The sequence below is a fragment of the Rhamphochromis sp. 'chilingali' genome, assembly GCF_963969265.1.
Source record: "Rhamphochromis sp. 'chilingali' genome assembly, chromosome: 12".
NCBI classification, from domain to species: domain Eukaryota; kingdom Metazoa; phylum Chordata; class Actinopteri; order Cichliformes; family Cichlidae; genus Rhamphochromis; species Rhamphochromis sp. 'chilingali'.
This window is the reverse complement of record NC_137939.1, coordinates 35,228,751-35,300,839: the sequence shown is the minus strand read 5'-3', so window position 1 is coordinate 35,300,839 and position 72,089 is coordinate 35,228,751. Positions and strand designations below refer to the sequence as shown.

General features: G+C 41.2%; 1 protein-coding gene across 2 annotated transcripts; it reads right to left on the bottom strand.

Moving 5' to 3' along the window:
• Nucleotides 1-22,631: 22,631 nt before the first annotated feature.
• LOC308407737 (microfibril-associated glycoprotein 4-like) lies at nucleotides 22,632-48,127 on the bottom strand. 2 transcript variants are annotated; one of them, XM_080899579.1, is made up of 8 exons: nucleotides 47,962-48,127; nucleotides 26,729-26,827; nucleotides 26,383-26,453; nucleotides 24,989-25,147; nucleotides 24,870-24,908; nucleotides 24,606-24,702; nucleotides 23,230-23,397; nucleotides 22,632-22,978 (listed from the first exon to the last, which is right to left on the bottom strand). In XM_080899579.1, the coding sequence occupies exons 3-8, from the start codon at nucleotides 26,410-26,412 to the stop codon at nucleotides 22,725-22,727; spliced, it is 747 nt and encodes a 248-aa protein (XP_080755705.1). In that variant the 5' UTR covers nucleotides 26,413-26,453; nucleotides 26,729-26,827; nucleotides 47,962-48,127; the 3' UTR covers nucleotides 22,632-22,724. The 2 variants fall into 2 exon arrangements, with proteins under 2 accessions (XP_080755705.1, XP_080755704.1); XM_080899578.1 differs by having other exon boundaries at nucleotides 26,743-26,827.
• Nucleotides 48,128-72,089: the final 23,962 nt, after the last annotated feature.

Here is a 72,089-nt window from a genome sequence, read left to right as displayed (position 1 = left end):
GCTTCCGTGGAAGGCTTCCACACTGTTCGGGCGGACAGGGACAGCATCGCTAGCGGTAAGCGGAAAGGAGGTGGGCTTGCTGTTTTAGTTAACAAGCGGTGGTGTAACCCTGCCAACATAACAATCAAAGAAAGGATTTGTTGCCCGGACACTGAACTGTGTGCTGTTGGACTCAGGCCGTATTATTTACCCAGGGAATTCTCTCACGTCATCTTGGTGGCTGTCTATGTTCCCCCCTCTGCTAACCCCACAGCTGCATGTGACACTATCCACTCTGCCATAGCTCGGTTACAGACTCAGCACCCAAGTGCCTTTATTGTGATCTCGAGTGACTTCAACCATGTATCACTGGACAATACACTAACAACATTCAGACAATATGTGGACTGTCCCACCAGGGGAGAGAAAATTTTAGACTTACTGTATGCTAACGTCAAGGATGCATACAGCTCCTCCACCCTCCCCCCACTTGGTAGGTCAGATCATAACCTGATTCACCTCACCCCCCACTATGTGCCAATTGTGAGGAGGGAACCTGTGACCACCAGGACTGTTAGGAGGTGGTCAGAGGAGGCAATAGCGGAACTACAAGGGCTGTTTTGAGGTGACCAACTGGGAAACACTCTGTGAGCCTCACGCCGAGGACATCAATCACCCAGCCTCGTTTCATCTTCAAAGTTCTCACTGATGGAAGGAGGTTTTGGCTCAAAATCTCACGATACATGGCCCCATTCATTCTGTCCTTAACACGGATCAGTCGTCCTGTCCCCTTGGCAGAAAAACAGCCCCATAGCATGATGTTTCCACCCCCATGCTTCACAGTAGGTATGGTGTTCTTGGGATGCAACTCAGTATTCTTCTTCCTCCAAACACGACGAGTTGAGTTTATACCAAAAAGTTCTACTTTGGTTTCATCTGACCACATGACATTCTCCCAATCCTCTGCTGTATCATCCATGTGCTCTCTGGCAAACTTCAGACGGGCCTGGACATGCACTGGCTTCAGCAGCGGAACACGTCTGGCACTGCGGGATTTGATTCCCTGCCGTTGTAGTGTGTTACTGATGGTGACCTTTGTTACTTTGGTCCCAGCTCTCTGCAGGTCATTCACCAGGTCCCCCCGTGTGGTTCTGGGATCTTTGCTCACCGTTCTCATGATCATTTTGACCCCACGGGATGAGATCTTGCGTGGAGCCCCAGATCGAGGGAGATTATCAGTGGTCTTGTATGTCTTCCATTTTCTGATGATTGCTCCCACAGTTGATTTTTTCACACCAAGCTGCTTGCCTATTGTAGATTCACTCTTCCCAGTCTGGTGCAGGTCTACAATACTTTTCCTGGTGTCCTTCGAAAGCTCTTTGGTCTTGGCCATGGCGGAGTTTGGAGTCTGACTGTTTGAGGCTGTGGACAGGTGTCTTTTATACAGATGATGAGTTCAAACAGGTGCCATTCATACAGGTAACGAGTGGGGGACAGAAAAGCTTCTTACAGAAGACGTTACAGGTCTGTGAGAGCCAGAGATTTTCCTTGTTTGAGGTGACCAAATACTTATTTTCCACCCTGATTTACGAATAAATTCTTTACAAATCCTACCATGTGGATTCATGGATTTTTTTTTCACATTCTGTCTCTCACAGTTGAAGTGTACCTCTGGTGCAAATTACTGACCTCTGTCATCATTTTAAGTGGGGGAACTTGCACAATCGGTGGCTGACTAAATACTTTTTTACCCCACTGTAGTTAGGGCTGGACCAGGTGACCCTGAATCCTCCCTTAGTTATGCTGCAATAGATGTAGGCTGCCGGGGGATTCCCATGATGCATTGAGTTTTTCCTTTCCAGTCACCTTTCTCACTCACTATGTATTAACAGGTTTCTTCCTGTTAAAAGGGAGTTTTTCCTTCCCACTGTTACCAAAGTGCTTGCTCATAGGGGGTCATATGATTGTTGGGTTTTTCTCTGTATCTATGAAGCGCCTTGAGGCGACTTTTGTTGTGATTTGGCGCTATATAAATAAAATTGAATTGAATTGAATTGTGAGATTCCTGACACCCCTCCCCCACCCATCACCCTCACTCAATACCAGGTTGAGATGCAAATGAGGAGACTTCACTCAGGCAAGTCTGCTGGATCAGACGGAGTGAGTCCCCTCGTCCTCAAGACCTGTTCCCCCCAGCTGTGTGGAGTCTTTCATAAACTGTTTATGCTGAGTCTGAGTCTGCAGAGGGTCCCGGTGATGTGGAAGACATCATGCCTCATCCCTGTACCAAAGATGCCACGTCCCAGTGGCCCCCAGGATTACAGGCCCGTGGCACTGACCTCCCACATCATGAAGTCCCTGGAAAGGCTCATCCTGGACCAGCTGCGACCCATAGTAAGACCACATCTGGATCCCCTCCAGTTCGCTTATCAGCCTCGTCTCGGAACTGAGGACGCCATCATCTACCTGCTCAATCGTGTCTACACCCATCTGGACCAGCCGGCGAGCACTGTGAGGGTCATGTTTTTTGACTTTTCCAGTGCTTTCAACACCATCAGGCCGACCCTCCTGGGTGATAAGTTAGCAGCGATGCAGGTGGATGCTTCTCTGGTGTCCTGGATTGTTGATTACCTGACAGGAAGACCACAATATGTACGTCTGACAAGGTGATCAGCAACACAGGGGCACCACAGGGGACTGTCCTCTCCCCCTTCCTCTTCACCCTCTACACCACAGACTTCAGCCACTGCACAGAGACCTCCATCTTCAGAAGTTTTCTGATGACTCTGCGGTGGTTGGATGCATCAGCAGGGATGATGAGACAGAGTACCGGGCTGTGGTCGACTCCTTTGTCACGTGGTGTGAGCAGAATCATCTGCAGCTCAACGTGGCAAAGACCAAGGAACTGATCGTGGACTTCAGGAAGACCAGGAAACACTTGACCCCTGTTTCAATCCAGGGGGTCAGTGTTGACATTGTGGAGGACTATAAATACCTTGGAGTTCACATTGACAATAAACTGGACTGGGCTAAAAACACCACAGCACTTTACAGGAAGGGCCAGAGTCGTCTCTATTTTTTGAGGCGACTGAGGTCCTTCAACATCTGCCAGAAAATGCTGAGGATTTTCTACGAGTCTGTTGTGGCCAGTGCGATCCTCTATGCTGTTGCATGCTGGGGGAGCAGGATGAGGGTCGCAGATGCCAACAGACTCAATAAACTAATCCGTAAGGCCAGTAATTATGTGGGGATGGAGCTGGACTCCCTCAAGGTGGTGTCGGAGAGGCAGATGTTGTCCAAGATAAAGACAATGTTGGATAACACCTCCCACCCACTCCATGACATGCTGGTCAGTCACAGGAGCACGTTCAGTGAGAGACTGAGATTACCGAAAAGCACCACTGAACGACACAGGAAATCTTTCCTGCCTGTGGCTCCCTGTACAACGCATCCACTTAACACACTGGTTACTGCTACAACTACACATGTTTCTTTTCCAGCTATTTATTTATGAGTGACTTATGTATGTATGTATATATATGTATATATTGTACTATTCTTAGTTAGCGTATTGTCTGTCTTGTCTTAATGTTGGTTTATAATGGAGCACTGTAACAAAAAATTATTTCCCCCAGGGATCAATAAAGTATTCTGATTCTGTTTCCCACCTGGAGACAGTGTTTACATTGCAGTCTGCGTTTGTTGGCTTTTTGGCAGCAGCTGTTACATTCACTATAGTACCCTCACTGACACACAGAACAAAACAAGGCCCACACAACACACTAACTACCAGTGTAGGGACTAACGCGTTATTAAGTAACGCGTTACAGTAACTACGTTATTATTGTGGTAACGAGCACTTGCCTAAGGGTTTGGGTTAGGTGGGAGCCGCAGTGAGGTTATGCTTGGGGGTTGTTTGGGATCACGAGAGTTTGTGACTTGGACTTTGATTCTAAATCTCTACTACTACTTACTACTTTGCAAAATACATACGCAAATAAATGTAAATAAAGTTTTGCAAGGCGGTATGCAGCCTGTATGACTCGCCATACTGAACGTTACAAAAGCACATTAGTAAGGTTTAACAGATTTTTCACACACACACACACACACACACACACACACACAGAAGCATGGGCCAGGACAAAGGCATGGGCACACGGGTGCGCACAGACACGCAAGCACGCTCACAGGCGCTCACGCAAACAGATGGCATTTTTGCCCATAAAAAAAGTAAAAAACAAATTTTTAGTTTAAAATGAGAAAAATGCTATTGATGATAAAAAATGTCTATTTTGCTAAATGTCCTTGGGCAAGAGTTGCTCTCTGATGCAACCATCGGTGTGTCAATGTTTGAATGTTGTTTTGGAAGCACTTAAAAGCATAGAAAAAAAGGATTGTGTAAATGTGGTATGTTGTATAAAGCGCTTTGAGTGCTGCCCGAGAGTAAGAATCAGCCCATTTACCATAAATTTAAACCAAACATCCCCAACTACTTGTTTCTCTTTAGGATCTTTTACTTTTAATGACAAACCTAGATGTTCAAACAGTCTTTATGCTTTGGGATGCATTTCATTTGTTATTTGAGGCATCAGCATGTTGAAGCAAGAAAGGGAACACACCCACACAAATAAAATACCAACCTATTGCTCCCACAGTTTTAGACCATCAGCATGCTACTTTGAAAAACCAGCAACATGTTCAAGCACGACAGGGCGGCATTTTTTTTTCAAGATGTGTGGCCTCAGGTCTTCAGCACTCTTGTGGAGCTGTGGAAGGCCATGTATCCGGGGTCTTTACCTGCCTCACTGGGGGCATTATAGCAGTCTATCACCCTCGTTTTCAAGAACATTCGCTGTCTTACACACACAGAAAACGCAGTGTTTGTTTGTGTATCTTTCTTTGTCTTTATCTTTCAGGTGCTGTGTATGGTTTGAGTGTATTTTGTTAAAGATGCAGCAGTTGGAGATGCAGCATGTCTCTCTGTTTCAGCCTCAACCCACCTCCTGCCTCTTTTCTCTCTTTCTGTCTCTTTTCTTTTCATATTCCACACAGATAATATTATGAAAACAAGATTAAAAGATGAGCCTACAAAGAGTGGATAGTGCCATAGTGCTCCTCTTGTGAAAGAAAATGTGTTTGCATGACAAAGCATTGAGTCTATGATTCGGTTTGTTAGAACAGTTTTTTAAAAAAAGGCCATGGAAGTGTAACATAGTTAAATAGAGTTCAAGTTAAAGCATTGGCACCACCTACTGTTGCAAAAGTCACCCTGCAATATTTACAAAGGGTAAGAAATTCTGGGTAATCCTCAGAGCAATGGGGGATTCCTGTAGAGGTAAGGAATGTGCAAATGTCGTGGACAAAACAATCATGTTACTGTAACAGTAATATAAGTTGATCCAGTTATTTTTGGTGTCCCAGCGCTCTGAGTATAGTTTTGTATTCAGTTCATGTTAGATTTGTGATTATAGTTCTTGTGTTATTCATATTTAGCTTTTAGTTGAGGTTAAGTTCATGTTTAAACTCACAAAGGAGCATTTCATTCCTCCTGTAATGAACCGCTGATCTGTACCATAAGTCATCCTTGCGGGGGTTGTCGGAACTGTATGCGCAGGCGCACTGGGGACGGATGTGCTCAGAGGCATGCCCCGTAACGTGTATGGAGCAGTCTGTCGCGGCAGGAATAAGTTGTACAAAGTCCATGTAAGTTACGATAATACTTTGATAAGTATGATAAGTGTGTTTCTAATGTAAGGTATGTTGCTGCGTTTGTATTGTGAGCTATCTGAAAACCTTTTCATTCTGTATTTACGTTACTAACATCCATGTGCTATTTTTTAGCTAGACATGTGTGTCATGCAAGCTAGCAGCACCCCATGAGAAACGGGCCGAAGTGTTTAAGTGTTTACCGGAGTTTTTGCACCCTTGGCAAGCGGACTGAGGTATGTGATGAGAGGTGATCTGTTGTTATATTTTATTTAACTGAACTGTGTAACCCCTTGATGCTGTTTGAAGTAACCCCTTTTGTTTTATTTAATCTGTGACTGTGTATCTCAAAATTACTTGTTTGAACTTGCCTGAATTAACTTAAGCTCATTGTTGTTATTGCTCATTGTTATAGTTCAAAAGGTACTGTACGGGTATCAATTTTTTCTTATTTTATAGTTTTCACGGTGCTCAGCGTCCAGAGAATGAGCCGTGTGTGGTGAGGAAATAAATGGCTGCACCCGTTAGAGACTCTTCTGTCGTTCTTGATGCCAAAGGCTGCTACAGTGAAAACTCATCGCTGCCTTGCAGCCATCTACACTCATCTTATTCTTTCGTCGAACTGTGAGTAAAGGAGTGTATCGCATCATCCAGAGACTTATTGCCACAGAAGCAAGTTATAGACAAAGTTGAATGTGGAAAGTAACTCTAGACTCAACGTAGTATGTTATCAGTTTCTTGTTAGAGGCAGTTCCTATGTCACACTGGAATTCAGCCTCAACTTATGATGTTAGTATCTCGAAAACAATGACGAAAACCTGGATACCGATAAATTTAATGTGAAAATACGTGTAACTCAGCGAACAGATTAATTTAGAATTTCCAATATGCACATTTGGTATTTATAATACAACAGGCTGTGCTTACCCTTTTATATTTGGACCGGTCCTCTGCTCGCCTCGCCTCACGCTCTCACCACAGGCCAAATCTGCCTTCCTCAGCACACCAAAGATCCGGGTCACAAGGCACCAAATTGTTAAATCCTCCCGATTCTTTCGATCTTTGGGCTAAAGGAAGGACGATACTCGGTGTATAAATGCTCAATCAACAATTCCTTTATTACACACAATTCAACACTTTTGAGCATAAACCATCCGGATGGGGAGACATGCATGCAGAGGGTCACAGCAAATCTCCAACTGGTGGAGGGTGACTCAAACTCTTATAGCCTCTAGTGGCCCCCACCTAGTCGTAAAAACCTAAACATTCACATTCTTTCTCTCTCTGCAGTATGTTCTGTTCTTTTCTAATCAGACAAATAAGGCCATGACTCTCCGAAAACACTATTTCTTATAACTCAGCAGTATAATGCATCATAGACAATATCATTCATTCGCAATAAATCAGAAGTCTACAGCAGATACAAATCAGATTACCAAATGTAATAGTTATCATCTTCTCCTAATTCAGGAGAATAATGCAAACTAAAACTACATAATAATTTCACAATCTTTAATTAGGGGTGTAACTAGAGATGGCACGATACCACTTTTTTATGTCCGATACCGATACCGATATCATAAATTTGGATATCTGCCGATACCGATATGAATCCGATATAGTGTTTTTTAATCAACAAAACTGTTTTTTAAAATATCTTGCTGCATTTTGCAAGTCTGCAAGTTCATACTCAAGTTTAAAACAACAACTACACTAAAGCTATTCTGTTATACCTGTATACAAAAAAAATATTTCATAGTTCAGCAATACTGATCAATCTAATAAACTTAGACCTACACCATCCTCCCTATTCTGGTATTTTAAAGAGTACTTAGCGTAAATATTAAGCAACCTAACTAATAGGGTTCCAACTCCCAGCAACAACAAAAATAAATAAATAAAAAATAGGGAACCACCCCTCACGCGCCACCTCATGATGCTTAATCGACGTAATCAACCTTAATTTGATGCAGTGTGAAAAAAAATGCACAGAAATCAATTATTTTTCCAAGAAATATTAAATAGATTCAACATCTTTCTTCAACAAAATTGCAGACTGCACAGATGGTACCTTCCCAAAGGAAAAAGTACTATAGCTTACTAGGGTATATATATTAGACTTAATAGTCACTATGTACAGTAATTGACTTCTATTCATTTTACATCAAATTAAAACTTTGGGTGTCAGATAATTATTTATTAAAAGCTCGACATTTTAAATGAGAATAAGAAAGAAAAGTATGTCTTTGTGCCCCCTTTTCCCTGTTCATGCCCTATCGGCCCCCCTGGCTAAACTTTGCTAGATCCGCCCCTGCACAGTTACCAGCCGTCAGCTACGTAGAAAAAGATCCTCGAGTAGAAAGTAATATTAAATAAATTCTAACAACAGCTTATCAAGCTTAAACGTGCTGCTGTTGTTCAGCCGCTGGTTTCCTCTTTCTGGTGCAAAGTGGGCCAAAAACAAACAAGAGACACGGACTCGCGACAGAAAAGCCGATCAGCTGATCATTAAGCAGTTTCACGATTGAAGTAGCAGCCGGAGAGCGAGAGGCAGTCGCTTGTTAAGCTTAACGTGGGAATGCTTTACAAACATTCAGAGATGGACTTACACACTTGCTTTACTTCTCTCGGGGATAACTTTGTCGGAGATGAAATGCCAGGTTGCTAGCGAAGCTCCACATGCTATCCAGACCACCGACAGGTCCCGCATGCCACAGCCGCTCTATCACGTGATGCATACTGCTCCGACTGCTAATGTTCTGAGGTGAGTTACGGCGTGTTGCAAGTTTTGCGAGGTGCTTTCGTGATATTTAATGGATCGGATTACATTTTTTATTCTTCTCCGATATCCGATCCAGTAATTTAGGTCAGTATCGGACCGATACCGATACGTAATATCGGATCGGTCCATCTCTAGGTGTAACATAGCATAAGATAATATAATAATCCCACAAACCCTTTCCACAATAAGGCACTTGCAAACAAACACATTTCTACTGCACCATTTGTCTTAGATTGGCCTCTTTTAAGGATCAATTGCCATTAAAACGTATTAAATCACTGTGATTAGGCAGGAGAAATAATGAAGAACGTGACTTCCTTTACTAGATTTTAGAACAAACATTTTTAACAAATCAAAGGGCACAGGAAACATTTTGAGAAACATTATGAGACAGGAAACATCTTGAATGAAATCAAAGGGATCATCTTCATCACTTCTGCAAATTCAGTCTTTTTCTTTTTAAACCACAGAACATCTGGTTGGTTTTATAATGAGCTAATGTATATTCAGATGCAACACTATGTACTATGGTGAGCTTATTGTAAAACATAAAACGTAACAAAGAGGAACATCAGATACCAACACGAACAGGAAGCAGCTGGTGTGTGGGTAAACTGGTGTCCATGGTGACAGTTACAAGGTAAACAAGCTGTTTGAAGTTAGTGCTGAAACTGAATGTGATTGGATAATGCTTGGTCAGAACAATGCATTGTTGTCAGACAACAGCCAATGGGCTGCAAGGTGGCTGTTAATGCAAATGGAACAGTTTAATTGTTTAAAACATCAAAAGCACCTCCAAATGACCTTCCATCTTTCTTAGAAAAAAAAGAAATTTGTTCTGCTGCTCATATAATTGTGACCTGTGTATTTGCTGTTACCAACACCAACCACTAATATTGCCTATATTATATGTAGCCTCACCGGATACAAGTACTGGAGTTCTTAATGTGCAGTCTTTTATTATCAGTGGAGACAGAAATGTCCCCATTTTGTCCAAAAACGTGTGTGTGTGTGTGTGTGTGTGTGTGTGTGTGTGTGTGTGTGTGTGTGTGTGGATATCTATCTATATCGCTATATATTTTAAAAAAAAATCAAATCAAATAATAAGAAAACTACAAAAACAAAACAAACAAATAAACCAAGTGAAAGCTAAAGTACTTCATTACTCTGGTACAGTTTTTGTATGCATGCTAAACCCAGTCAGTTTGTGTTCTGGTGCTTGGATTGGTGGGTTGACTGCTTGAGTTTTCCAAGCTCTCAGTGATGACTTCACGGCAGACACATACAGGTTCACATTATGTAGCAGTCCACTGCTGGATGTACAGTTTTAATTTCTCTAGACTTTCATATTTTATTCAAAAAACTGAGGTAGCAGACTTATTTCTTCCTGTGCAGTCATGAAAAAAAAGTCTAAAAAGCACAATTTTAACATTATTGCATATTAAATAACTTAGAGAAATAGGTAAGAGATGGATTGGAGATCTAGGTTCACCAATTCTATGTAATACTGTAATTTTCTGCTGCTCATTCCTGTGCAATATCCCATCTGCCCTCCCGTCATATTTCTTTTCAAGATTTTCTTATTTAATCACTAGTGTACATATATTTATATTTATAGATACATATATATATATATATATATTTAGTCATCTTTTCTCTTTTACCATGTCTCTCTAATATTTTGCTCCTTACTATTTTTCTATTTTCTTTATTATTTTATTTTATTATATTTTCTCCTACTGTATCATGCTGCTGAGTGACTGCTGCTCGTCAAACACATTTCATTGCAATGTTGACCCTGTGCTAACTTGCATATGACAAATAAAACTGAAAACTGAAAACTATGTGCCCCCCAAAAATCATGTAGCAGTCCAATTTTGCCATCTTTGCGTAAAATGACACCACATTAGCTATCAAAACAATGTCACGGGAACAATGTGCTATTATCAGAGCTTAAGGTGGACCAACAAAATATCAAATGGTATGACTTTTTTTTGCAGAAGAATTTATTTTGATGAATATTTTGTATTTACAGCACTCAGTTTGCATATTTATTAATGTGAAAGCTGAATTGTCAATAGGCAACAGACACAATAAAGCATAATAAAAAAAATTCTTTAGATTTATCATTACAAACAGCAACAACACAGAATGGACGCTTTACATAGTCTGACAAAGACTGTATAAAGAGAGACTGGGCCTCTGGTGCAGGAAGCTGCAAAGGAAAAGGAGGTCTGGGTGTCTCTGCTTAGACTGCTGCACCCAACACCTGAACCCAGGTAAGCTTCAGAAACTGGACTGCTGGATGGGCATGATTTCTTGTGGTCACTTGCATTGATTCTTTAGCTGCCTCTCTTAATCCTCTTTCAAGAGGTTTCATTAAATAATGGTTCGCTGTCTCTGATCTCTATCGGACAGAAAAAACATTTTTGTCAGAAAACAAATTGTGTCTATAAAGAACAAAGTTATTACAGTAAGAACTAGACTGAAAACTAAACTTGGGTCTTAACAGAATCAAATTAAACCGGACTTGAAAAATTAAAACAATTAAAATAAAGCACAATACACACACAACCCGAGGAATCGTTAGTGTTTACTGGGACAAAATTGTACTTATAGCCTGTTCTTACTTCTGGGCCCGATTCCAGGCAGTGTGTGCAACAAACAGAGTTCTGACTTTGTTCACTGAGGAATTGAACAGATGGTGATGTTTAATTGAAAAAAACAGCAATAGGAGATTAAAAGCTTTATTTAACAGGCACCGTGAGCAGATCTAAAATCTGATCTGGATGGGAAAAGACCAGAATGACCAGAATCAGAACTGCATCTGAGCCTGATTTAGTCTGAATTAATGATTGTTATTCATGTTCTTGCTATGCAATTGGCCTGTGAGTGACCATTTAGGTGATTTTCAGTGAAAGATATTGAGGTACAGCCCAAATTTTTAAAAACTGCAGCATTAAAATTGTTGTTTAAAATAATTTAAATGACTGAATGTCTTTCTGTGAACAAGTTCCTACTTGAAATGTTCAGGACACAGACAGTCTGCATTTAAAAATCCCCTTTAGACTACATCTAATCCCATTTTAGATTTTTAAAGTAATTTAGGGCTCGTTTTCACTCAGATATTCACATCGTCACAGATCCATCCAACACATGACTCATCAGTTTGTTATGTGTCTAAAGCTTCATACACAGAAGTTTAACCCATATATACTATTCAGGTTGAATTTGACCCATTTTGACATTTAACAGCAGCAAACACCCTAAATTTCATTTTTTTTAACTTGAAATTTGATTACTTGAAGTGACCCAAAATACATAAACAATAAATTATTTAAAACTTTTATACTTTTATTTGTTTTTCCAAATACTACATTTTTTTTTTACATTGAGGCTGTGCCAGTCAAATTTTACCTGTAGCTACTGAGATACTGAGTTTGGGTCAAATAAAGGAAAATACATTTTACTAATTTTACGGAATCATGAAACTGTGAAACTCTACATCCACAAAGTTCAAGGGGACAGGGAGCAGAAGGTGCCTTGACATGGACTGGAGATCTGAGACAGGCTGGCAGGGCGTCGCAGTAGTTAGCACTGTCACCTTACAGGAGCAAGATTCAAACGTGGCCTTTCTGTGTGGAGTTTGTCTGTTTGGACAACTCCAGAATACATCGGTTCTCTGACTTCTTTCCACAATACAAAAACACTATAAAGTGGTTAAATTGAACTCTAATTATTAAAAAGTGTAACGTTAAAATGAGTTCATCCTTCATTAATTCAAATAGGATGATAAATACGCTGGTTCACCACTTATTGCTTTTATTGAATAAACTATAAATTTCTAATAACAGATCAGTTTAAAGTTCATGTCTAAGCTGAATCACAGCTTTTGGCTCAGTTTAGAAATTTACTGTCTGTTGTGTCATTATGATAGTTTTGTAAATGTAAAACCAGCAAAAAATAAGCACTTAATATGCAACAGTTTTAGTGAAGACAGGTACAGCAGAGACCTCGGGGGGCAAATGTGCAGATCACCGTCTTCACATCACTGAAGAAACATAATGAAGTGTCTGGTTTTTTGAATTATCACAGTAAAAGGGAAGTTAAGTGATGTCAAGAAAGCTGTAAGGTGAAATGAGGATTGTGGGTGTATTTACCTCGTGACAGTGCTTGAAGTTCATACTTTTGTGCCTGCAAAATAATGTTATGAATGAATAAAAAAAATGTGCTCTTTCAGTGATTGAGTCTGACGCCCCTGACTGAGTCTGGCAGCTGTAACATCTGGTACGTAAATAACACATCACTTTACCTGCTGATGTGCTGCTGCTTGATGATGCTGCCCCCCTCTGCTGGAGCTCCCCTCACTGATCCAGTTGATCTGCTGGTTGGTTGCTTCTGGTTTTTGATGTTTTGCTTTACTGATCATTTGTTGAGCAACATTTAAACAGCCGTCCCAGTCTTTCCTTTTTATGTTGCTCGTGATTTCTTTAGTCAGAGTTTCATTTGCTTCTTTCCTCAAAAGCTCCTCCAGAACCTTTTTCTCTTCTTCCAAAATCAGTTTGTAGTAAAAAGTTTTCTTGTTGCACCAACTGTATTTTTCTTCAAACCATTTTCTCCACCCACTCCAAGTCATGAAGAAAGCAACAACAGTCATGCTGAGGAGCAGAGAGTAAGCAGCAAGCTGAAAAAGAAGCAACAAACATGCAAAACATAACAGCATTAATGTGTCTGTGTATTTATTATACTTTCATAAATTAAAAAAACAACAACAGTACAATAACATTACATATTCACTGAGTACATGTGCACATCCTCACCTTTGACTTCATTTGCAGCTCAGTTATTTGAGCTGTTTCATCAGCCGTGAGACCCTCAGGTTCGCAGAACAGCTTCCTCTTTTTTTCATCAGTGGTACAGCAACTATACCAGTCTGTGAAAAGCAACACAGCTACAATCCACAGCAGACTGATTAGAAACGCTCTGATAACACGCTTGAGTATAAGGCATAAAAACGTGGATGGATGCTCCGCTGTGCTCCGAAATGTCTGGTCTATCAGGAGCACCAGGAAAAATACTAAAAAAACAGGCACGACCACCATTTCATTGCAATCAAAAGTGTGGCCTGAGCAAGCGCACATCTTGGCCTGCAGATACATAAATGCGAAGAAAATCCCAAAGCCTGTGCCAGTGGTGCCGATTTTTCCACTACGAACATGTTGCAGGAGTTTTTTCCACATCTTGAGCAGTTTGGTGCCTGCTGAGGCTGCAGCTTCTGACCTGTAAAATTACAGACACGGAAAAAGAAATATTTCCTGCTTTTCACACCAAGTATCACAGTCTCTTTGAAATTCAGCTTAATATCTCAGTCCTATAGCAGCTGTGAAGTGAGCAAGTCCTCCAGTCAAAGTGAAGATGTGAGCTCTCTGCTCCCACCCTCACATAAGAACCACGAGTGCTGCTCCTACAGGTGGCAGGATGCAAACGCAACGTGACGTCATGAGAAGGAGTTTAAACAGCACTCTGTTCAAAACCGTTTCCAATGTGGTGTCAGCGAATTTCAAACTTTTCCCAAACACTTTATACTATGATGAGGTTGTGTGTCACGACAGGTTTTTTGATGAATGAGTTGGAATGATGAATTCTATCAGCACAACAAATACGGAGTATTAGGTACTGTTAGGTACTAACACTCATTTAAATACAGTAATTTGGGCTTAGATTCCGTTAGTTACTATAATCCAGGCTTTATAACATTTCTGTTTTTTTATCAGTTTATTTTTTCAACTGCATTATGACTAACAATGAAAAATCTCCACAGTTTGAAACGTAAAGTGTTACAGATACAAAGTGAATTTATGTTATTTATGTCATGAGATGTTAAAACGTGTGGTTAACACAATTTAGTCACCACAGCCTGTGGAGTCTACTGTAAAGAGATGGCAACTCAACCATTCAGTGTTGAAACAAAAAATGTCAAGCAAACATGAACAAGAGAGGTGAAGAAGAAAAAGAATGCAAGCAGGGTGGAGTGAGTGGAGATGACTGCCAGGGGTGATTTGTGGCAGAACAAGTGAAAGTTTACAAGATGGCAGTGAGACCAGCTGTGATGTATGGCTTGGAGATGGTGTTACCGAGAAAAAGGGGCAACCACAACAGCACAAGAAGACATATGTTTCCTGTATTTCATGCAAATTATCATATTTTCTGTTAGTAGTGTCCATGTTTTTTGTTACAGCAAATGTTTCTAGGTCTGGTGGACCTACTGTGGCTTTTGTTTTTAAATCAAAGAAGCCTAAAAATGCATGTAAAAATGTAGTAACTGAGAAAAAGATATTAGATTAGATTAGATTAGATTAAATTAGGTTAGATTAGATAGGACTTTATTAATCCCTCAGGTGGGTTTCTTTAGGAAATTCTGATCTTCGGTGTTTTGTGACCTTCTAAAATCATACTTCAGACTTTCGCTTGTGGTTTAATGTCCTTGAGACTTTGTCACTTCTGAAAAAAAGATATGAAAATGGAAGCACATGTTGTCCTAAAATCTATTCGTATATACGTTAGAGCACTGATGGTTACAGAGATACAACATGTGCAAAATGAATGTCAGATCTGCCAGTTTCATAGGCACTCACAAACTCTGACACAATCAGAGATGCAGGATTTTGTAACTGAGCACTGATGATAAGCTGGATGGTCTCTCTACTCTTTAGTTCAGAGCACATGGTATACATGCTTTTTAAAATGAAATTCACATTATAATTCATTCTTCCACAAAGTTTTCAACTTTGCATGAATTCACTTCCTGCCATTTTTTCTTTACTCTCATATCATTTTCGACTGCTTACTCTAATTACCAGTCCATTTCTTACCATGTTCACACCATCCATCCATCCATCCATCCATCCATCCATCCATCCATCTTCTTCAGCTTATCCGCGGCCGGGTTGCAGGGGCAGCAGCCTAAGCAGAGAAGCCCAGACCTCCCTCTCCTCAGCCACCTCCTCCAGCTTGTCCGGGGGAACACCAAGGCGTTCCCATGCCAGCCGAGAGATATAATCTCTCCAGCATGTCACCGGGCCTCCTCCCAGTGGGACATACCTGGAACACCTCACCCAGGAGGCACCCAGGAGACATCCTTGTCAGATGCCCAAACCATCTCAACTGACTCCTTTTGAGTCCAGGCACCCTTCAGGGTAAGCCCATTTCCACCGCTTGTATGCGCGATCTTGCTCTTTCGGTCACTACTCACAGCTCATAACCGCTCAGCTCTCTCTTCACCATGACGGACCGGTAAAGCGTCTGCATCACTGCAGTTGCAGCACCAATCCATCTGTCGATCTCCGGCTCCCTTCTCCCATCACTTGTGAACAAGACCCCAAGATACTTAAACATCTCCACTTGGGGCAGGAACTCGTCTCTGAGCCGGAAAAGGTTCTCAAGGTTCTCTTTCCGGCTGAGAATCATGGCCTCTGATTTGGAGGTGCTGATCCTCATTCACACTCAGCTGCGAGCTGGAAGGCATCACCCGATGATGCCCACAGAACCACATCATCTGCAAAAAGCAGAAATGAAATTCTCAGACCACCCAAGTGAAAGCCTTTAAACACTTGGCTGCACCTAGAAATTCTGTCCATAAAGATTATGAACAGCATCAGTGACAAAGGGCAGCCCTGGCGGAGCCCATCACGCACCGGGAATGAGTCCAAGTTATTGCCAGCTATGCGGACCAAGCTCTTGCAACTGTTGGCCTGTAGCAATTGGCCAAACACCCCACACTCCCACAGCACCTCCCACAATACACCCTGAGGGACACAGTCGACAAAACACAAAGACATGTGGACTGGTTGGACAAACTCCCATGCCCCTTCAAGTATCCTCGAGAGGATAAAGACCTGATCCAGTGTTCCACGACCAGGAGGAAAACCACATGTTCCTCCAGTCCAGGTTCGACTAATGGACGAACTTTCCCAGGGAGGCTGAGGAGTGTGATCCCCCTGTAGTTGGAACACACCCTGCGGTCCCCCTTCTTGAAAATGGGGACCACCACCCCGGTCTGCCAGTCCAGAGGTACTACCCCTGAGCTCCACGCAACATTGTAGATGCGTGTCAACCAGGACAGTCCTATAACATCCAGAGCCTTCAGGAACTCAGGACAGACCTCATCCAACCCAGGGGCTCTGCCACCAAGAAGTTGTTTAACTGCATCAGTGACCTCACCCCCAGAGACTGGTAGGTCATTTCCTTTGTCCCCAGACTCTGCTTCCTCAGTGGGATTTAGGCAGTCCTGGAAGTATTCCTTTCATGGAATACCTGCATGGCATCCGCAATCATGCCCCGCCTACTTAAATACTGTAGTGGGTCCTGCGTGTGGTTGTTGTGGTGGGTACGTTGAGCTGGCAGCGGGAGAGCTGCAGCTCTGTGTGTATTGTGGACAGCAACCGTCAACTATTAATAAAGAATGATTAAAATGCCACTGGGTCTGCCGTGGTTGTTTACACACAACTTTGTTTTTTAATTTTTTTTTTATTTATTTATTTTTGCTCTGACTTGTATTATGAGTATGAGTCTGTGGTCTGGGAGAGAGTCCTGTAACTCTGTCTGTAAAATACAGTAAATAATGACCAATGTTGGGCAATTAATTATATAGTTACTTCTTCAAAAAAGTTTTTTGCAGCTCTTTACCTAAAAATGCAGCCAAGGCACTTTTTAAATAAACATTTCAAACTATTTAAAGAACAATCAGCTGTTCTGCATCAAATCTGATGCCACACAAATTATTTGTGCCACTCCAAAAAACACAACTTCTGTCGACTATTAGATAAAGCAGAACTACAGCCGGATATCTGCAGGCCTGACAACAGGAGATGTATCACTCCTGTAACATTCAGCAGTCACCTCATTGTTCTGACACACACAACAAAACTATTGACTACACTACACACTAACTACACACTAACTACACACTAACTACACAAGATTTGCGCTAAATGTCGCAAATCTCTCACATCTCAAAACACCGCCGTCACTCCTAAAACTTAAACTTAAACTTAAACAACTAAATGCCATGTTGCCATATCATGTTTTGATTGGTCGACATGGTACATTTTTCGACGAATAGGAAAGGGCGGGGGATGTTTTGTTTTTGCTCACAGGCGGAGAGTTCTTTCGAGCGTTTTCCTTACAAAACGCCATTTTTACCGTTTCTTCCTGCAGTAAATATAAACAACGACAGTATTCAGGAAGAAAACCAAACATTGCAGATATTTTTATCATAACTCTGGTTTTACGTGGCCGATTAACACAAATTAAAAACTGGTATAAAGTCCACACTTTTTCCGTCAATTGTTCCGTCTGTCCTGCTCACATCTCCAATGGTTGTACATGTTGTCATTAACGTGGCTTCACTCCACATCAGCCGCTTTACTAGCTAAAACACTGGTGTCGGCACATAAGGACGCTGTCATAGCCTGTCAACGACGTTGATTAGCTGGGTATATATGAATGTGAATCGCATTATTGGCTGGACTATGGGATAAGGTGGCATTGTTCTGATCCCATACGGGAGCAGCCAGTCACTGACTGACTAACACTGCAAAACAGAATTGTTAAAGTTTTAATCTTAATTTCAATTCTGGTTAGATTTTCTTTTTTTGTACGCAACACAGCGTGCAGCTTAGAGGGAACATTGCTCATAAGGGTCTTCTGAATCGCTCTTTGTCTGGTCCCTCACCCTGAACCAATTTGCCATGGGAGACACTACCAGGGGGCAGAAGCTCCCGGAAAACATAGCCCTGGGATCCCTCGGACTCGCAAAGCCCTCCACCACAATAAGGTAGCAATTTGCTGAGGAAGCTCTGGTGGAGGCCCGTAGCCGTCCATGTTCACACTGTTACTTTATCTAGTTTGGTGGTAACTGACTAACATCTGAGCTCATGCATAACCATTTCTATCTGCATTCCTGAGTGTTTGGGCTGTTAGACCGTTCTACTTCTGTTTTTCCACACCATCAAAATTCTGTTTTCAGAAAACTGGCCCAGTAACAGTCTTGCCTTACGTCTATGAGCCAATGCATTTTAAATCTCAGTGCTCTTTTGTCAATCTGCCTTTCAGACTGCGTTTCGTGTGCCTTCATCTCTGTCACTGCATATGTCTAGACCACTTCCTTTCTTCACTTTATTTAGTAGTTTCATTGTGTAGCTTCAGAGTGCAAACTGCAAATAATTTATTACTTAATACATCAAATAAAGTTCAGTTATGTTCAGGTCTTTCAGATGATTTTTATTGAGCTAGTATTCATATGACTTCTTAGCTTGACTGGAAAACCCTTAGCTGACTTATTAATTTAATAAACCAGCTGTCATGTGACAGCTTAACATGAATATCAGTAAATGGGTACGTTTTACGAACTTGCTTCATAGTGCAGGCCTGAGCTGGGCCTGGCTGAGGTCAAACGTGTCCTTAATAGTTATTAATAACTATTTAAGTTGCCACTCCTTTTGTCAAATGGTAATAGAAGCTGATTTTAAAAGCCAAGTGACATAACATAACTGTACTGTGAATAATGATATGCTACTCTGAAACTTTCACCACTTTTATTATGTAAAATCTACCAGGGGGAGGACCTCTACCTCCCACAGCCCGGATCATGTAGCACTGACTTTCACTACATAAATTATAGTAAACAGGTTTTAGTGACTGAACTTATTTCTAGCTAGATAATCAAAATTATTTTTTCAACAATAAAGTCAGAGAAAATATGTCATCAATAAAACAGTCTTTTCTGAAAATAAAACTTTTTCATTATAAAAAATACTTTTGTTGCTGGTTTGGTTAAATTTCATTTCAAGCGTTGGCACACAGTAGCTGGCTTAAAACAGATTTCACAGATACCATCTTGAGCCAACCACAACACACAGGAAGAGGGTTATGTTTCCTGTTTTTGTACCATGTGTGACACACACTATTAGCCCTTGTGTTGTGTTCATGGCTTTTGTTACTGAGGCATTGCATTTTTGGTTTTTAAACCAATCCAGCCATGAAAATATATGCAAAATTACACAAAAATAACTGATACAACTGATGCAGATGAACAGCCAATCACAAGAAGGATACCAAAGATTAAATCGGTGATTGTAGCCAGGTGCGGTGAATGCTTCCTGCTATTGTCCTGCACTGTGCTTAATTTCTTCTATGTTCTGTTTTTCTAGGGCTAATTTACACTTTTACCTGATGAGCTGCTGTGATGTATTTTATTGTGTTTTACTGGTGTATTTTCATTTAGTAATATGTAGGTGTCATAATTTTTATTATAGGCAGAAAATGAATATTTATGTGTTAGAGAATTTTGTTTGTTTTCAGACGCAGCACTGACTGCTGTTTATTCTAGGACTTTCATTTGCAGTACTGTTTGTTGAGCTATTTAAAATAATTGAGATTCACTTAGTAGCAGTTTTTCATTTCTTAGTTTTTAGTGCTGTGGTGGCTGCCTCTGGCTTAATCGGTAAACTGGGAGTTCACTCACTTTTTGCTGTAACATAATCTGTTTGTATGTTTCTTTAATTTTGTGTTTAGGGTTGTTTTTATAGTTTGATCACTAATACAACACGCCAGTGTCCCAGCAGTGGTTACCTGGCTCCCAGCAGCAGAACTACAGCTGTCTTCTTATCCTCCTTTCTTTGGTTAATAGCCAGCCAGTGGTACATAACACACGCTGACTGTTGTGGCCTCTTAAGTGAAGCCTTTGCAATATCATAGAGACAGTCAGTGCTTTCTGAACTTCTTAAATTGTAATGCTACTGAATTTTTAATAGAACTGTGAGTGCTCAAAACAGGGCACTTAAGGCCAGATACAGTTTGTATCACACAAAGCCCACGTCGGCCATTAAAAACTACTCTCAGGATTTAGTAAATACACACAGTTCAATTTTGCAACTTAAAGACTCGAACGCTTCTGTAGGTTTTTGATACGGGCGACACAGGCGGTTGCCAGGGGGGCATCGTGGTGGGAGGCGGCATCACGGTAAAAAAAAAGAAAGAAAGAAAATTGCTCGTACTCATGCTGCCCCGACGTCATGCCAGCGCATACTGGGAATGGCATAGGCACCGATCGGTTTTCTATCGCCCATTTGCTGGGAGTAAGGGCGCATACATTTTTCTTCCAATACCGGAAACTTTCTGAACACCACTTATTTTGCATGGCTTGATGCATGCATACCCCAGTTGTCTTAACTGGACTATAAATATAACTATATACACAATGAACAGTCATTTGTAAAAACACTTTTAAAATGTAAAATCTTTAAGAAGCCCCGGTGCCAGGAACAATCCCCTTTAAGAACACTTACAATAACAACTTCATCCCAAAAGCCCACAGGTTTTAACCACAGCTTCCCAGCATCAGTTCATGTATGCAACTACACCTTTCCAAATCCCAGGGATCCTTTTAATGCATCGTTCATAAGATTTTTAAATTGATCTTCATCTGCAACACCTCTTGGGAGATACAGGGATAAGCTACACGTTGATGCGTATGGGATGTGCCGCATCCCTGACTCCTGATCGTAAAAGTCTATGTTGCAGGACAGTGGGAACCCCAGTGGTGGAAGTAAGTCAGCCCCAGTTATAAAGACCAGCAGCTCTTCAAACGTGTGGTCCACCTCTTGCTCTGTTAAAATACATACAACTGTTAAATAAGGTGCAATGTGTAGATTTATAATCAATTTAAGTGAAATTAAAGCTAATTATAGCTTAATGGCAAGAACGCGAAAGTGGAAAGTGCTAAAAAAAAAAAGAATTATCCTTTTAAGTGAATCTAAATATTTCCCTTCTTCTGTCTAAAAAAAGCATCATCTCCTCTCTCTGTTTATACCAACTCTATTGTCTGACTGGCTTTTGGAGACTCAGATTTGAAGTTTGCCAAACAGAAAAATCGATATTGTTCACTGAATGTTTTCTAACAGTAAATATTTTTCAAACATTTGTTCCCAGTTTCTGTCTTTCCATGTGTTGTCCCTTAATCTGAACTGGAACCCAATGAAGCAGAGTGTAATGACCTCCTACGAGCCATCCTGTCACAGCGAGTGGAAGCTACAGTATCATATACTGGCTCATTGTGATTTACAATGTGAGCTATTCATGGTGGCCTAAAACAAACTGTGTGCATGCTCTTGTTGTTAAAGGGAATCACCCTGCGAAGCCACAAGTCAGCGTCACTAAACCTATATAACATATAACACATAAAAACATAAAATTACCACATTCTAATTGATAATTATGGAAGTGATTATGCTGTAATTGGTAAATGTATCTCATCACATTAGTACAGCAGTTAAATAATCTGTGTATACAGTATATCCATATATTCTTACAATGGCAGTCATACACACAGCAGCATTAATAACAGGAACTATTTCAATAATAGTGAATTCCACAATAATACAAATACTACTAATAATTATATTGTTAATCATTTATCTGTGAAATTGTACATTTATTGTTCTGGAATGTGTGCATTAGAGGAGCACTTAATTTTGCTTTATTTTGCTGGATTGTGTTTTTGTTCCTGTCTTTTGCATGTTTTTTCTATATGTGTTGCTGTGTGCATAAGCTGTTTGATGAAAGGCATCCTCAGTCTGAATATCTATATTTTCGTTTCTGAAGAAGGACGTTTGTGACTGAGACCAGTAGAGGGCAGCATTTCATGATCAGCCAGAGAATTCAGACAAAGATACAGAGACAAAGAGAGCACATCAGACAAAAACAAGTCTTTGCTTTGCTTCTTATTTATTGTCAGCATGTGAGCAGATAATGATTCACATGAGGTATTAGACCTCTGTCTACAGTTAAAGATGGTGGGCTTTATTTTCCTGATGCAGCTCAGGCAGTCTCAATGCAGCTGAACTCCTTCCTGGTGTTTCTACAACTAATAAAGTCCAACTTGAGTGAGATGGCCTCGACCAAAGCAGCCATATGTGTGTTGTTGTGTATGTGTAACCACAGGAGCTCTGCATTTCATTCATTACTGCTGTTTGATTTCACACACGTCTGTCATTGCAACATATTTATGGTGATGTATGAAAAACTGCTGCTGGTTTATTTTATTTGACTGCTTCGTTCAAAAACATGAGTCAGCTGTACTGCACTGGTGGATTTTCAGCTCAAAGAAAGGTTACATGATTAATGAGAGAAAAGAAAAGAAATTAATCATCAGAAAGCAGTTGCTAAAATTTTGCTGAATGTTTGTCCTGCAGATTTACTGCACGAGACGAAACTTCATGCTCATGGCCTTCATGGAGTAGCCCCAACCCTTCCATTGGTACCACTCCATTCCAGTTGCACCATAAGTGCTCATAGCTCCCCAGCGATAAATACCATTAGGGTTTACATGGTGACAGTTGTTGTACCAAAATGCCCCCAGGTATATTTGGGCACAGCTACCGGAAGACCCATCCTGATCTTTGTCAAAGGTGGAGAACTTCATTCCATTGTGGTAAGTCAGACCATCCCCTGCAGAAACACAACAAAAACAGAGAGTTTTTTAAATAAACTTGCTTCACACAGGCATCGTGTACAGCATGGCAAAACAAGGAACAACCGGAGGACTGGTGCTATTTATACACAGTCACAGGAAACAGATGAGACAAGAATATTTGAGAACAATGAGGGAATAAGTGAGGACTGGGACAAGAAGTAAAACTGACATGCATTAATCATTTGTCTTTTACATAGATTCTTTACCTCCATATCACCTCACTTACCTGCCCCTCCATTATTGAATCCAGCAATAGTCAGTTTGTATCCGTCACATTCAGCATCAACCTTGAATGAAGAGTAACGAGCAAACACTTCCTTTCCCAGAAAATCCCTCATGTCGACCCGCAGCTCAGATTTTTGCTGGGATGTCAGGGCACTGACGATGTCAAGACCTGAAAACACACAAACACACACTGATAATGAAGAAGTATAAAAGCTGACAGAGCTGGAAATCATTCAGTAAAATACCTAGTGATCTGCGATTATAGAGTTTGCTGGAACAAACTGCCTTTAAAGAAATTGTACAATACAGAGATTGGCTGGCAAAACCCCATCACCACCTCCTTGCGGTGCCAGCTGACAACCACGACCGTTGGGAAGTGGGCCAACGGCGAGGGTCGTTGATGTCAGGGGGAGCGACGCGCCGGTCAACGCATTCTTTGGTTGCACCGAATGCAATGCCAACCCAAAATTTAGACACGAATATTAGGACATCCCCCAGAGACGACCTGTGTCATCCTCGCCCAAATGACGTGAGAAGAGGACGAGGGCTAGCTGCCAGTGGACGAGGGAGGCCAAAGAAGGTAGTCCAATTACAACGCCTCAGTAGAGGCTCAGCTAGAGTCTCTCCGGTAGTTCCACAGCAGTACAAGAGCAGCATCTACTGGCATAATGAAATATAACCATGGTCTGGCAACACATAACAATGTCAAAATAAGTCACAATAATAAACAAAAAATAAGGGGGTAATTGGTTTTCTTACAAAAATAACCATGTAGCTTTTTCCAACCTGCTACACAGGCACTCCTTTTGGCTGCAGTGGTTATTATTATATTTACATGCTTCCAGCTCCCGTTTCTACTCGGTGACAACTCGTACTTTTCAACTCTCCTTTTTCTCTCGAGGCTACATTCTTTAGGGTTTTGCCTGTAACACTCTGCTTATATTGCCTTCATATTAAATTATTTTTTGAATAATAATTTTTGAAAATATTGCTTCATGTCATTATGCAGCAAGTAGGGGTGACATGGGCCGCGAGACTGAGACACAGGCATTAGAGCCTCTTAAAGCATGTTTTGTTTGGAAGCGTGGAATTAGCATGGAATTTCCAAAAATAGAGAGGGCATAGTCTCACATATGAAACAGGAAAAGACCTTGTGTAATCCATTTATTTCAACAAAGTAACTGTATTCTGAGTACCACCTTTTTAAACCGAAACTGTAACAGAATACACTTACTCATATTTAGTATTTTAAATATGTGACGGCGGTATATGTACTCCGTTACTTTACAACACTGTGAAGGACTGAAGGTTTGAACAGTTTGAGAATGGTCAGATTTTAATTTAAATGATTTTGTCATAGACAAAATAAAGTCTCACCAAGCCAGTAATCTCCATTGGGGTTTCCGAAGCCCATCTTGTAGTGATTCCAGGGTCTGTAGAAGTTCAAGGAGCCATCCACCCTCTTGTGGAACACCTGGAAGAGGGGACAGTGTGGCCAGTTAATAAACATGAAAAATGTCAGGAAGTGAAATTTTCAGACAGCAGAGCTATGATTTTATAATTTCCTCCAGAAGGAAGTGTTCATACTGAAAAGTTACTTGACTGGAACTTTAACTGAAAAAAAAGAGAAAGAAAACTCACTGTCCAGCCTCCTCCCTCTAAGTCCATGTCACAGTACACCTGCAAACAAACATGTGTCACCTTTTAGCTTCTTGTAGCCTCAAACATTAGCTTTGTCTCCTACAGAGGCTGGACTGTACCTCGACAGCAGACTTTTCTCCAAAAGGGTAGATAGTGTACACGCCGCTGGGTCGGCTGCTGTCTTGTTGGTGGATGTCGTTGCAGTCCAGTGGCTGAATGATCTCTTTGGAACTTGTCAGCAGAGGAGCCAGGTGGAGGATGGCAAACACTGACAGCAGCTGGAACAAAGAGGAAGTTGTTGGTTTGATTGAAGGTGTCAGGAGTTGTTGTGTGGATGTGGAAAAGAGGGGACCCAAACGCTGAACTCGTGGTGAGGATTAAGGGTGTTTATTGGAGGATGAATGGATGAACAGAACAGGGAAGAAAGCAGGCTAAATGACTGAACTGAATGACTGACTGATCTGAACTGAAAGGCAAACGCGGAATAGACAGCAGTGACAACATCAATGACGCGACAACCCATATGGAAAAGATATATATATATAAATCTTATAAAGTTTGTATCTGTCTTGTGTGAAACTTGTATGAAAAGCAAACAAGAGTGAAAACAGATATAAGATCCCTTGAAAAATTATATAATGAAACTTGTATGTTTTGGATACTTACTAAAACAATGTATGAAGGTAATGAGAAAGTGGCCACTTTCATGAGTAATCACATATAAGTTTTTACTATTTCTTTTCCATATGGGAATGAACTGGTGAAATTGAGGAACTTAAATACACAGGCTGAATGATGACAATTGGAAACAGGTGAGTACACGGCTGAACTAACTAATGATGCATGGAATGAACTAGAACATAATACACTGGTGGACAGGCTGGCACAGAAAACTGGAAGTGAAAACATGGATGTGGAAAATAAACCAAACATGACAAAACTGAAAACGCTGGGTCAACGACCCAGGAAACTTGACAGAAGGAAGCTTTGAATTTCAGAGGAAAGATCAGCAGGCTCTTCGCTTCTTAACAAGCTCAGCAGAACCTGTGTTTCCCTCAGTGTTGCTTCTCAGGCTGCACTTAGCACTGTGTATTCATTATCAATATGTATTCATCTGCAAGCAGTCCAAGCTGTTGTGCATCTGTAGGCAACTTTGGAACATCACAGCTCCTCCTGTTGATGCTATTTTTGAATAAATCCCAGATTGCCCCAAAGACGAGCTCTAAATCATCTCTTCTTATCATTATTGCATAGGAAGTAACCCAGACAGTAAAGGTGACCTGTTGTCAGGTAATTACAGCCATGTGAAATATGAAGCCTGAAACAGTGAAGCTGGTCCTCTGCAGGACACTGTGTCAGTGTCACATTTTGTTTCACAGAGCTTTTAATACAAACCTGAACTTCATCCACTAATTTACATGGCTCAAGTCTAAAAGTCTAAAGACCATCAGTCCCACACAGGACACAAACTCTATTCTCCTGAGGTGAAAGGAGTTTTATCTTGCTCACGTACCTGTCCAGCCCATTTCCACTTGACATACATTGTCAGATTTCTGCTGTATTTAATGATCTGCTGATGTGGATCTGAAAGAAATAGACTGAGTTAAAGCAGAACATGCAGAGAAATCAGTTACCTACCTACAGAATTAAAGACAAACAAATCATTCAACAAATCAGTTATTAACAAATCATTTTTTAAAGTGTGCAAGCCGTTGTCGGAATTATAGTGATTGCAGTTAGTGTTCTATTATTTACTGTGGAATAGTTTCAAATGTAATGCTATTTACCTTTAGGGAAAACAAAGAGGCTAGGCAAACATAGCAGAGCTTTTGCAACTCTGTGAGATGTCAGAAACTCACCTGTGTGAACTCACCTGTGAGTCTAACCGAATGCTCTTTGTTTCTTCAACTTCAGTGTGTCCGAGTGCCCCAGGTACACTGCTTATATCTGCAGGAGGGCTGAGATGTCACAGCAGGTGATTATTTACATTTCTCCTAAAAAAATGCATCAGCAGGGAGTGGCCAGCTTAAAAGAAATGTAGATATTGAGGTGTCATATTCTATTTACTGTTCCATACCATCATTCAATATGTTGATCTTTTGGTTCAACAGCTCCTATTCTTGCTGGTGTTATGCAAGTTACTTATTTCTTCAATGATGGAACAATACAGGTGTGTTTTAAATTGACCAATATTCTAGCACCAGGAAGAACCATCATCAGACTTTGTCATTTACAAAAAATATATAAAAAGACAAACAAAACAAAAGTGACCTGGTTATTAATAGAAGAAATTTTTGAAGAACAAAATCTCATAACGTTTAAAAAAAAATAAACTGTACGGAACTAAACAGAAGAAAGAAGAAGAGAAATAACAAGTTAACATAAACCAGTGGCACACTCCACTTAAATGTGGCGATCGTGGCTCAAGAGTTGTAATCGGAAGGTTGCCGGTTCGAGCCCCGGCTTGGACAGTCTCGGTCGTTGTGTCCTTGGGCAAAACATTTCACCCGTTGCCTACTGGTGGTGGTCAGAGGGCCCGGTGGCGCCAGTGTCCGGCAGCCTCGCCTCTGTCAGTGCGCCCCAGGGTGGCTGTGGCTACAATGTAGCTTACCATCACCAGTGTGTGAATGTGTGCGTGAATGGGTGGATGACTGGATATGTAAAGCGCTTTGGGGTCCTTAGGGACTAGAAAAGCGCTATATAAATACAGGCCATTTACTGACGATGTGTCCCAAACTGGTAAAGTGTCTGGGCTGCCTTTCCTCATAACAGCCATCCCTCAAGATTTTCTCCATTTAAAGCAATGCATTATCAGAGACTGTAACATCTAGTCCTTTTTACTGAATCAGAACTCTGGAGTGATCCAGTGACCGCTGCGAAAGGGCAGCTGACAATCAGGGAAAGACCAGATGACAGCCTGGAAAGACCGCTAACAGGAGGGAATAGACCCTAACGGGGCTGGTGGGGGTTAACACCTCATACCAGCAGGATGCAGCGCTTTTTAGCGTACCTGGGTACACCCAATATTACTACGGAAATCTCAAAGGAGAAGATACCCTTAGGGTCTGCTAGAGCAGGGGCGGAAGAAGACGTTTTCCAGACGGATTTAATAGCAACGAACCACGGAACGGTACCAACGACGAATAGATCAACCAGTATTGCTAATAATGGACCATCAATGACGGTAGGAAAGAAGCTGCAGAACTGCATTTGTGGCTGGTCAAAACTAACAACTGACATGGGCCTTAAAATCCACCAAGGCAGGAAGAAGTGCCTCAGCGAGCTGAGAAAGGGGCCTCGCATTGACACATACTTTTTAAGAAGTAAGTCAAATCAGTCGACTGAAATCCAGAGGCTGGAGAATCCCCACAGTCCTCAGGGCATCAACACCCCGTTCAAAGTTCATTGTTGTACAGACTCCCCATAGTCCTCCCCCAGATTGGAACTCAGTCAAATCCAGCCAGTAGCAGTTCCCAGTCTAGATTTTAGCCAGCCACACCCAATATTAGATCCAAACTCAGGGCCCAGCCATTTATTATCGGTCCCTAGCTTGGAGTTTAGCCACCAACAGCTAGCAACACACTTGTGTATATATGTAAGCAGCCACAAGCAACACTACGTTCCAGCCCAGAGCTCATCCAGAAACAGCCAACAGAAACTTCCAACACTGAGTCTAGCCAACCACTACCAGCAAGGGGAAAGAAGATGGAAGGTAGGAAAAGATCAGATTCTGTGGCCCAGATCCAGTGAGAAAAGAGAGTGGGAAACCATTAACTCAGAACTGGCTCTTATACTAGATCAACAAAAGGGTCCAGTTGAAAGGAAGCTGGAGAACCCGGGAACCATCATCTACAGCTATGGGGCCGAGCGATTTGGGGTAAAGAATAAGACTCAGAGACAGCAGAAAGGCCATTTAAACCAGTTAAAGTCCAGGAGACAGCGGGAAATTGATAGATTAGTGAAAGAGAGAAGACAACTGAGGAAACACTGGAGGAGGGCCTATGAGACAGAAAGGGAGAGACTCACTGCACTGTAGGAGGAAATAAAGCAACAACTTACTAAGCATCGAAGAGCAGAACACCTCAGGCGACAACATAAGAAGAAAGAACGTACGAGGACCCTCTTCTACAGTAACCCATAAAACTTTGTTAAGGGCCTTTTTGTTGAAGAGAAGAGCAGGTTCCTCAAAATGCCCATAAAAGACCTGGGAGATCATCTCAGGAAAACTTACTCTGATGATCAGAGGCATGAGCCAGTTACCATTCCGACTGATATGCCGCCTATCCAGGTACCTGAACACCACATGGACATAAGACCACCAACATGGAGTGAAGTAGAGAAGGTAGTGAGGCAGGCAAGTGTAGCATCAGCCCCAGGACCTAATGGCATCTCATATAGGCTCTATAAAAATACCCCACAAGTCCTCAAATACCTGTGGAAGCTGATGATGGTAGCCTGGCAGAAAGGAGTGATTCCAAAGGCTTGGCGAAGAGCAGGAGGTATTCTGATCCCTAAGGAGAAGAACTCCTCATCCATCAGCCAGATCAGCCTGCTGAACGTAGAGGGAAAGATCTTCTTCAGTGTCTTGGCCCAAAGGCTATCTACTTTCCTGCAAAGAAACAATTATATTGACACATCAGTGCAGAAGGCCAGCATCCGGGGCTTCTTGGGATGTCTGGAGCATGCCAGCGTCATCTGGCACCAGATTCAAACTGCCAAGAAAGAACGAAGAGACCTTCATGTGGTCTTTTTAGACCTTGCCAACGCCTTTGGGTCAGTGCCTCACGAGATCTTCTGGATGGCCTTCAACTATTTCAGCATACCAAACCACAAACCACACCTACTTTCGGGATTTACAGTTTTGTGTGACAGCTGAGAACACCACCACAGCCTGGCAGCACCTGGAAATTGGAGTTATTGGAGTTAATAGTTGGAGCTATGCCCACCAACTATTAATAGAATTGAATCATCTGTTTTTTACCTGTTGGAGTTCAGGGTCTGGTTGCTGGGCTATGATCAGCATTCACTCAGGTTTCACTATTGTTTATTGGCTAACTTAGCATTAGCATTCCGTCTGGCTAGCTTATTGTTAGCATGCTGTCTGAGCAGGTGCTTGCAGAAAGCCAAAGTTGTGTTAGACACATAATGCGGTTGTTTCTGTCCTGGATGCAGTTTCCATTTTACCATCATGCTGTACTCTTTTGTTCAGTAATATTGGTTGCAAATCCTTTACTGGCAATTACAGTCTAAAGTCTTGAACTCATGGACATCACCAGATGCTGGGTTTCCTCATTTACTGAAGGGCTTTCAGTGGCTATTTTTTGTGGGCCTTTCTGTCTGAAGTTTGGTCTTAAACAAGTGAAATAGATGCTCAATTGGGTTAAGATCAGACTTTAGATCAGACTTTAGATCTTAACCCATACAAATACAGGGAGTGCAGAATTATTAGGCAAATGAGTATTTTGTCCACATCATCCTCTTCATGCATGTTGTCTTACTCCAAGCTGTATAGGCTTGAAAGCCTACTACCAATTAAGCATATTAGGTGATGTGCATCTCTGTAATGAGAAGATAAGATAGAACTTTATTAATCCCTCGGGTGGGTTCCTCTGGGAAATTCGACTTCCAAAAAAAGCACAGCAACGACCGAAGTTACAGTTACAGAATTGTTATATATATATACATACACACACACACTACAGCTTAGTTGTTCCCCCCTCCTTTGTCCTCCTGTTTCCCCTCCCTCTCCCCTCCAGGGAGGAGTTAAACAGTCTGATGGCGTGTGGGACAAAGGAGTTTTTAAGTCTGTTAGTTCTTGTCTTGGGGAGAAGCAACCTGTCACTGAACAGACTCTTCTGGTTGTTTATGGCCGTGTGCAGAGGATGCCCAGCATTGTTCATAATGTCCAGCAGTTTCTTTAGTGTCCTTTTCTCTGCCACTGTCACCAGAGTGTCCAGCTTCATGCCGACCACAGAGCTAGCCTTCCTGATCAGTTTCTCCAGCCTGGATGAGTCCCTGGATGGTGTGGTCTAATGACATCAACACCCTATATCAGGTGTGCATAATTATTAGGCAACGTCCTTTCCTTTGGCAAAATGGGTCAAAAGAAGGACTTGACAGGCTCAGAAAAGTCAAAAATAGTGAGATATCTTGCAGAGGGATGCAGCAGTCTCAAAATTGCAAAGCTTCTGAAGCGTGATCATCGAACAATCAAGCGTTTCATTCAAAATAGTCAACAGGGTCGCAAGAAGCGTGTGGAAAAACCAAGGCGCAAAATAACTGCCCATGAACTGAGAAAAGTCAAGCGTGCAGCTGCCAAGATGCCACTTGCCACCAGTTTGGCCATATTTCAGAGCTGCAACATCACTGGAGTGCCCAAAAGCACAAGGTGTGCAATACTCAGAGACATGGCCAAGGTAAGAAAGGCTGAAAGACGACCACCACTGAACAAGACACACAAGCTGAAACGTCAAGACTGGGCCAAGAAATATCTCAAGACTGGTTTTTCTAAGGTTTTATGGACTGATGAAATGAGAGTGAGTCTTGATGGGCCAGATGGATGGGCCCGTGGCTGGATTGGTAAAGGGCAGAGAGCTCCAGTCCGACTCAGACGCCAGCAAGGTGGAGGTGGAGTACTGGTTTGGGCTGGTATCATCATAGATGAGCTTGTGGGGCCTTTTCGGGTTGAGGATGGAGTCAAGCTCAACTCCCAGTCCTACTGCCAGTTTCTGGAAGACACCTTCTTCAAGCAGTGGTACAGGAAGAAGTCTGCATCCTTCAAGAAAAACATGATGTTCATGCAGGACAATGCTCCATCACACGCGTCCAAGTACTCCACAGCGTGGCTGGCAAGAAAGGGTATAAAAGAAGGAAAACTAATGACATGGCCTCCTTGTTCACCTGATCTGAACCCCATTGAGAACCTGTGGTCCATCATCAAATGTGAGATTTACAAGGAGGGAAAACAGTACACCTCTCTGAACAGTGTCTGGGAGGCTGTGGTTGCTGCTGCATGCAATGTTGATGGTGAACAGATCAAAACACTGACAGAATCCATGGATGGCAGGCTTTTGAGTGTCCTTGCAAAGAAAGGTGGCTATATTGGTCGCTGATTTGTTTTTGTTTTGTTTTTGAATGTCAGAAATGTATATTTGTGAATGTGGAGATGTTATATTGGTTTCACTGGTAAAAATAAATAATTGAAATGGGTATATATTTGTTTTTTGTTAAGTTGCCTAATAATTATGCACAGTAATAGTCACCTGCACACACAGATATCCCCCTAAAATAGCTCAAACTAAAAACAAACTAAAAACTACTTCCAAAAACATTCAGCTTTGATATTAATGAGTTTTTTGGGTTCATTGAGAACATGGTTGTTGTTCAATAATAAAATTATTCCTCAAAAATACAACTTGCCTAATAATTCTGCACTCCCTGTAGTATCTAGTGTATCATATGGTACCCCAATTGGAAGGCTCTCATTTTCTACTTTCTGAAACCTTTTTAATTTACACCAACAATTTAGCTGTAACAGAATTGAGAAACTGACATTACCCATGTGTGACCATAGACTATAAATACTTGTGATACCTGCTGTTAAATCTCATCTGTGGTTGTACTTCAGAAGTCCTGTGGGTACCGTAAAGACTCATGTATGCACACAAACCTCAATTTTTTTGCTCTCTGATCCTCTTTCTCTTGGCTGTTTCCTTCAGGTTTCCACAGTGAATGATCCACCTCCATCTAACCCTATTCTCTACATCCTCTTAACTCACACCAACTAAATTCCTGTTTTTTATTTCACTTTTGCAAGTTTTTTTTAAAATCTTTTATCCTGGATGTCTTAAACAGTTTAGGAGTTGGCTATGATGGTGATGTCAATAGGAGTGCTCTGAAAAATCCTCTCGGTGGTGAGAGGTCTTAGGGGTTTTAACTTGACCCATTTATTTTTTTTATCTTATGAGCAACAAAGTTTGTTCATCACATTTTTAATTTACACTTGTTTGGCACATGCTTTAAACAATCTGAGGCTAACTAAAAACTAATAGCTAAATAAAAAGTTTTAGGTTAATTCACAATTGATAATCTGATTACACTCAATCTCACTCTATTAATTATTGAGATGATTAATCAATCATTTCAATAATTAAACTCACTATAAAATAGTTTGGGCCCTATATGTAGCCCAAACTTACTTAAATAATCAAATATTTTTGTATTTATACGAAAAATCAAAAATTAATTTTATTCATGTTTCTACACTTTAAGTCACTTATGTTTTTCATACACAACTTGTATTTTAAGTGCTGCTCAAATAAATACTCTGTATGATACACAGGTCAAGCATTTAACGACACAATAACTATAAATGCCAGCCTCTTTATACCTATATGTGGACTCGTCTTAATCCAAGTGGCCCAGATTAATTAATGTATAACATAAGGAATTACTGAAAAGAACACTCAGCAAAAAAAGCATGCCTTTACCTCATTAATCTGGAAAAGTTCAGGCCACCTAGCTTTAAACTCCCCAGCAGTTGGACTTCCCTGCACCACCTCTTGTGTACGGTAGGAAAATGTTCTTGACATCTTCTGTCTTACATCTGAGGCACCGTTTCTTCGTCTGACGTCGGTCAAAAGCTCAACCCTGATGTTTTCTAGACTGTCATCCGTTTCGCCAGCTGGGTGTAATGGACAAAAATTGACCTCAGCCTTTTTAGGCTTCTTAACATTTTTGGCTACGAGGCAATCATCACTGGATTTGTTTTTCAAAGCATTTATAGTCACTTCAGTACGGAGCCCCCCAGGGGACATGGGAGAAAAAAAAATTAGGGAGGAAAAAAAAAAATTAGGGAGGAAAAAAAAATTAGGGAGGAAAAAAAAAATTAAGACGGACTTTTGCGAGATCTCGCAAAAGTATTGCGAGATCTCGCAAAAGTTTTAGCCGCATTCTTCGGAGGCCGCCAGCTCGAAGCCGACCGGGAGGTCGAGGCACGATGTGCCGGGAAAGTGGTGTTCCTCTCGGCTGTAGTAGGTCTCGACTTCCCGTTAGCTTCGAGCTAGTGGGTGTCAGATCTCCAAAAACGTCGGAGCTCTTTTGCAAATATGTGATGTCTTGTAAACCGAGCAGGTATCTGACGTTTACACAACTACATTCACGCCTCAAAATATCTTAAAAGTGTATTTTGTGACCCAGAAAGAGTAATATTACAACTAAGTAGCTGCCGCCATTGTTGGAGTTTTGCGAGATCTCGCAATACTTTTGCGAGCGCTCGCAATACTTATTGCGAGATCTCGCAATACTTTTGCGAGCGCTCGCAATACTTTTGCGAGATATCGCAAAAGTCCGTCTTAATTTTTTTTTTTCCTCCCTAATTTTTTTTTCTCCCCTGTCCCCTGGGGGGCTCCGTACTTCAGGACAGCCAATGTTGTGCATCTTTGTCCTGTAATTAGCCATCTTATATTTCAGGCTAATCATCCAGCCATAGTAACCCGTGGCAGATGGCTCTCGCAGACAAGGAAATTTTTTGATCAGTGCCCCTGCAACTTCATCTATTTGGTAATTTTGAGGATAAGCAGTAAACTGAAAAATCGCCTCAGCAAGCTTCTCTAAGATGTCAGATTTAACACCTGAAGTAATCTTGAGCCGAGTTCCAGTTTCTCTGAAGGTCTCATTTCCACGCTGAAGTTGCACCTCTACATTGAATGAAAATCGAGGAATAGTAAACTCGCGAGGCCATGCACATGATCTCAGCTCACTGTCTGTCTGACTGTGGTAGAATTATGGTGCTGTCTGAGTTGGATGAAGACGATGAGAGACTGGAGTTTCTTTGAATACTTTGTGGACTTGCAGATGAGTCAAGACTGCATGTGGGATACTACTTTGACAAAGATGCACTTGTATCCAGATTTGCCATGTACACAAGTTTGATTGTACTTCTGCCTTGAATGTCTTGCATTGATGTTATGTTCATAAACTCATTGTTGAAGTCAGGATCCAAGAATTGAATACGAAAGTCTGTTTCAATTCCAAATGCTTGGCGAATTGTGCTCTGAAGATCAGTCAAAGTTCTTGGCATCCCTGATGGAACGTCAAGTCTCCTAAAATCATCATCTGCCACGAAGACTCTCAGCTTCAGCTACAATCATGCCGGGTCTGTAGTTTGTTCCATTCACAGAAGCATTCCTTGTGAGCTGAATATGGGTAATATCAGGGAATTTAATCTTCAAGTCTCGCTGTACATCATGATGCAGAATGTCATCAGAGACAGTAGAAACAGCTGAGACAGTTAGGCTCGGCCTTACAGTTGTGACAGACTCCAAGTGGTATGCCATCATGAACTGATGTTTCACTGCCAGTGACAGTAGCACATTTTTAAAGCACCGTGTGTGACAAACAACCTGTTTGAAAAAACTGTGCTTTGCCTCGAACCTCATGGTCCACATGCCAACAAGTGGCCCAAAGAATTTAATCATCTGTGGATAATGCTCCACAAAACGATGTTTTGGTAACAGCTTCAGTCCTGGAAACAGCTCTTTCAACCTACATCTGTGGTCAGAGACTCTAGACTCAAGGAAAGCAATTGATTGTTCTGTGTGTACTGGTGCAACAACTAGTTCAACAATGTCCTTTAGGTCCAAAATTACCTGCCAAGCTGTTTCATCTGGAGGTACCAAGTGTCCTACCAACAATGGAAGGAATTGTAAGAGACTCCAATTTTCATGAGCATTTCCTCCAATGCTTTTGTTCTGCATGAAAGGCCTGGGAATAGCATGAGGGCGATTACTCTTGTCTGCCCATTTGTAGGGAAATGTCAGAATGGACTCATTGAGGCTGTCAAGTGTAAAATATTTTTTCAAAATTAAGATATTCAGGCAGTATGCCAACTCAACTGGTAATATGCCCTCAAAAATGTCATGTGCAATATCTGGAGGATATCCACTGAAATGGGAGAGATGTGCGGAGAAAACACACCGTCTTTTAACACCGTGACATGGTTTTGCATTACTCTGTGCAGAACTTACATGCATTTCATGTGTCTCTTTGCTTCTCAGAGTAAACGCGCCTGAACTAGCCTCTGTTTCTTGAATATCAGATCTTTTGGCCTCACAAAATCTGCAAAAGTATTCACCTGAAAAACTCCAATAAATCCAGAAATACTGTGTGCTCCTAAATGATCTGCTATGACACACTGTATTGTGCCCCTGACAAATTCTCCAAGATGTGCAATAAAAATCCCTTGACTTTCCAAAGTAACAAGATCACTCAACAAGGGCTCTAGAATCTTTTCATATCCAAATGTCTTTACATCTTCAGACTTGCAGAGTAAAGCCAGATAAATGGAAATCAGTGATGAATGGCAAGCAGGTGGTAAATTGCTAAGAGTCCAATATATGGCACAGATTTTGTGCTTTTTACGGGAAGTGCCAAGTGGATTGCAAATCTCAAAATCGTCAATATACAAATTCAGTAACACTCGCAATTCACCTGCTGATAAAAAACTGTTTTCTTTGAAAAACAACCCCTCCCTAAAAGACCTGTAAATCACTTCTTCCCCACTTTCTTCTGTTAAGCGACTACCATCCAAAACCTTAGCAAGAAGGTGGCAATCACTGAAAAGCTGCTGTAAAACCTTTAAAACTGGAACATACTGAAATGTTCTTTTTTTTTTTTCATCCAAAACATACTCTACAGGCTCTACAACTTTAAAATTTTCCTTGTAGAAATTTTTGTGCTTAAAGGATGTTGCTAGGGGACAGCCTTTACCTACCGATTTATACACAGGATTAGATGTACACAGTGCAGATGCAAGTTCTTCAATGACTGACTGGTCTATTTGCAAGCTGTGACTGTTTAATGTGTCTTGGATAACTTTTGCTGCACTACACAAAGATGCTGTGCCCAACAAATACTGAAATTCCTCCAAAAGTTCATCAACTGCAGCACTTGGAACGTGAAAAATATTTTCTAGTTTTAATCATTTGGCAATTTGGATTTTCCAATTAACCTATCCCCACAAGCTGCATGTCTTTGGACGGTGGGAGAAAGCCGGAGTACCCGGAGTGAACCCACGTAAACAGGTAAACCTGTTTCTTCATTACCTGTTCAGCTCTGATGATTCAGTAAAAACTTCTCCTGGTTTCACCTTCATGTTTCTTTCTCACCACATATCCAAACCTACATCATGACCAGCAGCTATTACGGCTGTGGCTCCAGAAAACACAAGCTGATACTAGAAAGTAATATTAAAAAACAGCAACAGCTTATCAAGCTTAAACGTGCTGCTGTTGTTTATCTGCCGTTTTCCTCTTTCTAGCGCAAACTGGGCGATTAACAAACGAGAGACGGGACTCGCGACAGAAAAGCCGATCAGCTGCTAATTGATCAGTTTCATGATTGAAGTAGCAACAGGAGAGGGAGGGGGAGAATGAGGGAAGAAGTTTTAGCTGTTCAGCGTAAAGACGCCAAATAACTCCATCTTTGTGTCTTTTTTCATTCTAGCTGAAGTACGAAACAAATCGCTTCCTTTCCCCCTCAATACAAAACCCCAACAGCCAGTCCAGCTGTGGCTCCATACATCGGTTGTTAAGCTCAACATGGAAATACTATGGAAACATACAGAGATGAACTTACACACTTGCTTTACTTCTCTGTGTTAGTTTTCTCTGAGATTAAATGCAGCGGTTTGGAAGCACGTAGCGAGACTTCAAATGCCAAACCAGACCGCTGACAGGTCTTGCACTCAACAGCTCTATCAAGTGAAGCAACTTCTTTTCTGAGTTAATTTCAGTCCTGACAAACCTCACTCTCAGTGCCTTTTGATCTCACATTTTTGGCAACCACTGAATTATTCTCCTCCACAGTTTACAACCATTATTTGTTTCTGCACAAAAGACGTTGCGCAACGCCAATCCTACTTATTTATTTCCTGCTGCACCCCTGACTGTGCAGGTGCGTTCAGAAGCCCCCTCCCCCGCCCGACGATTCCTTAATGCTAATGTTGTGGCGGGAGGGACGATTTCTCAATTTAAAACTGCAGGCTGTCTGTACAGTGAACTTTACAGCTAACTACAACAGAGAAATTGCCTCGTTTCATAATTTGTTAGTACAAAGAGTGCCACCAGAACTAAGCTAAAAACATATGACATTTTAACGTAGCAGTTTTCATCAATACAATTACTCTTTTAATAGAGCAGTAGCTAATAGCGCACATAGCTAGCTTAAGTCAAATCACGACAAAGTTCAGAGGTGTACAACTACTTAGACTTCTTTCTCCATGTGTACACGTCTTAAAGAGTCAACATGCTTTGACTGAGGTAAAAAAAAATAAAACAAAAACGACCGTAAAAGGTTTACTTACCGAAGCTAGACCACCTTTATATGAAGTTGTGCGATTAACTTGAACCCGCTTGCAGCACACAAAAAGCGTCCGCTTTTTCAGTCCGCGCGCAAAATGGTGGCCTGTCCTAATGCATGTGCAAAATGGCCCAGCAGGATGCTATGAAAAACATACTTAAGTATTTTGAGCTGCATTTAATTAACTAAAATTAATTGGATTATAACGCAGGGAATGTATTCTGGAGTTACTCGAATTATATATGTAGACAGGACTCATTTGAATTAAAAAGATATACCAAAATAAAATATGCTATATCTAAAAGGAGCCAATATCACTTTTTTCAGTGTATCTTTTCCATATGGGTTTGTACTGAAGGACATATTTAATCCTCCAAGAATACTTGTGTCCCTGGAGCCCAATGTAATGCCATATTTTCAGGGCCAACTATAATATTTCACTTTTATCTGAATTTAGAACCAGGACATTCGAGGTCATCCAGGCCATTAATTGATTTAGATTGATGTGTGTCATCTGGTTTCATGAACAAATGTAACTGGATTGCAATGGAAATGGGTGCAGAAATTTCAGATAATATTACCTAAGGGAAGCACGTGTCGTGTAAAAACGCAACGTAGTTTTGTTTGAACAGGCGAAGATCCTGAAACTAAATATACAGTTAGAGTTAAATTAAACAAGTCTGTTTGAACAGCAGCAGAAACATGAGCTACTTGAGGTTTAGAAGTCAACAATAAGATGACACAATAATCAAACATTGGCAGCATCAATGTCAACAGTTTCAAGAATTCTCCACTGCTAGCTAATGTGACCAACATCCGTCTTTCCCAGAACACATGATTATTTGCTCTGTGAATTTCCTTCCAGGTGTCCTGAAGTAACTGTAGAACATAAACATAATGTAAACATAAATTGTTCTCAATTTGAAGAAGACACACCTGATCAGTGATTGAATCTTAAAAGATGACTAGAGGTATTTAAGTAATAGCACGGTAGTAACTGTAAAACGTTATTAATTATTTTCCAGAGAGAAGTGTCAGTGATAAGAGATCACATGGATAATGAGGTAGGGTACACAGGATGCACTTGTAGATAAAAAAAAAAATGTATCAAACATTTTTCTTTATATATTATGAGATGATGATGAGATAGCCTTTATTTGTCAGTTGCAGGTCTTTTGCCCACAACCGAGATGACAGACCTTGCCGACCGTACATACAATACACAAACATCACATTGGGGAGACAGGTCAGGCTAGGTAGCGAGGAAAAAAACATCGAAATGTGTAACACAAAAGGATAATACAGGAATGCACAGATATCAACACACCATAGCACAATAAACACAGACAAGCAACATGGGAAAGAGTTCCAGTGTCTACATTTGATCTGGGACCGCTGCAATCTTTCGACTGCGCCTCCAACTGACCCGATGTCCACATCAGAGGGGAGGTAAGCGTTGGAGGTGGCGTTAGATCCGGGGTAGGGAGGTTGATGCGTCGGTGAGTGCTTATCAGTATGTGTGTGCGTGTTCAGAGTTCAACTGAGACAGTGTGCTTCGTCCTGCCAGGCTAAGTAAACAGTCTTCCAGCCAACCCAGGTGGCCTTTCATGGAATGGGAAGGAACAGACTAAACACAGTCGTTATCAGGGTGTTTTGTTTGGCTCCAGCCTTGCGACCGCAGCTGGCGCCAAAAGGCTATCCGCATGAAGTGATGGTGCTTTTTACTTTAGTGCGAACAGCTCATATGAATTTCAAAGCAGTTCTACAGTCCAACACTGGTCTCTCAATCTCCCGTTGGAGAGCCGTGAGCTTCACCATACTCTCTGCTCCGCTCTGTGATGTTGTCATTCTTGTGCTCAAAGAGCCGATTCTGAGAACTCACGGCAGTGTGCCTCCCCGAGATGTCATCCAATTTGCGCTCAGAGATGTTATTCCAAGCGAGCCCTTCCGAGATGTATCCAGTCTGCAGTCAGAGATCTTATTCGAGTATTCACGGCAGCCATCAGCCTTTCCAAGATCTTATCCGTGCTGACTCAATGAGTCCATTTTGAGAAACTCACGCCTCTCCCATCGTTCCAATCCCAGCGGGCAGCCTTGTGGGGGTTTGAACAGCCGGTTCCGCTTCCTTAATTCTTCGATAAGTCAGGGCCAAGCCAGCTCCGATCAGCCAGAACCCTGTTATCATGGTTCTGAATAGGTAGATATCTTCAGCACTCAGGCTCACCCGAGCCCAAACTTCTCGTTAAGAAAAGGGGTGTCAATTGCATTTAGGGACCAGTTGATCAAATCCATAATTCCTCTTTTAGGTTTTAGAGAACAGACTGTTAGAGAGTGTTCCAGGGAAAAGTAATACAAAAAACACGAGACTAGACAAGGACATAAGAGGCTAAGCAGGGAAGCTAAGGGAGAGGAGGAGAGGAGAAAAGTGCGACCGCCTTCGTCAAGAGCAAGATCATGTAAACTTCTCTAAGCTGGTTGAAGTTTTGAGCCATGGGTGGACATGACTCAAAAAGGGGGGAGAAGATCATAAACAACTTGATCCAATTTCCTTTTAAAAATCTTTTTCTGCAGGGACAACAGGAAAGGAGAAGAGTTGTAAATGCAGATGTTTCACCAGTTGACTCTAACCCCCGCAGGATGCCTACAGTGAGAAGATTTGAGGGGTTGATGGGAGTCATAAAAAGGAGTGTTGACCGAGCTACAGCTTTGAAAATAGCTGAAAGCCACATGGACAAACAATAAAATCAACTGATGTGTTTGAATGCCTATGTCTGTATACAGTTGATATGATTTTCAGAATGTTGATTCTTCTTGTTTGACTGTTGACATTCATTTGTTTACTTGCAAGTTGCAGTTTACTGTGTATGAGATCAATGAGAAGCAGGTTAACTACTTACATGTATTAACTGTGAACTTTTGAAGCAATAGGAGGTGAATGACGTGAGGAGCAGTGTATGAATGAAATCTACACTGACACTGTCAAAAACAAGGGTGCATAGGTTGAAATTTAAGTATACAATGACAAAAAGGGGGGAATGTTAAGTCAAATTGTTGAATATGTCATTGTGTTTCTTAAATTTGTACAGTCTTAGTTCAAGCAGTAGGATCAAAGCCATTCCTTTGATCCTGACCACCTCTCCAGCCACTCTGTGCTGGGGGAGGTTTTATTGTAGACACATCCCTTGTGAAGATTCTGTTTGTTGTTTGGTAAACTTCCTGCCCTTTTATGGCTTCACCTGTGTTGTGCATGGTGAAACAATAATAAGTGTCATGGGAATAAATAGCTGCGAGGGAAACTACTCTTTGAAGGATTTGGGCTAGAGACAGGTGATGAGCATTAAGCTCCACCGCCTGGTTCTGACCAAAGCTCTCCCTCGTTAGCGAGTTAACCCTCTTGAGGCAGGCGTTGCTGATTTGCAACAGTTAAAAACTAACAACCTGATTACCCCACATACATATTTTATGAGGTTTTTTTAGTAGTTTTACCACTGCAGGACTTGGTTGTGCATTAGCAACAAAAAGTTTAATTTGAGCCTGAGAGGGTTAACCCTCTGGGGTCGCTGGACGCCGGCGTGTCAAAATCACATGACCAAAAGTGCGGACTTCAAACTATATACCAGTTTTTGAATTGTGTCGATGGGCCACGTAAAACCAGAGTTATGATAAAAAATACACACAATGTTTTTTTATGAACAAAACAGTGGTGTTTACAGCGGGAAGAACGGTAAAAACGGCATTTTCTACAGACAGTGCTAGCAAACACTCTCCGCTTGCGAGCGAAAAAAGAAAAAGAAAAAAAAACCCTTCCCTATTGGTGTTAGAGTTTATGTCAGAGATTTACAGTTAACAAACAGTCAGATGAATAATCAACACTGAGACACTTAAGATTGACAACGTGCGGCACGGGTGAAAAGCTCAGAGCAAATCACACCGAACTGCAGTATTCGTTTATTTTTATAGGTTACATCGTCAATATGCAAATATAATCACATTTCCTGTTACGCAGGTCCTGATGCTGTCTGTGTGCAAGCTGTGTGTGTGTGTGTCACAAAGTATGTGTGTTGCAAGTCAATTTCTAAGAATAATATAATGCAAGTCAGCTTCTGCGGATATGTATTTCTGTGCTGGGGCCCGTTCTTCGTACGTCGCTTACTACATCCAAGATCAAATGACACATCCAAGATCAAATCATCGCGCTAACCGTGAGCTCGCTAATCCGGTTCCCCGAACACACCTGCTGTTGACGATTAGTACAGCTGGACGCAGTAATGTGACATCACTGGGTGTCGTAAAAGGGGCCACGCATCGATAGTAGAAACATTGATCGGCAACCCTCTGATTGGTCGGCGAAAATGTCGACGGAGCGCGCTCGGCTCGGTATTTTTCGGCAGCAGAGCAAGAACTCTTGAGTGAGGGATTTCAGGAGTTTCAGAGTTTAATCAGAACGCAAGGGAACACTGCAAAGGCTGCAAAAGCAAGGAGCGAGGGCTGGCAGGAAGTTGCTGACAAATTAAACTCGTAAGTAATTTAATAATAACAATAATAATGGAGTGGATTGATATAGCGCTTTTCAAGGCACCCAAAGCGCTTTACAATGCCACTATTCAGTCACTCTCACATTCACACACTGGTGGAGGCAGCTACAGTTGTAGCCACAGCTGCCCTGGGGCAGACTGACAGAAGCGAGGCTGCCATATCGCGCCATCGGCCCCTCTGGCCAACACCAGTAGGCGGTAGGGTAGATTTATTATATTACACTATATTATCCAATATTATATTACATTATATTATAATATGTTATATTTTATCCTCTTTCACATTAGAGCCACGACAGGACCCACTAGAACATGGGAACAGGTAAAAGTGAAATATAAGAATATCCTACAGAATGGTAATATTTATCACTTATATTGCTTTTAGTCTCTTGGAAAGAGACCCTGGAATAATCTGTTTGTTTATAACAGCAACCAAGAAAAGGGCAGAGGAAAAAAAGACAGGTGGTGGTCCTGCACCCCCTCGTCAACAAGTTGGTTAAGTGAATAATACCCTCACGGGAAAATCGATATCTCTCAATGAGCACACTGTCGCGCTGAGCTAAAGGATCCTGTCTGTCCCGCAATATACGCTGAATTCTGAGAACTCTCCTTATCAATCTCGCACCTTCCGCAATGGGTGGCTCGCGTATACGGACAGGACATGGCTGCGACAGGCTTCCCAAATCCACCTTCGCTTTTATAGCCGTGGTCTCTCATCTTGATTACACGAAGTAATTTACAATTGCTACTCTGAAATATGAATTAAATCTGTAATAATCACATACATGTAATAGAATGTTAATAGTACATTTCCCTTTTTTAGGAAATGACCTGTGTGAAATCAATAAATGGATCAGGTGCTGCATTGTCTTTAGTTACATTGATGTTATTTATTTATGGTGAAACAGTGGTGGAATATCGCTGTTGCTTTCGTATGATGACGCGGACATACCTGCGTGGCCGCGATCTAATCCTGTTTACATAAAGTAAACCTGCTCCCGAGCAGGTTTACGCTTACGGCTCTGTTGCTATGACAGCAAGTCCCGGATGAGCTTCGGGGAACCGACTGATCCAGGATCACGCGAAATCGTCAACAATCTAATCCGGCTAACCTACTTAGCGAGGTACGAAGAACGGGCCCCTGGTCTCTTGCGGTAAATCCCAGTGTCACAGGGTCAGCTTCCTGTTTCTACAGAAAACTGTGTCTGGTGAAATATGTGTAACATAACTTTTGAAGCATAAGCAAATAAAACAATAAAAACTCCCTAACAGTTTACCATGTCAGCCAATCAAAAAAATGATATGGCAACATGTGACATTTGGTTGTTTAGGCAGAAGGGGAAGTTTTTAGGAGTGACACCCGCGACGGAAAGCAGGCGAGCGAAAGACAGAGAGAGAGAGCGAGTTTTCATATGTGAGACATTTCATGTGTTTGGAGGCTGTAGTTAGTGTGTTGTGTAGTTATTGTTTTGTCTTGTGTGTCAGTTATACTGCTGAATTTCATATTTGCTCTAAAAAAGCCGTCAAAGGCAGATTCCAGTGTAAACGCTGTTCCCACATGGAAAACTGGACTGATGCACCTCCTGCTGTTAGACCTGCAGGGTTTAGGCCTGTGCTGTTCTCCTCTGTCTTATACTGAACACAAACTACAGTTTTTGGACTTGCACAAATAATTTGTGTGCCTTCTTATTTGATGCAGCACAGCTGATTGTTCTGTAAATAGATTTAACTATGATAATAGCAGTAGGTACAAAATTTTTATTTTATTTATTTAACCAGGAATGTCCCGTTGAGATCAAAGACCTCTTTTTCAAGGGAGTCCTGGCCAAGAGGCAGCACATTTCAAGACAAATACATACGAACAAACAAAGTTAAAATTACACAAAACAATTACACATTATTGAGGCAGCCTGTAGGCCTTTGAGTTTAGTTTTAAAAACATTTAAAGACAACAATTCAGTTAGTTTCCAGTCTTTCTGTAACATGTTCCATGAAAAAGGCGCAGAGTGGACAAAGGCTTTCTTACCCAGCTCTGTGCGGACAAGGGGAACAGACAACAGCAGCTGATCATTTGAGCGCAAGGAGTAAGAACCACTATTTGTCCTTGTGACCAAAGTACAAATATAAGGAGGCAGCAATCCAAGCATAGCTTTGTAAATAAAAGTGTACCAATGCCCCTGTCTTCTAATGGCCAAAGAAGGCCATTTTACTCTTAAGTACAAATCACAGTGATGGGTCAGGTATTTACAATTGGTAATAAACCTCAAGGAAGCATGATACATCATGTCCAACATTAGAAGACATGAAGAAGAAGCGTTCATATACAGAATGTCACCATAATCTAACACAGATAAAAAGGTTGCAGTGACAAGACGTTTTTTTACTGCAAAAGAAAAGCACTGTTTATTACGGAAGAAAAAACGAAGTTTAAGTCTCAGTTTCTTTACTAGTCTCTCTATATGTGGTTTAAAGGTGAAGGAGTCATCAATCCAGACACCAAGGTATTTATATTCATGAACTATCTCTATGACATTTCCTTCAAGGGTGGACACCACTGGAATAGGCTCCGGGACCTTCTTTGACTTGGAAAACAACATTAGCTTAGTCTTGTCAGCATTGAGAACTAATTTTAGCTGAATAAGTGAATGCTGGAAAGCAACAAAGGCTTTCTGTAGGGTTTCAATGGCCTGAGCAAGAGATGATCCATAACAGTAAATAACAGTGTCGTCAGCATAAAAATGCAAATTTGTGTCTGAGACATTTTGACCCAAGTCATTGATATATAAAAGGAACAGAAGGGGACCCAAAACTGAGCCCTGTGGCACCCCCTTGTGGACAGCAACAAATTTAGAACAAAGACCTTCAAGTTTAATGCACTGGGTTCTATTTTTCAGATAATTTGAGAACCACGCTAATGCATGTTCTGACAATCCAAGGCTGAGCAGTCTGTTTTTTAGGACTGCATGATCAACAGTGTCAAAAGCTTTTGAGAGGTCAATAAAGAGTGACGCACAGTACAATTTCTTATCAAGTGCCACAATAATATCATTTATCACTTTCATAGTGGCAGTGTTAGTACTGTGTTTTTTCCTGAAGCCTGACTGAAATTTGGAGACAATATCATTAGAGTACAAAAACTCTTTCAACTGGTCACAAACTAGAGATTCCAGGATTTTGGATAAAACACACAAATTTGATATTGGCCTATAATTAGTCAACACCGATGGATCACCTCCTTTCAATAAAGGCAAAACGAAAGCTGATTTCCAAACCGCTGGAATTTCTTTGGTTTTAATTGAAAAATTAAATAGAATTGAGAGTGGTTCTGCAATAAAATCAGCTGCCAACTTCAAAAAATAAGGTTCCATCAAGTCTGGACCAGGAGGTTTTCTGTGATCCAAAGCCTTTAAAGCTTTATGCACTTCATAAACACTAAAAGGTACAAAGTTAAAACGGTCTCCAGAAAACATAGAGAGTTCTGGGCAAGTATTTGTTAAAAAAGTTTCTGCAGAAGCAAACAAGGAACCCACTGATAGAAAGTGTTCATTAAAACAATTCAAAATTTCAGTTTTATCATTAATTGAGACTGAATCTTTTACAACAGATTTAGGAAAGGTTTGAGTCATTTTATTGGCGGAAAAAGACTTGATTACTTTCCAAAATTTCTGTGGATCATTGAGGTTCTCAGTGGTGACAGACAAAAAGTATTCAGATTTGGCCTTTTTAATAAGAGAAGTACATTTATTTCTAAGCTGTTTGAAAACAGACCAATCAGTGGAAGTATCTGTTTGTCTCGCCTTGTCCCATGCTCTATTACGCTTGTGTATGCTATCTGCGAGTGTCTGCGAAAACCAAGGATTTTCTCGACCTTTAATTCTAACTTTCCGTAAGGGGGCATGTTTATTAACAATTCCCATAAAACTTTCCTTAAAATATGTCCAAGCTAGCTCTACATCTGGTAATAGTCCGATTTTTTCCCAATTAACTAATGACAAATCATGATGAAAAGCCTGTTCATTAAATTGTTTAAGATTCCTTTTGCACACTATGCGTGGCTTACATTTTGGAATTTTAGCATTTCTGCAAACAGCAACAACACAGTGATCACTTAGGTCATTACAGAAAACACCAAGTGAAGAGAATTTATGAGGTACATTTGTTAAAACCAAATCAATTAATGTAGACTTTTCAGGGCATTTAAGATTTGGCCTGGTAGGAAGATAGACTAGCTGGGTAAGATTAATTGAATCGCAGAATTCTTTAAATTCACCAGAAGTTGCATTTAGCCAGTCCGAGTTCAAGTCTCCAGCCATTAGTAGTTCGGTATAATTTAGTTTAGCCAAAAGGTGCTTTAATGAAGATAATGCCTCTTTTGAAGCAGATGGGGGCCTGTAACACCCAGCAATGGTTATCGAAAAAGTATTAGCAATATCTACATTCAAGGCCAAAAACTCCATTTGTTTGCATATCGATTGGGACAGAACAATCGAAGCATTAAATCTTGATTTGACATAAATAGCTACACCGCCTCCTTTTTTTGGCCTATCAGTGCGATATACATTGTACCCATATATGTTAATGTCTTCATTAGTAATAGATTTAGTTAACCAAGTTTCAGAAATTATAACAACATCTGCATCTGTAGATTTAACCCAAATTTTGACCATGTCCATCTTCGGTAGTAGGCTGCGCACATTAAGATGAATATATTTGACACCAGACATTATTTTAAAATCAGAAGGAGTCTGGGAATATTGCAGTTCAGGGCCAGGATTTGGTTGCACATTTCCTGACAAAAGTAGAAGCAAGACAATCAACAACCTCTGTTTCGCCTTTGATTTGGGTTCAATGCTTTGATATGTTGAACCCGAGCTGAAACCTCCATTAAATGGGCAAATGAAATAAGTATGCAAGGCCAGAATAGACTGAAGTTTAGGTAAGTCTCTGGGCAAAACATGCATGAAACTAATGTCATGATCCAACTGAGTTGATAACTGCTCTGATTTTTGCAACATTATAGAGCGTGTTCCTTTTTCAAAATTCTCTTGTAGATAAAAATCATTTTCAGAGGTTCCCCTGCTATGTGTCCATAAGCAATTGCTTATCCGAGGGTCCAAAAAGGCCAAGAGGCAAATTAGAATAGTAAATACTGCCATCATCCACAATTTTAGTACTTAACAGAAGTGAACAGTACAGACCTCTGGGTGAAGCAAACCAGTTAGCTCCAGGAAAATGGCACCGGACCAGACCTAAGCCAGTTAACTCCAAAAGGATAGCGCTGGGCCAGGCCTAAGCCGGTTTACTCCTGGAGGACAGTGCAGGGGCAGATCTTAGCCAATTTGCTCCTGTGGGAAGATGCTGGATCGGGCCTAAGCCAATTAGCTCCTGAAGGACGGTGCAGGGCCAGGCCTAAGCCAGTTAGCTCATGGGAGATGGTACAAGGCCGGACCTAGGCCAGTTAGCTCCACAAGGATGGCACAGGGCCAGGCCTAAGCCAGTTAGCTCATGGGAGATGGTACAAGGCTGGTCCTTAGCCTGTTAGCTCCACAAGGATGGCACAGGGCCAGGCCTAAGCCTAAGCCAATTGACTCCTGGAGGACGGTGCAGGGCCAGACCCTAGCCAGTTAGCTCCTGGAAGATGGGATAGAGCCGGGTCTAGGCCAAATAACTCCAGGAGGACGGTACAGGGCCAGGCTAGGCTTGTTAGCTCCAGGAAGATGCATCCATCAACTTCCAAAGCATCTACCAACCACACGTTTTTCCAAACAATCCATGCAATATTAACTGTCTGGTTAAAAAATACGTTAAAAAAATTAGTTAAGAAATACGTTAAGAGATAGATTAAAAAATCTTTTAAAAACAACTAATTAGACGGACACGTAACACGTAACAAACAAAGAGCATGCTGCCATCTTGGACAATCTATGTCTCTTTGTCTTCACTGCAGGCACTCTATAATGACAACCTGATGGAAGCAGTTGAAAATCATTAAAGAGACGATGATCTGAACACAACAAGACAGAGGTTGCCTTCCTCAGCACCTGCCTGTTATAAAAGTCCACAAGCTGGACCTGAGACCTCCCTGAAATCTGACCAGCCACTTTAACCAGGTTGCTAAGTCTGGTTTTATTATTCAAGAACATATTACTGTACCAAGCAATGATACAGAAAGTTAAAACAGATTCAATAAAAGTTTTATAAAAAAGAGTCATCATTTCAGATGAAACATTAAAACCTCTCAACCTCCTTAAAAAGTCTTTGTTGAACCTTTTTCACTGTAGCAGCAAGATGTGACTCAAAGGACAGAGTCTTATCAAGAACAACCCCCAAATATTTATAACTGTCTACCAGTTCAATGGCTGCACCATTTACCACTGTTAGTGCAGGATGGGGGGATGTCTTCCTGAAGTCAATAACCATGTCCTTGGTTTTCAAGGTGTTAATCATTAAGAAGGACCAGGGCTCTAGACTAACTTTTTGCCATGGGCGTACCGGCACAAAAGTTAGGCGCACACAAATTTTATAATAATTTATATAATATAATGTGTTTTTCTGGATACACTGTGCTTTTTCAGCATTCAAAGATTGATGACACCGTGTCAGAGCACTGGATATGAATTTCAGAAGGATCAGCCCATATGGAAAAGATATATATAAATCTTATAAAGTTTGTATCTGTCTTGTGTGAAACTTGTATGAAAAGCATATAAGTGTGAAAACAGATATAAGATCCCTTGAAAAATTATATAATGAAACTTGTATGTTTTGGATACTTACTAAAACAATGTATGAAAGTAATTCGAAAGTGGCCACTTTCATGAGTAAATCATGTAAGCCTTATATGATTTACTCATGAAAGTGGCCACTTTCATGAGTAATCACATATAAGTTTTTACTATTTCTTTTCCGTATGGGAGGCCTTAACAGAAAAGTTAGCAATAGTTCTTTTACTATTACAGCTACATCCACTTCTGTCCTGCCTAGGCTGCTCACTAGGGCTGGGTATCATCACTGATTTCTATAATCCATTCGATTCCGGTTTTCTTTTTTTTTTTTTTTCTTTTTTTCTTTTTTTTCCGCCTGTCCCATTTGGTTCTTTAGCCATCAGAATTGTTGTCTGAAGACCAAAAAGGATACCCAATGGATTTATTTTGCCAAATGGATCATCGTGGCATTGCCGTATTGGTCCATTTGGTCGATCTTTGTTTTTATTATTTATTATATTTTATTTTCAGATGTTACAGACGGGACAGACATGAGTGAGAGATAGGAAAGGGAGAAAGAAAGAGGAAGGAAAGGAAAAACAGAAGGGGAGAGGGACAGTGAGAAAGGGGGGGAGAAAAAAAATAAAAAAATCTCCTGGATCACCTGTTGAGAGAAGAATAGAAAACAAGCAAAAAAAACAAAAAAAACAAAAAAACAAAGCAACATACTAAACACAACACCATTGCATTAATCTAGCTAAGTGTAAACAGCAGTAAATACTAAATATTCAATGTTGTTGTGCAGCACGCAGGACAGATGTGCTTCGAAGTAGCAGCCAAGAAAGGTGTAATTTGGGTCTACGAGCAGTGAACACCCGTGTGCATACCTGTGTGGATCAGCGCGCTTGTATTCCAAAGGTTTCTCCATGTAACGATCTGCTAGGGAGTGTGGGGGGGCCACAGCCCCGTCCTCCAGGGTGTGAAGCAGGTGTGGAGGAGATCAAAACTCCAGACATCCAGAGGCCCCCAGAACACAAGAGACCATGGAAGACCAACAGAGGGGCAGCTGCGCCACTGTTCCAGTAAGAGCTGAGGAGAGTCCCAGATGAGGGTTCACTCAGCAGCCGCGGAGCAGAAGCCAGGGGGAGTTGCAGTGACGCGCCCGTGAGCTCCGCCGGCCGCCAGCTGTGCCTGAGTGACCGAGCCCCAGGCCGAGAGGCCGGGGGCACCCCACCCCCGAAGGGGCCCGAGCGAGCCCCAGGCTCCAGGCCCCGATAAGCGGCCGCCAAGGAGTGAGCCGGTGTGTACCTGGATGCCCACCCCCAGACACAAAGAACCACCAACGCACCGACACCTGAGGGAGTCCGCCACCGGCAGGGGAAGTGGTGGTGGGTGGAGATAGGCCTCCAAACCTTGGAGGGCCTGAGATGTCCCCAGAGAGGTGGCGTCTGATACCCAACCTGACATATAGACACAGACATACAGGCACACACAGACACAAACATCCATTCCCCCCCCTCATGCTCTCATATGCACTCACTCCACACTCAACCAACGTGGAGACAGACATAAAGAGACGCTGTACACACGATCACACTCCCCAAGCGTACTCTACAAACCGGGTCTAGGTACCCTTGCTCCTGGAGGGGGGAACTGCACCCAGACCCAGGTGATTCCGGTTTTCAAAGTCCCGATTCGATTCAACTTAGCATCAGACAGTCAGAAATATTATAATTCTGATCATTTATCAGTACTGACTTCATCAGAATTGTGAACATCACAGCAGATGCCTTTGTGTGAAAGTAACTGAGAATAAAACAGAAAAACATGAAGGAGATTTTCCTGGTCTGGCGTTTTATAGCAGATAACCTTAAAAATATTCTGCAATGTTCTGCATATAAAGTTTAAATTTCTTCAGTATTGAACAACAGAAAAAATAGGCTTTCTTGTCCGAGGTCATTTAAGTGAAAAAAAGAAAAGAAAAGAAAAAGACAGCAGCCACAGCGCTGTAAACAACGGTAGACTGGTGGGTAATAAGCGAATGAATAATACAGAAAACAGAGATTGGAGACGGGAAACTGTTCTTGAAGTACAGAGAGAGAGAGAGAACTAGCTGTGCATGAAGTGTGATTTTAATAGTCGTGGAAGCAAAACAGCAAAATTCATGACGACATTGATCAGATGTGAAGCGCAGTTTGCTGCTTCTTTTGCTGCTGGCTCGGTGAATTTTGGTTGGAGAGACAAAACCTGCAGCTCAGAATCAGCGCAAAAAGAGGTAAACACAGCGCGGACCGGACGCATCAGGATCGCTGAGCTCCGACAGCGTGTCCGTCTACGGGCCGTCGGGTGAGAAAGCCGAGAAAGACAAAGTTGATTCTGATGCGTCGGGTCTGTGTTTACGTCTTTGTGTGGAGTCCGTGTACCTGCTCTCATCTGCTGTTTGGTTGTTGTTGAAATGGTTTTGTGAGCTTTAATCTGAGAATCTGGCGTTTCTGGCCAAACACAGTTATATTTAAAAGTCGATTCAGGATTTAATGAATTGATATCGCTTTATTCAAGCTACTCACCTCCCACTTCCACCTGCACTTTCAACTGGACCACGGCCAATCAGAGAGGTCCCGCCCCTTACTATCTCTGATTGGTTTAGTCCACGATAGGGGCAAAATGTGTCTGTTGTTGACCACAGGGAAGGTTGCAGATTTTATTTTATTTTATTTTTTTGCTACCTGAACAGTTGGTCGCACAGGTGCAACCAAATATTTTTTTTTAGTCGCACCACTGAAAAATTTGGTCGCATTTGCGAGTTCAGCTGTTTGGAAAAACAGCCGTTCACTCTCACACACTGAGATCTGTCAGTTAAAAAGTCTAAAATCCAACCAACGAGATTAAAATCAACTGGTTAAGAAGTTTATCAACCAACAGATGTGGCTGGATAGTATTAAAAGCTGAAGAAAAATCAATAAATAAGAGCCGAGCATGAGCTTTGGCGCCATCAAGATGGCGATACAGGAAGTTCAACAGAGTGACCACTGCATCATCAACACCTCTACGAGGCCTGTATGCAAATTGTAGTGGATCCATAAGCTTCTCTACTTGCTGCAGGATCTCCTTCCTGACAAGTTTTTCAAAGGACTTCATCACTAAGGATGTTAGAGCGACAGGCCTAAAATCATTTAATGATGTAGGTTTTGTGGTCCTAGCAACTGGAGAAATAATTGATTTTTTTCATACCTCTGGAACCTTCTATTGCTGAAGTGATAAAAAAAAGATGTAATAAACAATACTGCATAATTGCTCAGCACATGTTCTAAGCACCTGGCCACATATATTATCAGACCTGGACTTTTATTAGTCTTACTCATTTTAAAAAGATTTTCCACCCTTCTTTCATTAAAGACTAAAGCTGGGGGGATACACGGGATTTCTCTATTAAGAAATCACGTGTATTCCTTAAATTATAATTGTCATTAAATCTCAAATAAAATCTATTCAGCTCATTGGCTAACTGAGAGTCTGAACTAAAACCAGGGAGACTTGTCTTATTACAGTCACTGTGACAGTGACCAGTCATGTGTTTCATGCCTGCCCAGGCAACCCTTAAGTTATTGCTACCCATCTCCGCCTCTACCTTATCCTTGTATTTTATTTTGGCTTTTTTAATTTCTGATCTAATCTCCTTCCTAAACTCTCTCACTTTCAAGATATTCCCTTTAATAAAAGCTTTTTTCCTTTCATGAATCAGCCTCATAAGAGCTTTGGAAGACCATGGTTTGTTATTAGGGAAAAATGCACAACCTTTGAGGGGATAATCATGTCTCTGCAAAAGGAGATATAGCTGCAGACAACGTCAGTGAGTTCATTAATATCTCTACATGATTCTAAACACCGACCAGTCTGTACAGTCAAAGCAGATCTGCAGGGATAAAGAGGCGTCGTCACTCCAAACCTTTATGTGGTGTCTCCCCACCTTCTCTCTTCTCAGCACAGTCTTGTAAACTGGCAGAAGATGCACCATGTTGTGATCCGAGGATTCGAGGGCGGGGCCAGCCACAGATGTATACGCACCTTTTATGGAACCGTAACATAGATCCAGAGTCTTATTGAAGCGTGTGGGACAGTTCACATACTGATAAAAACTGCTCAGTGTTTCCTTCAAGTCGTAGCGATTAAAGTCCCCAAGAACAGAAGATCCAGAAGAAACTCCCGTGAGTATGTAATTTTTTGTGAGTAGCTGTCACGGTCCGGGGCAGCGGCCGTGTGGAGAGCGGAAGGAGGACTCAAAACGCAGCACTTATTCAGGTGTGAGGGTGATTTATTGATAATATCCAATATAAAGTGGGGATGGTAAAACAGAACTAAGGATGAACTAATTGGGAGAAACTACACAAGGAAATAGCAAACCTGAGCATGAAGGGAGAACAGCAGGGAGAGCACGCAGGGGATTACACCAGGTATGAACACAGACGACGCGACGAGGAGCAGAGGAAATCACACACTATAAATACACAAAGAGACACTGGGAAATCACACACAGGTGGGGGAAACAGCTGGACCTGATTAACCTGACGAGACAGGGGAACACTAACACCAGGGACCAACAGAGGGAGCACAAACCCAGAACCCAGTGTCTAAAATCCCAAACACAAACCATCACAAAACAGCCATGAATAATAATGAAAGTAATAACAATAAAGAACATAAACATAAAGTCACTGAGTCATGGTCGCAGGACCATGACAGTACCCCCCCCTCAAGGGCTGGCCCCCGACAGCCACAGAAACACACCACCAGATCCGGGCGGGCGGCAGGGGGCCCAGGACGGAGGGACCGGGCCAAGACCAAAGACGGAGGCCCCAGAGTCCCAAACAAATGTTCACCAAAAAAAACTCACAGGGGAGCAGAGTCCAAAACACAGTTCAGGTGGCCGGCCAGGCGAAGAGGGTCCGGGGGCCGGCCGTGCGGAAGGCAACGGCGGCCGCTCAGGTGACGGCGCCCGGCCAGTAGCCTAGCCAGCGGTCCAGAAAACGGCCGTTTAGCTCCAGACCCAAACGAGGCTGGGCCAGGCGAGGCTGAGGGCACGGAAGCCGGGACCGCAGCAGGCGGAGATGATGATGCAGACACGGAGGCTGGACCAGACGATGATGCAGACACGGAGGTTGGACCAGACGAGGATGCAGACACGGAGGCTGGACCAGACGAGGATGCAGACACGGAGGCTGGACCAGACGAGGATGCAGACACGGAGGCTGGACCAGGCGAGGCTGATGAGGACGCTGAAGCTGAGGCTGGACCAGGCGAAGCTGATGAGGACGCTGAAGCGGAGGCTGGACCAGGCGCTGCGGGTGAAGATGAGGATGCTGTGGCCGAGGATGCGGGCACGAAGGCTGGACCAGACGAGGATGAAGCCGGACCAGGCAGGGACGAAGCCGGACCAGGACCGGGCGAGACTGAAGCTGGACCAGACGAGGATGCAGACACGAAGGCTGGACCACACGAGGCTGAAGCCGGACCGGGCGAGGATGAAGCTGTAGCTGAAGCTGGGCCGGGCGAAGCTGTAGCTGAAGCTGGGCCAGGTGAGGATGAAGCTGGACCAGAATCAGGCGAGGATGAAGCTGAGGATGAAGCCGGACCAGGCGTGGATGAAGCCGGGCCAGGCGTGGATGAAGCCGGACCAGGCGAGGCTGAAGCCGGACCAGGCGATGATGAAGCTGTAGCTGAAGCCGGGCCAGGCGCTGTAGCCGCCTCTCTATAGCGCGCTGGGACGTGCCACCCGGGCTTTCCAGCCACAGGTCGATCAGCTCCTGTGTGGCATCGATGAGCGTCTCCCGTAGCTCCCTGGACGGGTTAAGCGCTGCTGGGTCCATGTTGTGGTCGCGTCGTACTGTCACGGTCCGGGGCAGCGGCCGTGTGGAGAGCGGAAGGAGGACTCAAAACGCAGCACTTATTCAGGTGTGAGGGTGATTTATTGATAATATCCAATATAAAGTGGGGATGGTAAAACAGAACTAAGGATGAACTAACTGGGAGAAACTACACAAAGAAATAGCAAACCTGAGCATGAAGGGAGAACAGCAGGGAGAGCACGCAGGGGATTACACCAGGTATGAACACAGACGACGCGACGAGGAGCAGAGGAAATCACACACTATAAATACACAAAGAGACACTGGGAAATCACACACAGGTGGGGGAAACAGCTGGACCTGATTAACCTGACGAGACAGGGGAACACTAACACCAGGGACCAACAGAGGGAGCACAAACCCAGAACCCAGTGTCTAAAATCCCAAACACAAACCATCCCAAAACAGCCATGAATAATAATGAAAGTAATAACAATAAAGAACATAAACATAAAGTCACTGAGTCATGGTCGCAGGACCATGACAGTAGCAATGACTCCAAACAACTCTTAGGATTGCCAATAAAACCATGCGAAATAAAAAACCCATCTTCGTTAAAAGAAGTTCCACAAAGCACAAGCCGATGCTATAAAAATAAAAGAATGAAATAAAATAAGTTAAAACACTGACAATGACAGACAGAGACAACCTGCTTCCTCTTCCCTAAGAGTATGTATCATACATATACCAACAAGACAGTGTACATCACTGTCACAACTGCATTTGTTTCCGTTCAAAGGCTTTATGTCATTTACTATAATACCTGATGGGCTAGTCAAAATGCCCTGGCCGATTTTTTGTCCCAGTGCAGCCCTGCTAATGCAATCAAATGGCACATTGACTTCTGAGGAAATTTTAGATGGCACTCGTCATCAGAAAGGTCGCCGACTGTGTACAGAAACATCTGCGCCAAATACAGCATCATCAGAAAGAAGGAACATGAGAAGCTTGAGAAATACCAAGTGGTCAGAGAAGAGCTCGAGAAGATGTGGAGGGTGAAGGTAACAGTGGTCCCCGTGGTAATCGGAGCACTCGGTGCGTTAACTCCCAAGCTAGGTGAGTGGCTCCAGCAGATCCCAGGAACAGCATCGGAGATCTCTGTCCAGAAGAGCGCAGTCATAGGAACAACTAAGACAGCAGGACCCTCAAGCTCCCAGGCCTCTGGTAGAGGACCTGAGCTTGAAGGATAGGCCGCCAGCAGGGGTGAGCGGGAAATTTTTAATTTTGTATAAATTTTGTTTTGAAATTATGGTGCATAGTTCAGAATAAATGTTTTTTCAGAAAAACAGCCTCTTTTTAATAAATGTTTATTTCCAAGGAATTTCTAACCTTTACACCTTTCAGAATTTATTAGAAGATAACTTTTATGTAGTTAAAATAAGATACTCTGTGAGAGTATCGTATTTATCTATATAAACTCTTAACACATAGTTAATGTTAATAGGTGTTAAATTATCAACTCCAGACAGATTTGATATTTAACACCAAATCAGAGTTAATGTACCAACTCCACAAAAAGAGTTAAATTAACCACTGGTGTGGACCCACATGGACACTTTAATAGAGCTGAAATCAAATCTGACAGTGTTAATTTGGGCATGGATTTACTGTGTATATTAGTGCTCAATGATATACATGAAGGCAAAGGAGCGATGAATGGGAAAAAAGCCTGCATGGCCTTATATTGGCAGATGCCTATAATTAAGGTGAAGGTGTGTTCCCACTCAACCCAAGCATGAGCAAGCAAGTAGCCCATCTGGCTACATTTGTTCATTTGTTGGGGGGGGGGGGGGGGGGGGGGGGGGGGGGGGGGTGTGTGTGTGTGTGTAGGGGTTTGAGGGTTGTATTTGTAAATTTACATCAGCCTCAGTTCTAGAAAGTAAATTACCTGCATATTGAGCTTTTATCCTCAGGGAGGCGTTACAGACCAAAGAGTGCTGCAGGTCAGAGTGAATAGAAAAACAGCCTGACATGTGTTTAAAATAAAAGTAAAGGCTGTCATTTGGATTTTATTACTACATAAACACATAACTTAAAACATCATATATACAGCACACATTGAACAGTCTGATTTGGTGGTTTGAATTTATTTATTTATCTGCATATTCATTTTTAACCACTTTCTTCCTGTGGCAGTTGATAGCGTAGAGTAGCGGTCGCGAGACTTGAGGCTCGGGTGTGAAATTTATGGTTTTCAGAGATTTTATCGTGAAATTTTTGTCTTGGCTTAAAGGCCCTAAAGGAAAATATTGGCTGACATTAAACTGGTCCATGGTGCAAAAAAGGTTGGACACCGCTGGGGTTGAGTTCTAGATAAGGTATCAATATAGAATTATTTCAACTTGAAAACCAGAAATGGTCACATGTCAAAAGTTGGAAGGAGCAATGAACAAATAATTGTTTTTATTTTCATTAAGTTAATAATCCACATCTGTACGTATGACGAAGTTAAATGTCACAGACAGGAGAGGATCAAAACTATTAAATCAAGTTTTAAAAAGAGACTTTTTCATTTGATTACATTGTATATGATGGATTATGCAGAAAAAGTAGAATTGGGCTGAAAGAGCTATTGCTTTATTACCTATTCAGGTTGTGTATCATGTTTTTCTAAAAGTAACTAAGTAACTAACTAGTTTTGAAAATAAATAATCAGTAAAGTAACAGGATTACTTTACTTTTACTTTTGGAGAAGTAATCAGTAATTAGCCCATGTCTGTGTGGTAACAAATGGGTTTTTCAACAGCGACAATGCTACAGAACGCAATGCCTGGAGGACAAGGGACTTCTTCCAGGAGAATAACATCACTCTCTTGGACCATCCTGTATGTTCCCCTGATCTAAATCCACTTGAGAACCTTTGGGGATGGATGGTGAAGGACTTTTACAAAAATGGACGGCAGTTCCTGACAGTAGATGCTCTTTGTGTTGCGGTCTTCACCACTTGGAGAAATATTTCCACTCACCTAATAAAAACGCTTGCATTAAGTCATCAACAAAAACAGTGGAGCTACTCATCACTGAGTTCATGTTTGGAACTCTGAGTTCTGTTTTTGGGGGATTTTATGTGTTTTTATGGAGGTGTTGCCCTAAATTTTTGATCAGCTGTAAAACAGCCTGTTTCAGTTTATTATCATGCTAAAAAAATGTTTTGTCTCACTCCCATTTCTTCATGTTGCTTGTTGAAGGTCTGTTTCGAATGTTCTTAAGATCAAACCATACAAATTATGATTTTTTTTTGTGCCATTTTTCAACTGGTCTTAAACTTTTGATTGAGACTATATGTCTCTTTCTCTCTACTTAGTTAGGGCAGGCATAGCTCAGTAGGTAGAGTGGTCGCCCCGTGATCGGAAGGTCAGGGGTTCAAGTCCACTGAACGGCTACCCTGAGGTACCCCCGAGCAAGGTACCGTCCCTACACACTTCTCCCCAGGCGCCTGCTTAGTGGCTGCCCACTGTTTCACTGAGTGAATGAAATGCAGAGGAAAAACAAGTAATTCAATCAATAAAGTATGCATTCTTATTATTACTCTGGTACAGTTTTGTATGCATGCCCTGTCAGTTTATGTTCTGGTGCTTGGATTGGTGGGTTGACTGCTTGAGTTTTCCAAGCTCTCTGATTAGTTATTCATGGCAGACACATACAGGTTCACATTATGTAACAGCCACTGCAGGGTCCACAATTTCAATTTCTTTGCAATTTCACATTTGATTATAAAAACGGATGTAGCAGACTTTCTTCTTACTGTGCAGTAAGAAAAGAAAACAGCTAGAAAACACTAAATACTATTTTAACACTATCACATAAAAAACGGATAAGAGGTAAGAGTCTTCTGATTGGATTGGAGATCTAGGTTCAACAATGTTAGGTGCCCAAAAAATTAGCTAAGGTGAATACTTGAATATACAGAACCACATTATTTTATTTTTTATTCCTGATGTACAGTGATTAAGGAAGCTTGAAATCATTTTCATGTCTACGCCTGTTCCTCACTGAGAATCTTTAGGATGTGCTTGAGAACACTTCATGTAGTGGTCCAGTTTTCCCATCATCAGGATAAGATCTCTGTGAAAAATGACACAGCACAAGCTTCAATACAGTGTCACAGGGAAAATGTGCTGCTATTAAAGCATAAGGTAGTCCACAAAATATCACAGGGTATTTGTTTTGTTTTTTACAAAGCACTTTATTTTGATGAATGTTATTTACTCCATTACACTCCATTTGCAAGTGTATTAATGTAAAAGCTGATTAGTCAATAGGCTATATAAAAAAATAAAGCATAATACAAACTTATAAACATTTCTTTAGATTTATCATTCCAAACAGCAACAACACAGAATGGACACTTTACATAGTCTGACAAAAATTGCATAAAGAGAGACTGGATGTCGTGCAGACTTGTAAACGTCTCAGTGGGACTCCAGAGGAGCTGGGGGAGGTGCAGGAAGTTACAAAGGAAAATGAGGTCGGGCTGTCTCTGATCAGATTGCTGCACCCAACACCTGAACCGAGGTAAGCATCAGAAAGCAGACTGCTGGATGGGCATGATTTGTCAGTGGTCATTTGTATTGATTTTGTAGCTGCACCTCTTCATCTTCTTTCAGAAGTATTCATCAAATAATGGTTCGGTGTCTCTGATCTCTATCGGACAAAAAAACATTTTTGTCAGAAAACACAGAAGTGTCTCTGTAAAGAACAAAGTTATTTCAGTCACTCTAGACTGAAACCTGAACTCTTGTGTTAACTGAATGACATCAAACTAGACTTGAAAAATGAAAACAATTAAAATAAATAAATAAAAAACAAGTGTTAGCGTTTACTGAGACAAAGTTGTACTTATAGCTTGTTTTTACTTCTGTGCTCTATTCCAGGCACTGCGTGCAACAAAATCACAATTCTGTTTCAAATATTTTTATTGAGAGCAAGTATCATGATTGTAGTTTTTACAAATTGACATAACATAGCTTATGCTCCTTTTTTTTCTCTAAACTAATAAGGCAAATAATTAAACAACACCAACAACAACAAAAAAAAAAAAAAAAAAAAAAAAAAAAAAAAAAAAAAACCCGCAGTCACCCATAAGGGGTCCCAATACCCCGGCTGTCGGCAAAAGGGAAGAGAAACAAGTAAACAAAATTTTATATTTTCCCAAGGTATATAAGTAAAGGGTGCCAGATTAATTCAAAATCTTTTACATTGTCATTCATACTATATCTTATTTTTTCAAGGTGAAGAGTGTTTATAAGTTCAGTAAGCCACATTTTTAATACAGGAGTTTCATTGCCTTTCCAAAGCTGCAGGATCAATTTCTTTGCAATAATCAAAGCATATGCCATAAACCTTTTTTGAGAGTGTTGTAAATTTTGTGTTTCGTTGGAAATCCCAAAGATGATTACTGTCGGATTTGGTTCAATCTTACTTTTAAAAATATTAGACATATAAGTAAAAATATCATACCAAAAACCCTGAAGCCTTGGACATAGTGCAAAACAATGTAACAGATTTCCATAGTGTATCTTGCATTTTTCACAGAGGGGGGAACACTCTGGATACATTTTGTGAAGTTTTTCCCTTGAATAGTGTAGTCTGTGTATAATTTTGTACTGAATTAAACAGTGACGGGAATTAATAAAAGGCGTATTTATGTTGTGTAAGGCCTCCTGCCAGAAATCTTCTGATAGGAGAGTCCCAAAATCTTTTTCCCACTCCTCTTTGATTGAAGTAGTTGAAGGTATACTCATCTCCTGTATTGAATTATAAAATAATGAAATTCTCTGTTCAAACCCCCTTCCATCACTAAGACATCTGTCCAAAGGATCGGACGATATGTTTTCAAATTGTGGCAGGTATGTACGGATATAGTCTCTTAGTTGAAGATATCTAAAAAAATGACTGTGAGGCAATCCAAATCTATCTTTTAAATGTTGGAATGACATAAAAGTATCATTTAGGTATAAATCCTTTAATTTATAAATTCCCAATTCCTGCCATATATTGAAAGCTCCGTCTACACATGATGGAAGGAAAGAGGGGTTAGCTGTAATGGGTGTACACATTGATAGTTTTTTCAATTTGAAGTGCTTAATTATTTGTCTCCAAATTTGTACGGTATTATAAATCACTGGATTCGAATTGTAATATGAGTTTGTCAAAAGAATAGGAGAGAGTAGTATTCCACCAACACAGTAAGGAAGGCAATCCTCCCGCTCCATCTGTAAGCCGTTAGGGAGTATTGCTGTGTCATCCAATAGAAGGGAAATTATTCTTAAATTTGATGCCCAGTAGTAGTACATAAAGTTAGGTAGTGTAAGTCCACCAAGGGATCTATGTTTGCATAGGTGGTCTTTTTTTATTCTATGTGTTTTATAATTCCATATAAATGGCATAATGATGGCGTCCATCTTTTTAAAAAAAGATTTGGGCAAGAAAATTGGGATGTTTTGAACCAGATACAAATACTGCGGGAGAAATACCATTCTTATTGAATTCACTCTCCCTATTAAAGAAATAGGAAGTGTCCTCCAGTACTGAATGTTATTTTTAAGTTTCTCCAGTAAGGGAAGAAAATTCTCTTTCATTAGGGAGCTGTGTTTTTTTGGTATTGTAATGCCCAAGTAAGTGATTTTTTCATAGGTTATTTTAAATGGGAGAGATGTAAGCCATTGTTTATTCTCTAATTTAATGGGCAGTATTTCGCTTTTTCCCCAGTTAATCTTGTAGCCTGCGAAAGTACTGAATTTATCAATCACGGAGAGAATTGCTGGGAGGGATATTAATGGTTTTGTTATGTATAATAATATGTCGTCAGCATAGAGCGATATAGAATTAGAAGTGTATGTTGTATCATAACCGTGTATATCCATATGGGTTCGAATTGTCTGTGCTAAGGGTTCCAAAGCCAGGGCAAATAATAATGGACTAAGAGCGCATCCTTGTCTTGTACCTCTGCTGAGTTTAAACTGAGTTGATAATGTCTGATTTGTAAGAATTCTGGCTGTGGGATTATTATAAAGTAGTTTTATCCAAGAGATGAAATCTTGTCCCAGTTGAAATTTTTCTAGGACTGCAAAGAGGTAGGACCACTCCACATGATCGAATGCCTTTTCGGCATCCAAGCTAAGTATAAGTAGGTCCTGTTGTACCTTGGGGGAATAGATTATATTAAATAGACGTCGAAGATTATTAAAAGAACTCCTGTTTGGAATGAAACCTGTTTGGTCTGGATGCACCAATTTATCTATTACTGTATTAAGTCTACTCGCTAGTATTTTAGCCAGAATTTTTTGATCAGAATTTAATAGAGAAATAGGTCTATATGATCCCACTTCCTCCAGTGCTTTGCCTTTTTTTGGAAGTACTATAATAGTTGCTTCATTCAATGTTGGAGGTAGGGTGCTCATTTTGTATGCATGGTTATATAATTTAAATAGATATGGACTTAATTTGATCTTAAAGTATTTATAAAACTCATTCCCTAACCCATCAGGGCCTGGACTCTTGTTGTTTTTTAGTAATCCGATAGATTTTGTAATTTCTTCAATTGTGATCTTAGCGTTCAAAATATTGGCATTTGTCAAAATCACAGTTCTGACTCACTGTGAGGAATTGAACATGTGTCAGTGTGGATGGTGATAGTCTTTGAAAAACTAAACAAAATAGAAAGGATTAAAAGAGTCGTTTTACGGACACTGTGAGCAGATCCAAAATCTAATCTGGATAGGAAGAGCTGGGAAAAGACCAGAATCAGAATTGGATCTTGGTCTGAATTAATGACTCTTGTTCATATTCTTGCTGTGCAATTGGACTCTGATCCCTATGTGGTTTTCTGATCAGTTCTAAAGCCTCCAAGTGACCATTTTCAGCGAAAGATATATTGAGCGCCAAAGTTTCAAAAACTGACCCATTAAAAATTTTGTTTAACATAATTTAAATGATCGAATCGCATTCTGTGAACAAGTTCCTACTTGTAATGTTCAGACCACACGCAGTCTGGATTTTAAAATTCCCTTTAGACTACATTTAATCCCATTTTAGAATTTCAAAAGTAATTTAAGCCTCATTTTCACTCAGATATGTTACGTAGACATATACAGAAAAAGAATAGAAAAGCCCAGTATAGATATATAGGGTGGCTGTAGCTCAGGTGGCAGAGCAGGTCAGCCACTAATCAGAAGGTCGGTGGTTCGCTCCCAGGCTGCCTCCTGGCTGCATGCCAAATATCCTTGGGCAAGATACTAACCCCGTGTTTTCCTACTGGTGGTGATCAGAGGGCCCGGTGGCGCCAGTGTCCGGCAGCCTCGCCTCTGTCAGTGCGCCCCAGGGTGGCTGTGGCTAGCTTGCCATTGCCAATGGGTGAATGACTGAATGTAGTGTGAAGCGCTTTGGGGTCCTTAGGGACTAGAAAAGCACTATACAAATGCAGGCCATTTACCATATATATACACTAGGTTATTATTTGGTGGTTCTGCTCTGCAACTCCAAACACAAATAACTCCCATGTAACAATCTAACAATAACTAAATTAGAATCCAGTAATTAAAAGCCAACTGAGATCATTAAACAGGGATCAAAGGGGGGGTTGGCGAGGCAGACAAAGTATTTCCCACCACTGTTTACAAACTACTTTGCAATGAGCAAGTTTCCTGCACCAAGTATTAAATAATATCAGTAACAATTAAAAATAGTAGCTATGGTGATTTTTTTTTATGATACAGAAGTGAGGACATTGTTTAATGACTGTAATGGTTTTATAATAATTCCCAACTGTTCCAGAATGTTCTTTCCATTTAAACTTTTAATAAAACTATATTTTAATGAATATGGCTGTTACGTTGTCATTTCTCAAGAAAAAAACGTGTTTTAAAATCCCCTAAAATTCACTCTCACTGCTCTCTGAAAGATTAATTAAGACACTGTAGCCTGTTCAACAATCAAAAACACTATTGGCAGTGTTGGGGAGTAACGGAATACATGTACCGCCGTTACGTATTTAAAATACAAAATATGAGTAACTGTATTCCGTTACAGTTATCGTTTAAAAAGGTGGTATTTAGAATACAGTTACTTTGTTGAAATAAATGGATTACACTGCGGTACTTTCCTGTTTCATATTGTGGCGGGTCAGGACTGTTCGGGTTTTGTTTGACAGCTACGTTCTGTTGTTCCAGGCGGCAGTGTTGCGGTTGCCATGGTTACAGGGCGACGCTCTCTCTCTCTGCGACTGTGTGTTTCCTGGGTGAGAGAGCGCCTTTTCGTTGTTGTTGTTGTTGTGCTAAGCTAACAGGCAGAATGCTACAAGCATAGCTCTAAAGAATGTAGCCTCATGGGCAGTGTAGTCCGTGTTGCAGGGAGAATGGACTGCCATACACGTTATGGGTCTGTGAGCGAGGAGGGAGAAAAAGGGGAGTGGAAAGGTACGAGTTATCATCGAGCAGAAACGGGAGCTGGAAGCATGTAAATGTAATAATAACCACTTCAGCCAAAAAGAGAGCCTGACGAGCCCAGTTGTAAGTAAGCTATTAAGACTCGACTGTACACTGTGTTCGTGTTTTCCTCCGAAAACAATAAGTTCCGTTGGAGCAGTCTTTCAACGCCTCTCTCTGTCTGTCGCAAGAAAAGTTGACCCACACAACAAAGTAAAGCTATTTTTCGGCTACGAGCCGACAGGGACCCCGCCGTATTAGTCAGAGGTCCCTTTACTACAGTTCGGAGTCGCGGACCTTCAGTAATAGTAATAAATCACACAGCAATAGTACATTCACGTTGTTGTAAAAAGCATGGTAATATATTAAGTAATCCAAAGTAGTCAGAATACGTTACTGTCATTGAGTAACGTAACGGAATACGTTACAGAATACATTTTGGGGCGTGTATTCTGTATTCTGTAATGGAATACATTTTAAAAGTAACCTTCCCAACACTGACTATTGGTTAAATAATTCATTAATTCAACTGGGGCGATACATATGCTAGTTGCAGTGGCGGTCCTAGCCTGTTTGGCGCCCCGGGCGAACACTCCCTCTGGCCTGTATTGCCTGTATCTTTTGCTCGTTTCTCTTCGCTTCTTTTCTATTATTTCTAAACTGAGCACCTGATGGCTTTCAACTTTTCTTGTCCATCTTCCATTGGTTTTAATTTTGCCCTCCAGTATGAACACAAATCCACCAACTCGAGGAATGTGAAATAAATAAATAATTAGTTAAATGTGTCAATAATTACTTAATTAAATGTGTTAATTTTTTTTATTATTTCCCATTTTAATTAATTATTTCAAATTTTAATTAATTATTGCCACATTTAATTAATTATTTAATGGTGTATTTAATTAATTCATTATGGCAGTCCTTGCGTTCCATAGTCATTATGATAGTTTTGTAAATGTAAAACCAGCAAAAAGGTTTTAGTGAAAACAAGTACAGCAGAGACCTCGGGGGGCAAATGTGCAGATCACCGCCTTCACATCAGTGAAGAAACATAATGAAGTGTCTGATTTTCAGTATTTTCACAGTAAAAGGGAAGTTGAGTGATGTCAAGAGCTGTAAGATGAAATAAGGATTGTGGGTTAATTTACCTTGTGACAATGCTTGGAGTTCATACTTTTGTGCCTGCAAAATAATTTTATGAATGAATAAAAAATGTATTTCTCACTGAAAAAAGAAATGACAGAATCTCTGTGCACTAATTATTGGCTCTTCATTGTGTTTCTGCACAGTGTTAGTGTTCAGCAGATTCCTAATATGGATCCTATTTGCAAACTACACAGCAAAATCTCCAGTGTTAAATTAACACTGGAGAGTGTCTATATGGGTCCACACCTCTGAGTGTTAAATACAACACTGGTGAGTGTTAAATTAACACTTTTGACAGTGTTATATGTTCAAAAGTAACCTAGTCAGTTTTGAAGATTAACAATGGCTAACACTGAGCAGTGCTGATTTTCTAACACTGGAATAATGTTATTTTCCAGTGTTAGCCAGAGGTGTGGACCCATATAGACACTCTCCAGTGTTAATTTAACACTGGAGATTTTGCTGTGTAGGAGGAAACACAAGTGTAAACTAATGTATTTTTCAATTTCTAGTTAACTTGCACCAAAATTACAAGTTCAACTTATTCATGGTCAGCTGAATCCAAACAAAAACTAGTTCCATCATTTTAGACCAGACTTGTCAAACTCTAGGCCCAATAACGGCAACATAATTTAATATGTCAATATTTCAGTTTGCATTTCTGTTTAAAACAGGGTTACCTTTGGTCTGTTCAATAATGTTCATCCTGTTTGGTCCAACACCTAAAGTATATTTTGAGTTCTGGCTCCTTCAGTGATTGAGTCTGACATCCCTGACTGAGTCTGGCAGCTGTAACAACTGGTACGTAAATAACACATCACTTTACCTGCTGATGTGCTGCTGCTTGATGATGCTGCCCCCCTCTGCTGGAGCTCCCCTCACTGATCCAGTTGATCTGCTGGTTGGTTGCTTCTGGTTTTTGATGTTTTGCTTTATTGATCATTTGTTGAGCAACGTTAAAACAGCCGTCCCAGTCTTTCCTTTTTATGTTGCTCGTGATTTCTTTAGTCAGAGTTTCATTTGCTTCTTTCCTCAAAAGCTCCTCCAGAACTTTTTTCTCTTCTTCCAAAATCAGTTTGTAGTAAAAAGTTTTCTTGTTGCACCAACTGTATTTTTCTTCAAACCATTTTCTCCACCCACTCCAAGTCATGAAGAAAGCGACAACAGTCATGCTGAGGAGCAGAGAGTAAGCAGCAAGCTGAAAAAGAAGCAAAAAACATGCAAAACATAACAGCATTAATGTGTCTGTGTATTTATTATACTTTCATAAATTAAAAAAACAGAACAATAACATTACATGTGCACTGTGTATGAAAAATAACAAAACATCCTCACCTTTGACCTCATTTTCAGCTCAGTCATTTGAGCTGTTTCATTAGTTGTAGCTGTGTTGGGCCAAGATTTACAGAACAGCTTCCTCTTTTTTTCATCAGTGGTACAGCAACTATACCAGTCTGTGAAAAGCAACACAGCTACAATCCACAGCAGACTGATTAGAAACGCTCTGATAACGCGCTTGAGTACAAGGCATAAAAACGTGGATGGATGGTCCGCTGTGCTCCGAAATGTCTGGTCTATCAGGAGCACCAGGAAAAATACTAAAAAAACAGGCACGACCACCATTTCATTGCAATCAAAAGTGTGGCCTGAGCAAGCGCACATCTTTTCCCGCAGATAGTAAAATGCAAACAAAATCCCAAAGCCTGTGCCAGTGGTGCCGATTTTTCCACTACGGACATATTGCAGGAGTTTATTCAACATCTTGAGCAGTTCGGTGCCTGCTGAGGCTGCAGCTTCTGACCTGTAAAATTACAGACACAAGACAAAAAGAAATATTTCCTGCTTTTCACACCAAGTATCACAGTCTCTTTGAAATTCAAATATCTCAGTCCTATAGCAGCTGTGAAGTGAGCAAGTCCTCCAGTCAAAGTGAAGATATGAGCTCTCTGCTCCCACCCTCACATAAGAACCACGAGTGCTGCTCCTACAGGTGGCAGGATGCAAACGCAACGTGACGTCATGAGAAGGAGTTTAAACAGCACTCTGTTCAAAACGTTTCCAAAGTCGTGTCAACAAATTTCATGTTTCCCAAACACTTTATACTATGATGAGGTTGTGTGGCACGACAGGTTTTTTGATGAATGACTTGGAATGATGAATTCTATTCACAGTTTGAAGTGTAGAGTGTTACAGATACAAAGTGAATTTATGTTATTTATGTCATGAGATGTTAAAACGTGTGGTTAACACAATTTAGTCACCACAGCCTGTGGAGTCTACTGTAAAGAGATGGAAATGGCTCAACCAACTTTTTTATTCAGTGTTGAACAAAAAATGTCAAGCAAACATGAACAAGAGAGGTGAAGAAGAAAAAGAATGCAAGCAGGGTGGAGTGGGTGGAGATGACTGCCAGGGGTGATTTGTGGCAGAACAAGTGAAAGTTTACAAGATGGCAGTGAGACCAGCTGTGATGTATGGCTTGGAGATGGTGTTACCGAGAAAAAGGCAGATCTGCAGGAGGCAGGTTAATGCTACTGTACTAAATTTAATACAGTCAGTCACGTTTGTAGGTGCTGTTTGATTTGGCATCATCTCACACCGGATACCCTTTCTGGGGCAACCACAACAGCACAAGAAGACAAATGTTTCCTGTGTTTCATGCAAATTATCATATTTTCTGTTAGCAGTGGTGCCCAGTCAATGGTTTTTGTTACAGCAAATGTTTGTAGGTCTGGTGAACCCATTGTGGCTTTGGTTTGTAAATCAATGTATTCTAAAAAATGCATGTAAAAATGTATAGAATAACTGAGACAAAGATCTCTAGTGTTTTGTGAACTTCTAAAATCATACTTCAAATTATGCTTGTGGTTTAATGTCCTTGAGACTTTGTGACTTCTGAAAAAAAGATATGAGAATGGGAGCACATGTTGTCCTAAAAATCTGTACTGTAAATAGCTTAGAGCACTGATGGTGCCGAGAGATACAACATGTGCAAAATGAATGTCAGATCTAGCGGTTTCATAGGCACACACAAACTCTGATACAGTCAGACATGCAGGATTTTGAACTGAGCACTGATGATAAGCTGGATGGTCTCCCTACTCTTTAGTCCAGAGCACGTGGCATCCATCTTTTCCAATTCATCTTTCCACAGAAAAGTTTTCAACTTTGCATCTGTTCATTTCCTGACATTCTTTCTTTACTCTCATATTATTCTAGATTGTTTCCTCTAAATACCAGTCCATTTGTTACCATGTTCACACCATGTTACTTTATCTAGTCAAAACTCTGTTTTCATAAAACCTTTCTGATTCCTTTTCATGCGATGTGCCTTCATCTCTGTCACTGCATATATCTAGACCACTTCCTTTCTTTACATTGTTTAGTAGTTTCATTGTGTAACTTCAGAGTGCAATCTGCAAATAATTTATTACTCCATCCATCAATTCTCTACAGTTTATCCTTTTCAGGGTCCCCGGGGGGCTGGAAACTATGTCAGCTGTCTTAAGGTGAGAGACAGGGTACACCCTGGACAGGTCGCCAGTCTGTCGCAGTGCTAACACATATCATTCGCACTCACATTCACTCCTAACTAAGTGCATGTCTTTGGATGGTGGAAGGAAGTCGGGAGAATCCACACAAACACAAGGAGAACATGCAAACCCCACACAGAAAGACCCCCGCCTGATGGTGGAATTGAACTCAGGACCTTCTTGCTGTGAGGCAACAGTGACGACCACTGTGCTTTATTGCTCAATAAATTAAAGGAAGTTCAATTATGTTCAGGTCTTTCAGATGATTTTTATTGGACTAACATTCATATGAATTCTTTTATTCTTTTATTTCATTAAAAAATGACTTTTGTTGCTGGTTTGGTTAAATTTCATTTCTAAGGCTGGCACACAGCAGCTGGCTTAAAACAGATTTCACAGATACCATCTTGAGCCAACCACACACAGGAAGAGGGTTATGTTTCCTGTTTTTGTACCACGTGTGACAGGCACTATTAGCCCTTGTGTTGTGTTCATGGCTTTTGTTACTGAGGCACTGCATTTTTGATTTTTAAATCAATCCAGCCATAAATATATATGCAAAATTACACAAAAATAACTGATACAAATGCCGCAGAGGAATAACCAATCACATGGAACATACCAAAGATTGTAGCCTGGTGCAGGGAACGCTTCCTGCAAGTTGCCCTGCACTGTGTTTAATTTCTTCTATGGTTAGGGCTGATTTACACTTTTACCTGATGAGCTGCTGTGATGTATTTTATTGTGTTTTACTGGTGTATTTTCATTTAGTAACTTGTAGGCGTCATAATTTGTTATTATAGTCAGAAAATGAATGTTTATTTCTTATAAACAGTATAACAGTATTCTGTTTGTTTGCAGGCAGAGAACTGACTGCTGTATGTTCTATGATAGTTTCAGCTTTCATTGGTTTGTTTTGCAAATTAATTGTTGAGATTCACATAGTAGTAGTTTTTCCTTTTTTGTTTCTAGTGCTGTGGTGGCTGCTACTGGCCACAGGCTTTATTGGTAAACTGGGAGTTCACTAACTTTTTGCTGTGACATGATCTGTTTGTATGTTTCTTTAATTTTGTGTTTAGGATTGTTTTTATAGTTTGATCACTAATACAGTACTCTCAGTTTCCCAGCAGTGGTTACCTGGCTCCCAGCAGCAGAACTACAGCGGTCTTCTCATCCTCTAACAGTCTTTATGCATGCTCTGTCTCTAAACTTAACAGTAGTGCTACAAGGGAGTCCTTTATGTGAGCCAGTTTGAGTCAAAATGGGTACAGCAGAGACCTCCAGTGGCAACTGTGCAAACAGCATCTTCATGTCAGTATAGACACTTGTGGATAGGGATGGGTATTGATAAGATTTTAAATGTGAGATGTAAGCACCACAGATTTATTTAATTATTTGTGTCATGACGCTTTTCTTTTTCTTTTTCTTTTTTAACTGAACCTAGGAAGTAAACCCAGACGGCTTTAGGCAGATTTATGGAGTTTATTTACAACAAGCGATGTAAATATGAGTGAGCCGGGTGGCCAGGAACAAAAGAGAGTGCCGGACGTCCGAGCAGGTTTGATGTCCAAAGACAGACGATGATCATGGTACTTGCAAGAGGGCGGGCAGAGTCTACAGGTGAAAGGAAAGTTTGTGGTGCTGGATGAAGGGCTGGACTTGACCGGTGACTGGAAACTCCTCCACAGGTAAGAATTTTCTGGCTACAAAGCTCCCCAGAGTGGAGGTAACGATCAAGCAGAGATCCATCACCATAGCGGGATCATAGCAGCCTCTGAATGAGACCTGCCCAAAGGCAGAGCCTGAAATGATCCCTCCCAGAGCCACCCAGAGGGAGAGGAGGGAAAGAACCGGCCAGCCTGGCCCAAACATGAAAATGTAGTTATTTAACTTTTTGTTTTATTTTGTCAGTAGTTTTCACCTTTGTACTTTATTAGGTGGAGACTTTCCTTCATAAAAGACATGGACAAAGATCTGTCTACTTCCTGGAGAGGGCTCTTCACATAATTCTGAAGAAAAGACCTTGTGATTGTCTTCAGGGTCATTCTTCCAGGACTCCTTTATCGTGCCGAGCACACCACAGTGTTCTTTTCTCTGATTAGTCATCTCTCTGATGGTTTCTGTTCACTTCACAGTCTAAGGATGACCTCGCCGCTGCTCTGCGCTCTTCTGTGGACGTTCTGGGTTTGACACAACTGGACGACTGTCTATGAAAAATGATGAATGGACTGTTACTTATATAGCATCTTCCTACTCAGCTGAGCACCCAAAGCGCTTCTCATTCACCCAATCTCACACACACACACACACACACACACACACACACACACACACACACACACACTCAGACTGGATGCTTCAGGGGTTCAATATCTCGCCCAAAGATACAAACTTCAGGGATCAACCCCCCGACTTTCCACTTGGTAGACGACTCGCTCCACTTGAGCCACAGCCGCCCTCCTAAAAGCAGACACACATTTAAACCCCTCATTGATTAATGGTTACTATAATGACATATAATCAAGTTAAGCATCAAAACAGTAAAAACAATAATTTTTCTATCAGACACTAAAATCAACCATCTAAAGTCAGCTATCAGAAGCTAATAGAAGCTA

Bases quoted from the DNA above. Each gene is read 5' to 3' on its own strand.
- LOC308407737 (XM_080899579.1), bottom strand. From the start codon at position 26,412: ATGTATGTCAAGTGGAAATGGGCTGGACAG. The intron at 23,398-24,605 runs GTGAGACTTTAT...GTGTGTTTTCAG, and splicing joins CAATGGAGATTACTGGCTTG to GTCTTGACATCGTCAGTGCC. The intron at 22,979-23,229 runs GTAAGTGAGGTG...GTGTTTCTGCAG, and splicing joins ATTCAATAATGGAGGGGCAG to GGGATGGTCTGACTTACCAC.